At 40.9% G+C, this 72,089-nt stretch overlaps 1 protein-coding gene across 1 annotated transcript; it reads left to right on the top strand.

The window, feature by feature from the left end:
• Positions 1-55,426: 55,426 nt before the first annotated feature.
• On the top strand, positions 55,427-57,759 carry Gas1 (growth arrest specific 1). Its single transcript, XM_070033688.1, has one exon. The coding sequence runs from the start codon at positions 55,474-55,476 to the stop codon at positions 56,530-56,532; it is 1,059 nt and encodes a 352-aa protein (XP_069889789.1). The 5' UTR covers positions 55,427-55,473; the 3' UTR covers positions 56,533-57,759.
• Positions 57,760-72,089: the final 14,330 nt, after the last annotated feature.

Raw genomic sequence — 72,089 nt, 5'->3', positions numbered from 1 at the left:
TTCAACACTTGTAAACAATAGATTCTCAATAGTTACTATTCAAAGTGTATACATGCATACATTTACATAAATTTACTGTTTATGCATGCTTCATTGCATATTAAAATTCTGTATGTCTATATATTTTTAATTAATTATTTTTTTTTGCCAGTCCTGGGGCTTGAACTCAGGGCCTGGGCACTGTCCCTGAGTTTTTGCTCAAGGCTAGCACACTACTACTTGAGCCACAATGCCACTTCTACCTTTTTCTGTTTATGTGGTACTGAGGAATCGAATCTAGGGCTTCATGCATGCTAGGCAAGTTCTCTACCACTAAGCCACATTCCCAGCCCCATATTTTTTAAATCATCCAAGAGAACCAAGCCAAAGGCTACCATGTTGAATTCCTGGAGTTTCAGATGTGAATGATATCACTTCTGTAAAGTAGAGAAGATGGAAATCAACCCAATTATTGCCCACTGTCTGACCCTGAGTACACAGTTATAGCTGGTATTATCGTTATTATTAGTAGTAGTATATTTTCTAGACATCTTAGGTCTCAACATTTCATTCTCCCACTGCATTCTTTTGGCTCCACTTTGCTTTGCTTCACTCATACTGATTTGACTGTCTCCCTGTTCTTCTGTGGAAGGCTGGTAACCAGCATCTCTCACGTGGCATCTGAAACTAACCTACTTGGGTAAGTATATGGCTCTACCACATAGAATTGTGTCACCTTGAAAAAATTACTTAAATTCTGTCTGTTTCCTCATCTGTAAAAATAGGAACACTAATAATAGTGTTTAACTCCAGATTATAATGAGATTTATGTAAATTAATATATATTGTTTTAGAACCATCTAGTAACCTATATTAAATTTTAGGTATTGCTTTTATTACCAATAAACTCATTAAGTTTACCCTATTAATTCTCAAGATTCTGATATCCTTTTATCACTCTAGAAATATTCTCCCTTAGAATGGAAATCCTTAATGAGTTATTTCTAACCTATGGTGTAGCTAAGCAAAAAAATTCAAAAGTACAACCTAGAATAATTTATTTGAGTTTTATTCTCTTAAGTGTTCCTTCTCACCCTCCATCCCTTGCATTTATTTTTTTATTATTGTTCAGTGCAAGTATGATAAAAATTATCCACATCTGTTATTTATCTCTTTGTCCCAGGGCAAGACAAATGTGTATAGTTCCCCTCCAGATAACAGGAACCATATGGAGCCCAAGGAATTATGTGTATTATCAGTTTACAAATTTAAACTTTTCCAAAGACTGTCCACCAGCATCCCTGGGTTGTTGGGAACAAGAGTTGGAGCTGAGATGTTGACATTTAGCAAATACACTGGTGTCACACATGCTTGCAGCTGCCACGTCGTCAGTGAGGGGCTCAGCTGCAGTCGGAGAGGCTTCTCAAATTTAGCACAAGAACATTGGTTTGTGGGCTTTAAAAAGTCCCAGGGATCAGGCCACACCCCACAGCAATTAAATTAGAATCTGTTGAGGAGTATAAGTGACATCGAGTTAGACAGACAGACAGGTCTATAAAAGAAGGTTCTATTGTGTGGCTATGCTTGAAATCCACCATACGCTTGGAGACAGAGGGAGATTTAGTATCATTTGCCCATTGCAGGAGAAATGCATAGGACCAGCACACAACTTTATTTACAGCTATTTTTTTGCTATTCCAACTCGATGCTGAATATGTCTGGTAAAAATGTCATCTTAGCCAGGCACAGATGGCTCAGCCTATAATCCCAACTACTTAAGAAGCTGAGATGTGAATATTGTGGTTGGAAGTCAGCCTGGACAAGAAAGTCCATGAGACTCTGATCTCTAGTTACCTACCAAAAAGCCAGAAATAGAGTTATGGCTCAAATGGAGAAGGCCCAGGCCCTGAGTTCAAGCCCTCATACTGGCACAGTAAATGAATGAATGATTGAATTAATTAATTAAAAATTAAAAATTCATCTCAATTATCAACCATAAAACACTATTCCTCAAGGCTGTCTTTAGGAGCAACAAGCATTTACTGGTATGCTTAAGAAGACAGGACTTAATCTTGCTCTATCAGAGAATAAGAGAAAGGTAGAGTAAAAAGAGACAAAGAGAAAGAGAAAGATACTCACACAAGGGAGAGAGTGACAGAAAGAGACATATAGGAAGAACGAGAGAGAAAGAGAGACATAGAGACAGACACAAAGAAATTAAATCCACTCATCCAATTTTCAAGTCAATTACTATTCATTCAACAAGTTACATCCTGGCTTAACACAAGCTTTGAGTCTGTTACCCCTAATCACATGCAGTTGACCTTCAAACAGGGACCAGAAAGTGACCCAGAGGTATATTCCAGACCCCAGCTGGCTCTAATTCCACATCCTTGAAGGAGCTGTACCCAACAGTGGGTCATTTTTCAGAGGGTGACCTGTCAGACACCAAGCTGAAGACAATTTGCTTTGATGCTGTGCAGTCATCTTCACTTTCACAGAAACCTCTAAATCCTGGGGTTCCCTCAATGCCTCGATGTCTGTAAAATCCTTTCCTAAACTGATGCAGAAAGATAATGAAGCATTTGAATTGCTGTGCAGAATTGTATTGCCATCCAGGATTCACGTGGTCCGTCATTTGAATTTTTATCTAATTTTTTAAATTATCTTCAAGTAGTTGTTTGTTATCTTTAAGGATTTGCCTGCCAGTCAACAAAGCAGTTTATAAATACGGTATATCTTGATCAATGGCAGCCCCTTTCTCCTTCTCATCTTATCCCTCCCAGTCCATTCTTTCCTTCACTTTTCTTAGTTTTGTACATCAAATTCTTGACTACCCCTGCTTCTTCTGCCTTGAGTATTACACAAGTATACATAAATGTATTGATTTAAGCTTGGCCTATTTAGGGAGAACTCAAACAGTGTAATTCCTTAGAAAGGCAAAATCAAAGTTCAACAAGATAAACTGAGAAATGGGTCCTTGCATTTTTGATACAAATATTATTTCCTATAATAACTCCTTGTGGTGTGCCCAGTTGACTGACTGCATAGAATTTTCTCCTGGCTGCTTTGGATAAGAGATGTTGGGGATTGCAGATTATCTATACAATGAATATTATGCAGCAGTGTATTCTTTGGGACTTTGTCTAATTCTTAGGTCTAAGATCATCTGAATCTGATCATCAGGAGTGCACTTGTGGACTGGAGATAAAGTCACTGATGAGATTAAAGTACTAATTTGACTATCCAGTTGGGGCAAACTGCTTACTCTTTCTGGACTCAATTCTTGCACATCTAACAAGGAATTTAAAACTGTACTTGGTTCCTAGCCCTGATGGGCCAGATGGATGAATATACAGGTTCCAGAATCGCATTTTATGGCTCAAATCTCAGCACAGCCTTATTAAAAGGCAGAGAAATTTAACATTTAAAGAGTTAAAGAAATCAGAAACCATGTCCTCTCATGAAGCAGAATTATGATGTGAAGCAAGCCTGGAAATACACTTAACAAAGCCTGGAATTCATATTCTTATTTATTTTTGTGCTAGTACTGGGGCTTGAACTCAGGGCATGTCCCTTAGCATTTTCACTCAGGGCTGGTACTCTACCACTCAAGCCACAGCTCTATTTCTGGCTTTTTCCTGGTTAATTGCAGATAAAAGTCTCACATGCTTTCCTGTCCAGCTGGCTTCAAACCACAATCCTCAGATCTCAGCCTCCTAAGTAGCTAGGATTGCAGGTATAAACCACTGGTGCTAAGCTTTGGAATTCATGTGCATGATGGAATAAAGAAAGTATGAAGGGAAGAGCAGGCATGCAGAAGAGGGAAAAATAATACTGAGATAAGAAGACTCCTCAGACATAAAAGCAAACAAAAGCCTTGATTGTGTAATTTTAAGCCCCAATGGTTAAGATGATGAAAATGCTAACCATCTAATTTCATCATTATACTAACTACATTGGGATTAAAACTTCACGCTGCACCCTATAAATATAGTGTGTTGATAAAATACAGTGTGCTGATTAAAAATAAAATGTTTTAAAACCCAGTGATGGCAATAAGAAAATATCATAGCCTAAGTTTTACTTCCAGAAAAATTAAAACAACAAAAAATACCCCACATGTTCTGTTTGATTCTACTTGCAAAGCCCAAGAATTTTCTCCACCATATCCACAGTAGTATATGTTAACTGTGCTTCTTTGGTTTCTTTCTTCAGCACCAGTGATACTGTCTTGGGAAATACTGATGACTTTCTAAGATTGGTGTGTGTCGCAGGGCTTCCTATGCCTTTAATAGAGGCCCCAGAGTAATGCAATCAGATGGGAATCTGAGCATCTAACTCAAGCACTGAACTGGCATTCTCTGTCTTAATAGTCAATAATACTAATGACTGAACTTTATAACAACAAGAAACAACACAGCAGCTCTAAATACCAATCAAACATCTGAATCTCCTAGAAAGCTTTAAAAATTTAGTGTACAAAATATTGTGATGTACACTCTTAAAAATAAAAAATATATGCTGGAAAGTTTCACAATTCTCAACCTCAAAATTTACTACAGAGCTGTAATAACAAAAAGCTTCATACTAGTATAAAAACAGGCCTGAAGAAAAATGAAATAGATCAAAAGACCCAGAAACGAATCTATATACTTATGCTCATATGATAGTTGACAAAATATGCAGGAAAAAAAGACAACCTCTTCAACAAATGGTCTTGGGAAAACCAGCCATCCATATGTAGAAGACTAAAATTGGGTCCCTGTCTGTTACCTTGTATTAATATCAACTTAAAATGGATCAAAACCCTTGATTTCAGACCTGAAACTCTGAAACTACTACAAGAAGAAATATTGAAATATTAGACAAATAGGAACTTACTGACTAGAATTCCAAGGGTTCAGCAAATAGGAGAGAGACTTGACCAATGGGATAGCGTCAAACTAAAAAGTTTCCGCATAGTAAAGCACATATTTACTAAGCTAAAAAGAAACCCTACAGACTGGGAGATCATCTTTACCAGCTATCCATATGATTAAGGCCGAATATCCAGAATTAATACAGTTCAAGAAACTAACTTCTCCCCAAATTAATAACCCAATTAATGAAAAGGCAAAGAAGCTAAACATGGAATCCTCAGAAGAAGCAGGAAGAATGGCCAATAAACACATAAAGGAACACTTAACAACCCTGACCACAAAGGAAATGCAAATCAAAATCACATTGAGATTTCATCTCATACCTGATTAGCCAATATGGAAAATATAGCAATAATAAATGCAGACAAGGATGTGGGGGAAAAGGAGCCCCATTATACTATTGGTGGAAGTGTAAACTAGTACAACCCCTCTGGAAGGCATTTTGGAGATTCAAAAACAGCAACAACAACAACAAAAACATAGAACTATCCTATCATCCAGCCATACCACTCTAGGGCATCTATCTGGAATATTACAAGTTAAGATGCAGTAAAGCCACTTACACATCCATGTTCATTGCTGCACTATTCACATTAGCCATGTTAGGGAAACAGCCCAGATGCCCTACAACAAATGAGTTGATCAAGAAAATGTGGTACACATATAGAATGGAGTTTTACTCCTAAGAATAATATGTCATTTGCAGGGAAGTGGATGGACCTAGAAATGTTTATGTTAAGTGAAGAATATCAGGCTCAGAGAAGACAATTTGGACAGATTTTCTCCCAGATGTAGAAACTAAGTCTAAAATCCAAAAATGGAATGACATATACAGAGATCTATGCAAATACATGCAAAGTGATTAAAGAATGGAATACTGCAAGGAGGAGTCCAAAGATAAACTTTCTCTGAACAACTAATGTACCATTTATCAAATTGAATACCAGGAAACCAAAACATATTTTGGTGGCAGGCGGGGAATGACAGGGCACACAAATGGAAGGAAGAAGGATGACCAAAATGCAGTCATTATATACAACATACAGTAAGTAAAAATTGAACGATGTAACTAGAGGATAGGAATGAAATGTGAAATGATGGAAAACAAGGCCAGGGTGACATCGATCAAGGTACACTGTCCTCAAACAGACTTATGAAATTACAAACTCTTTGTACAACTACTGAATAATGAAATTTTAAAAAATAAAAACATATTATCATCCATGCTGTACAAAGAACTACCTTTTTACATTGAAGAAAGTCTACTATGACTCCTCGCACCCTAATCATGTCAGAGCCCATCTTTATTAAACATCTTTCCGTTTTTCCCATCATGGACTTTTGTGTTAATTTTGTAGACACTGCTTAATTTTCTTTCTACCATGTTGACTTATTTCAGCATGAATGATCACTTTCATATGTTAAATATATATGCCCAGATTTGGCCCCTTCTCTTTGAATAATATTTCCCTAATTTCTCTCAGTGTATGTGTGTGTGTGGGGGGTGTCCACATGCTGTTACTAGGGCTTGAACTCAGGGCCTTATGTAGTCACTTGGCTTTTTCACTCAAGGTTGGGTCTCTATCACTTGAGCCATACCTCCATTTCAGGCTTTTTGCTTATAATTGGAGATAAAAGTTCCACATATGTTGCTTCCCAGCCTGCCTTTAAACTGCAAACCTCAGATCTTAGCCTTTGAGTAGCTAGAATTACAGGCCACTGGTGCATGGCTTCATAGAAAACCTTCATGAGATGTCAAGAACTTTTGCAGAATAAACAGCTCTAATTTTCCCAGGTTCCTGAAGTCCCGGTCGCACTGGAACATGTAATGTTCCTGGGGTACTAGGCCAACTCACAAGTTATACTGCCTTTTTCTCCCACCCTATATAGTTCATGTGCCAGAGAATTGCATTCTGAACATTTTCTTCCCAGAAGTTCTCCATGAAGCTGGGCTTCCACTGGGGGTCATCTCCTGTGTGAAGGCTTTTTTACACCATCTCTGTCTTAGCAAAATGAACTGCCTCCTTTCAATTTCATTTAACCTGTTTGAGTCTAAAGTGGTCTAGTTGCTAGGACTGTAAGCTTTGTAGTTAGAAAGACATGTGTATGAGCTAGGCCTGGTGGTTCATGCCTATAGTCCTACTTACTCAGAAGGCTGAGACCTGAGGCTCATGGTTCAAAGCCATTGAAGACATAAAAGTAGAAAAATCTGTGAGACTCTTATCTCCAATTAACTAGCAAAAAACTGGAAATGGAGCCTGAATAAAAAAGCTAAAGTTCAGTGCATAGGCCCTGAATTCAAGCCCCAGTACTGGCACACAAGAAAAACAGACAGGAAGACAGACAGAAAGACAGAAAGACAGACAGACAGACAAGAAAGAAAGAAAGAAAGAAAGAAAGAAAGAAAGAAAGAAAGAAAGAAAGAAAGAAAGAAAGAAAGAAAGAAAGAAAGAAAGAAAGAAAGAAAGAAAGAAAGAGAAAGAAGAAAGAAAGTTTCTGGTGGCTCATGCCTATAATTCCAGCTACTCAAGAGGGATCGGAGGATCGCAGTTCAAAGCCAGCCTTGGCAGGAAAGTCGGTGAGACTCTTATGTCCAATAAACCACCAGAAAACCAGAAGTGACACTGTGGCTCAAGGCTCTTGCCTTGATCTGAAAAGCTGAGGGACAGCGCCCAGGCCCAGAGTTCAAGCCCCATGGGCGCACAAAAAAAAAAAAAGGAAGGAAAAAAGGGAAGAAGGGAAGAAGGGAGGAAGGGAGGAAGGAAGGAAGGAAGGAAGGAAAGAAGGAAGGAAAGAAGGAAGGAAGGGAGGAAGGAAGGAAGGAAGGAAGGAAGGAAGGAAGGAAGGAAGGAAGGAAGGAAGGAAGGAAGGAAAAGGAAAGACCTAGATGTGAATCTCAGCTCCTCCACTAACGTGGAAAATTTGGTGAGCTTAGCTCTGAAAACAACCACAACAGTAGGATTGACCATATAGAACTATTATAAAAATCCAAACAGCTAGATGCAGTGGCACACCTCTGATCTTCCAGCTCCAGGAGGAAGATCAATTGAGCCCAGGACTTCCAATCTAAACTTACAATGTAGCAAAACTCCACCTCAAAATCAGTCCGTTAATCAGTCAATTAATTAAACAAAAGAGAATAAGAATCAGTGTGTGAAAAGTTCCAAGGATAGGCCTGATAATGTGGGAAAACCATAGTACTGGTGATCCCAGCAGTGAACTGGTTGCATCGTTATTGCTTTACTACTATTTGGCAATTACAAAAGCTTCTGCACTTGCTTCACTTATCTTTCTCACTTGGCTGGGGTATTTCCACCCCATGGTTGGACCATGTTCCCCAGCACCTAGCATGGGCCCTGCAGTACTATTAGATTTATGAGTGGACTGCTTTCTCTAACTATTAGGACATTCAGTCTACTTTCTAAATAACTTACTAAGGATCATCTAGACTCAGTTTCAATCCTCCTTTCATTACCAATTATTTATATGAAGACTCAATAAAACTGATACCTAAAACTCAGTTCAGTCCCAAAAGATAAATCTATGGGCTTATACCTAAGAAGAGAGGAATAGCTTGGAAAAATCCTCAGATTATCTGATTCAGTGAATGAGAATCATCCATTTATTAATATTGTTTTTTAATACTTTCACATGTATATATTTATATTTTCAAATGAATTTATGCAGTATTGTTTCTATTGCTAAGATCTTGTAGCATCTCCATGAGAAGAAATAGAAAGGTCCAGAGTTTGGGTTTAAATTTCCTCCCTAACAACTTTAACAAATGTTAAAGGAAGTTTCTAATTGAGGAGAACCCAATTGAATCTTAGGGAGAACACAGACTAAGAACTACAATGTATGTTGAGCTCCCTAACTGGCAAGGTGTGTACTAAATGGCAAGTACTTGCTAGGTTCCTTACAGATGTGATTCCCAATTATATTTTTTTGCATGGCTGTGGAAATAGCACCATAGAATATACAGTAAGGGGGGCTGGGAAGGTGGCTCAGTGGTAGAGCACTTGCCTTGCATGCATGAGGCCCTGGGTTTGATTCCTCAGCACCACATACACAAAAAGAAAAAAGCCGGAAGTGGTGCTGTGGCTCAAGTGGTAGAGCGCGAACCTTGAGCTGAAGAGCTGAGGGACAGCACCCAGGCCCAGAGTTCAGGCTCCATGATCGGACCAAAAAAAAAAAAAAAGAATATAAAGTAATGTTTTGGGCTAAAGGTTTACTTCAGATTGCACATAAGCTTAACCATTCATACCTTACATAGGAAAAGAAATATGAAGGGCAGCCGAGGAAGAATCCTGCAATCCTAGCCATTCTTCCCAGCCATTCTTCTCATAACAGCACTTCCCGTTCCTGAGTTGTCACCTCCTGAATTTAAGATAGTTGCCAGTCCTCAAGGCATTACATCCACTATCCTTAACCCAAGTACAAAACAAGAAACAAGACCCTTTTTTTCTTGAGACTCTATCTGAGGAGTTTCATCTGCATTTCTGTGGTTATTATTTATGCTTATTCTAGGAGATTGTTTAATGAAGAAAAATAGGATTGTTGCTGTTATACTGGGCCTGGATCCCTTCACTGATATCAAGAGATCTCTGTCAGGTACATGGGACTGAAATCCAGATACTTTCTGCAGAGATGAGGCACTAAGTGTCTTCTTGATGAGGCATGACCTGCTTCCCAAATATCATCATGAATTGATGAGTAAGATATTAGAGACACTGAGAAAGGAAACACTGTTCCACTCACGTGTGCCAATGGGACACAAGATGTCATTTGAACACTATAACCAAATTGAGCAGTTTTTTTTTTAAGTAGTACCAGTACTGGGACTTGAATGGAGGGCCTGTTCCTTTAGCTTTTTATTTTGTTTTTGGTTGGTCATGAGGCTTGAACTCTGGGCTTGGGCACTATCCCTACACTCTTCAGCTCAAGGCAAGCACTCTACCGCTTGAGCCACAGCACCACTTCTGGTTTTCTGGTGGTTAATTGGAGATAAGAGTCTTATGGACTTTTCTGCCTGGGCTGGTTTTGAACCATGATCCTCACATCTCAGCCTCCTCAGTAGCTAGGATTACAGGTGTGAGCCACCAGCACCTAGCTCTTTTAGCTTTTTTATAGCTGAGGATGGCAAAAAAAAAAAAAGTGGGGGAAATCTCACGACCAGAGATTAGGGTTTTCTAAAAGAAGGAAATAAGAAGAAGAAAAGGGCAAAGAGAAAAAGGAAAGGACCATTTTTTTTAGACTCCTATCATGTAAATACCTGGTCCTATAGTATGTGCATTGTGTCAATGAAACAAAAATTGATTTTACAGAAAAGAGCTCAGAGAGGTTGATAAGTAGCCCAGTTTCAAATACAGTTTGTTAATGGTGTCTAATGCCTTGAAATCAGGTATTCGCATTCCTCAGTCCATTGCCCTTGCATATGATTACTCTGTCTTTTCTTGTAAACACATCACATGTGGAATCTGGAATCAAAACTCACACCATAAGCTGGAACGTCCAAAATAAAGTGAAGAGATTTCTGGGAGAAGAGACAAGAGTAGATGGTTGATCCTGAATCCCTCCATGTCTCAATTGCCTGCTGTGCATTTTTCCAATTGTCTTGACTATTTTGCAGCTCATTGAATGAGTCCCTCAGAAACAGCCCAGTCCCATAAACCTGTCACAACCCAAATTCCTACTTAAAATAAGAACAGTGAGGTGACTGAGTGATATGTGGGCTGGTCAAGTGACCGAAATTACTAAATTATATGGCACCTCTCATTAACATCCTGACAGTTTGCCGGTGGGAATTAATTTTGTGCTGAGGTGTATTAGTATTTATTTCTAGAAAGCTCTTATGGCCATATGCCATTCTCTGTGTGGAAATTTCCTGTGACTAGTGGTTAATAGGAGTGATAAGGAGTTCCTAACAGTGAACATCAAAGAATCTTTTGAGAACTTTCCATAGGAATTAAGAACCAGGTTTTGTGGATAAAGAGAGCTTCACAAACAGGAGACCTAGGTGTGGAATGTTAGCTTGTGTGTGTGTGTGTGTGTGTGTGTGTGTGTGTGTGTGTGTGTGTGTGTGTGTGTGTGTGTGTGTGTGTGTGTGTGTGTGTGTGTGTGTACTGAGACGACTCAGGGCATTTCAGGGCATTTCAGTCTCACTTGGCTTTTTTGCTCAAGGATGGAGCTACACTTCTACTTGTAGCTTTTTTTGCTTTCTTGGTGGTTAATTAGAGATAAGAATCTCATAGCTTTTTATGCCCAGGCTGGCTGAGATCTTCAGATCTCAATCTCCTGAGTAGCTAGGATTGCAGGCATGAGCCATCAGTGCCTAATTAGAATTCCAGTTTTGAACTTAATGGCTTAAGAGTCTGTTCCTATTTCATTTCTTTAATGTCCCCTCAGTTGAAGAAAAAAAACAAAAAAGAAAAGAAAGAAATGTCCCACTGAGTATTTGCGGGTACAGAGCAGAGTAAAACTCATAAGAGTGTTGACATAGCATAGACACAAGTTCCATTTTCCCCTTCCCTACACTCCCTTCTCCACTGACACATTTCCACCAGGACTGAGAACCTGAGCTTCTCCAAGGCCCAGCATCTGAGTTTAGCTTTCAAGCCCAGCTTAGCTCAGAAAACTGGGACACTTCCCTGACATTTGGTAGTCATCAACCACAAGGCCTTGATGTCATAGGTCAGACTATGCCATTGCCAGTAGGCTCTATGTGGAAAAACTGTTGGGACAACTTAAGCAAATGTGTAGATATTTCTAAAACTCTTTGAAGCCTGAACTGGAGAAAGGGGGAGGCAGAAATAGCGATGTGCATGTTATTAACACCTCAAATAAACCCCTATCTGATTAGAGCCTGTGCTCAGAGATGGGAAAAGACAAGGCAACACAAGAAACACAGAAAAATATTTTGCAAGATTATCCATTGCTGTTCACATACATACTCTTTCTTTTCTCTATCTTTCTTCTCACTCATTATTCTCAGTCTCTATAAAGGAAAGATTTGGAACTCCTTGGTTTTTTTCCCTCCCTAAATTTGGATCATGTCTCCTTTCTAATCCACAAAGCAGATGTTTCTGACTAAGCTTGGGAAACTAATGCCATTTTACTTATTGATTTATTTTGCACAGAAACGTTTGCACAATTGAAATAGGTAGATCTATCCAGTGAATATTTCTACACATTGCCTTCCATGTTTCTCTTTTCTTTCATTTTCTTTCTTTTCTTTCCTTTCTTCTTCTTTTTTTTTTTTTGTTTTTGCATAGATTTCCAACTTAATGAGGAACGGCTGGATACTGTAACATTTTGGCACAAAGAGCCAGAAAAGGGCGGGGGAGGAGGGAACAGGAAAAAAAAAAAAAGAAAGTTCTTTTCCAGGACCAAATTGTTTGCACTCTTTGTCTGGATGGAGCCACCTGACCCCCCTGGGAAGGATAGGGTTTCTCCACATCCATCACGCCTACAGAGAACTGTGTCAGCAGCCCCTGGGTCTCCCCCCTGCCCATCCCTGACTGATTATCCACTACACTGTGTTCTGAAGGCACACAGTCTGGGGTGCAAACACAGCCTGGGATGCAAACAGTCCATTCCCACCTAGTCAGTCAGGGCATGAGGCTTTGGTGCACAGACACCTCTGCTATTCCTGTGTCTTCTGTGGATTTAGAGAGTCATTCCAAGAGTGAGTTTCTAAGGCATCACTTTTCTGAAACTTTTAGACCACAGATGTGAGGAAAATGATCTTTGAGCTAGGTTTTCATAGCTCATGCCTGTAGTCCTAGCTACTCAGAAGGCTAAGATCTGAGGATGATGGGTTTTTAAAAAAAAAAATAAGTTTTTCATTGTGAAAACACTGTACAGAGGGGTTACAGTTACATGAGCAAGGTAATGAGTACATTTCTTATCCAGCATGTTGCCTCCTCCTTTGTTTTTCCCTTACCCATCTTGTCTCCCCCACCTCCTCAACTACACTCCCCTTCCCCCCCCCATCTCATTGTTGCAATGGGTCAATCTGTATCCCTATTTAACCATTTTGTTTTTTCCTTCCCCTCCCCAAATTATACCCTTTTATCTTCCTTGCTATTGTTTCTAACTTATTTATAAGGTACCATGTGATTTTTTTGTCATTTTTTTTGTCCCTCCCCCATGGTATAACCCGTTTTCACTGTATTTGATGTTGGTATAATTTAAGGAAATGAGCAAAAACAAAAACAAAAAAACAACTTAGGAACAAAACTTTGGATCTGATTTCCAGCTACAATGTATTGGCACAAAAATAAAAGACATTGAAATTAAGTAGATTGCCTGCAGTGCTTCAGAACTGTGTTTCTGTATCTGAGCTGTGTGCTAGGAATGGTAAACTCAGGTCCTAGCAGGCCTCACATTGGAGGATACGAGGAGGATGTTCAACAGTAGACTCATGGGAACAGTGACAATGGTGGGAACTAGCTCTGTCTGCAAGGACATTCACTATCCACACTCCTGGGAGAATTCTAAGTTGAGATCTCTAACTACTGGCCACTAATTCAATTAAAAGATTCTACACATGGAGCCTGGTGCCAGTGGCCTCACACCTGTAATCCTAGCTACTCAAGAGGCTGAGATCTGAGTATCGTAGTTCAAAGCCAGCCTGGGCAGGAAAGTCCTTGAGACTTTTTTTTTTTTTTTTTTTTGTCGGTTGTGGGGCTTGAACTCTGGGCCTGGGTGCTGTCCCTCAGCTCTTCAGCTCAAGGCGAGTGCTCTACCACTTAAGCTACAGCACCACTTCCTCCATGAGACTCTTATCTCTCCAATAAATCACCAGAAAACTGGAAGTGGCACTGTGGCTCAAGTGGTAGAGCATTAGCTTTGAGCTGAAAAGCTGAGGGACAACGCCCAGGTCTGAATTTCAAGCCTCAAGTCCAACAACAACAACAAAATTCTACACGTGGTATATGGTGCACACTCCTGTAATCCAGGCTTCACTTGTAGAGTTTAAGACTCAATGGGCTAACATTACAGGATGGAATAGGAGAAACCCTAGGTCTCCTTGGCTCAGGTCGAAATTTTCTGAATAGAGACCCGGAAGCACAACAAACCAAAGAAAGGTTGGACAAATGGGATTGCATAAGATTGCAGAGCTTCTGCAGGGCAAATGACATAGCTGGCAAGATCAATAGAAAGCCCACCGATTGGGAGAAGATCTTTACTAGCCATACAACGGACAAGGGTCTCATATCTAAAATATACTTGGAACTCAAAAAATTAAACCACCCAACAACAAATCCTCAAAGAATCAACTGCCCAATAAATAAGTGGGCGAAAGACTTAAAGAGAAGCTTCTCTGAAGAAGAAACAAGGATGGCCAATAGACACATGAAGAAATGTTCAACATCCCTAGCCATAAAAGAAATGCAAATCAAAACAACATTGAGATATCACCTCACTCCAGTTAGAACAGCAAAAATCAAGAACTCTAACAACAACAGATGCTGGAGGGGATGTGGACACAAAGGAACCTTACTTCATTGTTGGTGGGAATGTAAACTTGTTCAACCACTTTGGAAAGCAGTATGGAGGTTCCTCAGAAGACTTCACATAGATCTCCCCTATGATCCAGCAATCCCACTTTTGGGCATTTACCCAAATGTTTACAAACAAGACCACACTAAAGCTACCAGCACAACTATGTTTATTGCAGCATTATTTACCATAGCTAAGATATGGAACCAACCCAGATGCCCCTCAGTAGATGAATGGATCAAGAAAATGTGGTATATATACACAATGGAATTCTATGCCTCCATCAGAAAGAATGACATTTCCGCATTTGTTAGGAAATGGAAAGGTTTGGAAAAAATTATATTAAGTGAAGTAAGCCAGGCCCAAAGAAGCATAGGTCCCATGGTTTCCCTTATTTGCAATATCTAGTATAGGTATGAGTCAAGCGGAAAAGGTCAGATAATGTGATGTTAGGAAAATGAACCCTTAAATATGTATTTTAATGTTTTCGTTTCTTTCATGCATGTGTTTCTAACGCATTTATAAGATTATTTCTTTGTTGCTTTGTATGTCCCTCCCCCACAGTGTAACCCCCGCTTTCACTATATTTGATGTCAGTATAACATGTGGAGGAGATGGGGACAAACAAGCCGTTTAAGGATTCAGGTGGACCTGTTGCAACAATGAGAAGTACAAAATGTCATGTCAAAACCAGCTTTACAATGTCGGTGTGGGGGGGGGGGAGGGGGGTATAATTGGGTGGGGGGAGGGGGGTAAAATTGGGTGGGGGGAGGGGGGAGGCGGGGAAGGGAAGTGAAGGGTAAACAAAGGAGGAGGCTGCAATGCTTGGTAAGAAATGTATGCATTATCCTGCCCATGTAATTGTAGCCCCCCTGTACAGTATGTTCTCAAATAAAATAAAATACAATTATAAAAAAAAATAAATAAATTAATTAATTAATTAATTAAAAAAAAAAAAAAAAAAGACTCAATGGGCTGCCCTCAATCAAGAACAAAGAGAACACCAGAGATGACCAGAGACCCAGGTGTTCCTGACACTGGCTTCTTGCTTACCATTTCTGACATATCTAGACATTTCAGCCTAACCCTTGTCTGTTTTCATTGCATTTAAATCATGGGGACATATTTTTCAACCATGCTTTCCTTCCTAGGTCTTCTGAGGCCCCCATCCTCCCTTCACTTTGCCACTTGCTCAGCTCCTCTCATGAGAACCACAGAAATTCAGGAAGCAAATTTCATTTCCTGTCTGCCTGTTTAAAATGCCTGAAAACAGGGCTTAGTTTAGTTTTTTTTTTTCCGCAATGCCTTTTCTGAAATGTACTAAGCTTTATTGGAAGGCTTCACTGACTATAATACTGGGTCAAGGCTGGGATGAGGGCAGGAGCTAAAAGAAAATTCCAAAATGAATACATCATCCTCGGATCCTCAGGCCTTCACCAGATGCACCACAGAGCAGAGAAGGTAACAGAATAGTATCCATGGGTATGTGTTAGACAGCAAAAATTTTGTGTGGCAATTAAGAATGGAACCAATGAGCTTCCAGACACCAATGTGGAAAACTGCTGTCATGTCCATCCGGTCATTCCAGTGCCATGCCCTGCAGACAACACCACCCAGATTGAGTGCAAACATTGGGTATGCAAGGGAAGAGCTATGTTGTGGGTGAGGGGGATGGAAGGCTGCTCTCCTTTCTATTCCATCCCCACCCTTGAAACTTTGGGTCTTGGCCTTGTTCAAAATGCTTTTCTTAGAGTCATTAATATGAAACTAACTTATGAAAGTCAAGGGATAAGAAGGGTAGGAAAATATAGTCATAATATTCAACCTACATCTGTAAACATGGAACCAGGTGACTGAGTATGAGTGTGTAGGGGGGAGAGATGGGGAGAATGATGGAAGGGGGTGACATTGATCAAGACATGTGGTACTCATAAAGTAGTGTGTTGAATTGAAGCCCTTTTATACAATTAGTTAAAGATAACTAAAGAAAAACGAACATTGTATTGAAACAAAATCACAAACATTTGTGTATACTTATATAAATCAACTGCACAAATAATGGGTCATTTTTGTATGTTTTGGCATGTTGCCAGTCCTGAGACTTGAACTCAGGGCCTAGGCACTGTCCCTAAGCTTCTTTTGCTCAAGGTTAACACTCTACCACTTGAGCCACAGTGCCATTTCCCGGTCTTTCTGTATATGTGGTACTGAAGAATAGAACCCAGGACTTCATGTATGCTAGGCAAGCACTCTACCCCTAAGCCACATTCCCAGCCCAATAATGGATTTTATTATGCATTTTTCAGACATACATATAATATAAGCTCTGTGTGTGTGTGTGTGTGTGTGTGTGTGTGTGTGTGTGTGTGTGTGTGTGTGTGTTGGAACTAAGGCTTAAACTCAGGCCCTATATACTGTCTCTTAGCTTCTTTGTTCAAGATTGGTACTCTACCATTTGAGTCATAACTCCAGTTTTTGCTTTTTGGTGGTTAAATAAAGATAAGTCTCAAGGACTTTCCTGTTGTAGCTAGCTCTGAACCAAGATTTCAGCCTCCTAGTAGCTAGATTTACAGGCATGAACTACCCATGCCCATCTGTAACATACTCTTATCATAGCCAACTCCACTTAGCCCTGTCTTGGCAAGTCATAGGTAGTATCATCCAAGAAGAAAATGGAAACTCTTAAAGTGCTGTGTAGTTGAATTTTGCTAATGACACAAATGAACTTGGGGCAATTTGTTATATCAGCAATGATTAACTAGAACAAACAGCATTGGTAGATCCAAAAAATCTTTCTCCTAATACTACATATGTGGTCTCTCTAAAAAGTACTGCTGCATCCCTCCTCTTACTCACAGAGCACCACTTGTACTCATTGATGCGCATAAAAAAATTTCATAACAATGTAAGCTTTGTTTTCTTTCTCTTTGCTTCTTTCTTTATTTTTCTTCCTTCCTTCCTTCCTTCCTTCCTTCTTTCTTTCTTCTCTCACTCTTTTTCTTCTTCCTTCATTCTTTCCCTCCTTTTTTCCTTCCTTTCTGTGCTGGTAATAGGGTTTGAACTCAGGCCAGAGAGCTCTCTTAGCCTTTTCCTCAACATTGGTACTCTACCACTTGAGTCACACCTTCAGTTCTGGCTTTTTTTATGGTTAATTGAAGACAAGATTATAGGCATGCACCAATGGAATAGAATTGAAAACCCAGAAATGAACCTACAGACCTATAGCCATCTAATCTTCGATAAGGGAGCTAAAACAATAGAATGGAAGAAAGACAACCTCTTCAGTAAATGGTGCTGGCAAAATTGGTTAACTACATGTAGAAAACTTAAGCTAGATCCTTATATATCACCCTGCACCAGAATCAACTCCAAATGGATCAAAGACCTTGAACTCAAAGCAGACACTCTGAAAACATTACAGGATGGAATAGGAGAAACCCTAGGTCTCCTTGGCTCAGGCCAAAATTTTCTGAATAGAGACCCGGAAACACAACAAATCAAAGAAAGGTTGGACAAATGGGATTGCATAAAGTTGCAGAGCTTCTGCAGGGCAAATGACATAGCTAGCAAGATCAATAGAAAGCCCACGGATTGGGAGAAGATCTTTACTAGCCATACAACGGACAAGGGTCTCATATCTAGAATATACTTGGAACTCAAAAAATTAAACCCCCCAACAACAAATTCTCAAAGAAACAACTGCCCAATAAATAAATGGGCGAAAGACTTAAAGAGAAACTTCTCTGAAGAAGAAAGAAGGATGGCCAATAGACACATGAAGAAATGTTCAACATCCCTAGCCATAAAAGAAATGCAAATCAAAACAACATTGAGATATCACCTCACTCCAGTTAGAACGGCAAAAATCAAGAACTCTAACAACAACAGATGCTGGAGGGGATGTGGACAGAAAGGAACTTTACTTCATTATTGGTGGGAATATAAACTTGTTCAACCACTTTGGAAAGCAGTATGGAGGTTCCTCAAAAGACTTCATATAGAACTCCCCTATGACCCAGCAATCCCACTTTTGGGCATTTACCCAAATGTTTACAAACAAGACCACACTAAACCTACCAGCACAACTATGTTTATTGCAGCATTATTTACCATAGCTAAGATATGGAACCAACCCAGATGCCCCTCAATAGATGAATGGATCAAGAAAATGTGGTATATATACACAATGGAATTCTATGCCTCCATCAGAAAGAATGACATTTCCCCATTTGTTAGGGAATGGAAAAACTTGGAAAAAATTATATTAAGTGAAGTAAGCCAGGCCCAAAGAAACATAGGTCCCATGGTTTCCCTTCTTTGTAATATCTAGTATATGTATGAGTCAAGCGGAAAAGGTCAGATAATGTGATGTCAGGAAAATGAACCCTTAGATGTGTATTTTAATGTTTTTTTCTTTCATGCATGTGTTTCTAACGCATTTATAAGATTATCTCTTTGTTGCTTTGTATGTCCCTCCCCCACAGTATAACCCCTGCTTTCACTATATTTGATGTCAGTATAACTTGTGGAGGAGATGGGGAAAAACCAGTTGTTTAAGGACACAGGTGGACCTGTTGCAACAATGAGAAGTATAAGTTGTCATGTCCAAAACGAGCTTTACAAAGTCGGTGCGGGGGGGGGGGGGGGGGGAGAAGGAGAAGGATTGGGATGGGGGGAGGGGGGAGGTTGGGAAGGGATGTGAAGGGTAAACAAAGGAGGACGCTGCAATGCTTGGTAAGAAATGTACGCATTATCCTGCCCATGTAATTGTAACTCCTCTGTACAGTATGTTCACAAATAAAATTAAATTAAATTTAAACAAAAGATTATAGGCATGCGTCATCAGCACCCAGCATGAGTTCCATTTTCTAATGCAGTTGTCTGTAAGGTTTTTTCTGAAAGTAGGAACTATCTGTTAGGTCTCTTCATTGCTTTCTGAATTATCTTAAGAGGAGCCATTTGTGTCCATCAAGGAATTATCAAAAGCCTTGTTGGCAGAGGTGGGAATGAGATTAACATGAGGGGCTGTTGTCGGTTTATGGCTGACAATGGGAATCTGTGAATCAGGTGGGATGCTCACTTGCAGCCCACCGGGAGGAGGGCAATAGGAGACTTCAAGCAAAAGTAATGCCATAGAGTAGCTAGTGGAGGAACTCAGGTTCCTAAAGTAGGGAATAAAAGCAAGGGTCAGTGGTTTGGGAACAGTAGAAAGTAAGACCCAGAGAAATTATATAAAACATCTACCTGGAGGAAAAATTTGCCTTTAAACCCATTGGGATGTATTTTGACCTGACTTAACGAGTTTGGGGAGCATGACGTCCAGAGAAATGCATTTCACAAGCTGACAAGTTTTTTGTTTTGGTTTGGTTTTTGGATTTTTTTTGTTTGTTTGTTTGTTGGTCATGGGGCTTGAACTCTGGGTCTGGGTGCTGTCCCTCAGCTCTTCAGCTCAAGGCGAGCTCTCTATCACTTGAGCCACAGCGCCACTTCCAGGTTTTTGAGTGGTTTATTGGAGATAAGAGTCTTATGCCCTGGCTGTCTTTGAACCAAGAACCTCAGATCTCAGCCTCCTTAGTAGCTAGGATTACAGGTGAGAGCCACTGGCGCCTGGTGACAAGTTTTATCTATAGTCTGATCACAGGAATACCACTGAGGTGCTGCTTACAATCAATGCATTACTGCTAACATTCTAGGTATTATTTCTTCTTCCCTATAACTGAGTTGTGCTGAGTCTTGCACTACTTACTTTCTTTTATTATCCAGGTTTGAAGCACTGAAAACAAGATGTGTTCCCTGTCCACACACATACTCTTTGCTACACACACACACACACACACACACACACAAATCTGCCTTCAACCTGGATGGTTTGATTGTAGATCCCACCTCGTTTCACTCTCAGCCAATCCCAGGAGCCCCTTGTGGTTCTGTCTCAGAAATACAGATTGTCCTGAAACAAATGTGTCAGCTCACCAATTCCCAATGGTAGGGTCCCACCAAGTCACCCAGGGAAACCTATTTTAAACTCTTTTAGCAGAGAAAAATATTTGGATGTCTGCCTATTTTGCAAAGGCTTAGCATCAAATTACATGCTCTGAGCTTCTGTTTTTTTAATATTATGTGTCTGTGCTATTTAAACATCCACAGCCAGTAGTATTTTTTCCCTAACAAACTAAAGCTTGCTGGCGCCAGGATGGGATCGGTGGGGACTATGACTATGGCGAGCTGCAGGAGGATCGTGGAAGTCATCTGAATCCCCAGGACAGAGCCAGATTGGGACATGAAATGTGACCTCTGGAAACTGTGAGAATATCAGAACTTATGTAGACTTTCCATTAATTAATTTGATGTCATTTCCTGTATCTTGCAGTAACTATAGTAGGCCTTTGGATACTGGGAATATTATTTCCCTTATGTTTATGGAAACTTGCTTTTAATTAGAAGGTTTTTCCTTTCTGTCATCTTAAGGTTGAAAAACATTCTGAGCCCAAGTATCTGGGAACACACAATTTGTAATGCTCCATATTTCAAGAGTAAAAGAAAGACATCCTTTGAGCATAGCTTCCAAGACTCTCAACTGATCAGGAATCGACTTTATCTCAAATGACTGTGAATTGATTGACAATGATGTGACCTACAGCCACCCCCCCCTTAATACCGCCATGTGATGTCCTCTGTGTAGATATCACTTGGGTATAGCTGAGAATCCTCAGTCCGGGAAGGAAAGGGTTAGCAAAAACATAAATAAATAAATTAGCAATAGCTATAAAATTGCAGAGGCTTTAGAAAACCAGTTAAGACAACGAGCTATACTCAATCACTTCAGATGAATGAATATCTTAAAACTGAATCCTCAATTTGTTATCTTACTCTATCAAACCACTCATCTCAATTTATCTTGCTATAAAAGTCCTAATTAACATAAAGATATTATGTCTACCTAAAATAGGAAAGTTACAATATCTTAAATTAATTTTTAACTTTTTCTGCCATTTTTTCTCTCCACTGGGTGACATTTGGACTCTATCATTAATTGGCTTCTTGTCTGTTCCCTTCTTTTCTACTCAAAAAGCTTAATTTGACTTCATCAGCCTTCTTTCTGCTTTTCAAGAATCACAAAGTCCCAGTCTTTGTGTATTTCACCTGGCCCCTCAGTCCTAACTAGGAGCTGAGGCATGATTTCATAGAGGGTTGTTGCAAAAGTCCAAAGTACTTTGAATGAGCAGACTTTCCTGAGCCCTTATGCAGTGTAGCCTTGCCCTCTTCAAACCCACATCACAATCACTGCTTGCTAAGCCTGTCATGAATGGATCAGGACCTCCTGTGTGTGTGTGTGTGTGTGTGTGTGTGTGTGTGTGTGTGTGTGTGTGTGTATAGAGGTCTACTACTTGAGCCACAGTTCCACTTTTTTTTTTTAAACTGGTTAATTGGAGATAAGAGTTTCATGAAGGCTGGGAAGTTGGCTCAGTGGTAGAGCACTTGCCTTGCATGCCTGAGGCCCTGGGTTCGATTCCTCAGCACCACATAAGCAAAAAGAAAAAAACCAGAAGTGGCGCTGTGGCTCAAGTGGTAGAGCGCTAGCCTTGAGCTGAAGAGCTGAGGGATAGCGCCCATGCCCAGAGTTCAGGCCCCATGACTGGACCCAAAAAAAAAAAAAAAAAAGAGTCTCATGAACTTTTCTGCCTGGGCTGGCTTTGAACCACAATCCCCAGATCACAGCCTGCTGATTAGCTAGGATTAAAGGTGTGAGCCACTGGCATTAGGCTTGGATCTCACAATTTTGGTTCATACTCTATGGAACACTGCAGAAAGCACTGTTAAGTGTTTTCCTTTCAGATAATCTGCCACAGAAATACTACCATTCTGAAAATGTCCCCTTTTATTTAGAAGAGCAGGGATATAGGCTGTAAACTATCTCATCTCAAAGATGTCATGAAAGCGGTCATCCTCTGTATTCCCAGAGACTTCCTTTAGAACCTTCCCCAGGCTGCCAAGACCCATAAATACTTGATTCTCTTACAGTGTTTTGCATAGAAGCTATTCATATCCTCCCATGGACTTTAAATAATCTCTAGACTACTCACAATACCGAATACCAAATGTAAATAGCAGGAAATGGTATTGTTCAGGACTAATGATGAGAAGCAGACACTATTCTAAAAATACAATCTATAGATGGTTGAATCTGAAGATAAAGATGTGATAGATATGAAAGACCAAGAGATTGGTCCTGTAAATCCAACTAAAAATACAACATCTTTAAAATAAAAGCTGAAGCAGGCCAGCCACAGCGACTCATGCTTGTAATCCCAGCCACTCAAGAGGCTGAGAGTAGGAAAGCCAAGATTCGAGGCCAGCCCAGGCAAAAAGTTCACAAGACACTCATCTTAACAACCAAACTAGACAACATTGTTGTTCATACCTGTAGTCCCAGCTACACAGGAAGACTAGGAAGGAAGATCATAATCTGAGGACAGCCCCATGCAACATCATGAAACCGCAACTGAAAAATAACTAAAACAAACTAGGGTTAGTGGTAGAGCACCTACTTAGCAAGCATAAGGCCCTGAATTAAACCACAGCACCACCAAAAATAAAGGGGGAAGATGGAAGAAACAATTTCATAGGTCAACCACCTCAGTGGAACTCAGTGCTTGTTAATTTTAAGGAAAGAATTACCTTACCTGTAGTATTTTAACTTGTCATTGATGACTTCAAGTGAAATGGTGATGGAGATGAAATCCACATACGTAAAAACTGTGGAGATGGCAGGTGGAGACTGAGGGGAGTCTTTGCCTTATTCTCTCTTAATAAGAGCAGGAGTGTGATAGAAGAAAAACATGGCATTGCTGGAATCATCTTTAGATTCCCAAGGTCATCTTCCCCTGGTCTAAACACTCTTGCGACTCCATGACCTCTATGACAAACCAACCTCAGCTATATGCTTCCATACTACCTTGCTGTCCAGCCCCCTCCCATCATTTTCATCCTGAGTTGAGTTACAGAGGCACAGATACCACCCCACACACATCTGACATATCCCAGGTGCTGTTCTTTCAGTCATTTCAAGCACCATAAAGCACTGCCTCCTGGAGGCTCCCCATGTCTACACAAATCAGTACCTTGCCCCCCAGCTAACCCAATACTGGGATCCCTAGTGTGCAATTGCCGTCCTACCAGGTGGCAAACCTTCAAGGGATGGAGCTTTTCAGTTTGTCATCCCTACAGCCTTTGTAAGTCACTCCATATGTTTGTGGAATAAATGACTGTCATTTGGAGCCACTCAAAAGTCTATAAACCCTGCTTAAGCAATAGAAGTAAGGAATGAAATGACTTGATTTTTAATTGGACTGTGGAATTTATGAGTGCTAATGAAATTTTGTGTCTCTGGGCCTTCGAGTCAACTATAAAAGATGATAGTTGGAATGACTCTAAATCATGTCACCAACAACTCCAGCTTCCTTCATCCCTGGATTTTAGTCTAGTTTTCTTTACAACATAGAACCTACCGTTGAAGTTCTTCCTGCCCAAAATCTTAGCAATGGAAATTCCAGTAAAGCTTTGGGGCTCTAAGTTTCCATTTTCAATATTTTCTAATGAATCTGTTTGAAGGAAATGACCTCTAGAAACAAACTTACACACAAGCTACTGCCTGACAATGAAGACAAAGTAGTAAAAAATGCTGAGTTCAAAATGCAGAGGAAGGAAGGAAGGAAGGAAGGAAGGAAGGAAGGAAAGAAGGATGGAAGGAAGGAAGGAAGGAAGGAAGGAAGGAAGGAAGGAAGGAAGGAAGGAAGGAAGGAAGGGAGGAAGGAAGGAGAGAAGCAGGGAGCCGAGGGTGGGGGGGGAGGAAAGGAGGGGAAGGGGAAGGAAAGAAAGGTTTGTCTTGGCTTACAGGATTCAGTCCATTGCTTTTGAATCTATAAAAAGGAAATACATCATGGCAACTCATGGCAAAACTGCTCACCACATGTCTAGGATGTGAAGAGAGAGAGACAAAGAAGGGTTCTGGGTCCCAAAATCTCCTTCTAAAACATACCTCCAACAGACTTTTTATAGACCCCCACCTCTTCAAGGTTCCACATCTCCCAGTAAAAGCTGCAGATGAGGCCTTTAATCCAGGAGCCATTGGGAGACACGTGGCAAACCTTAGAAAATACAAAGGAAATATTTTCCTTTTCTTTATTTATAAAATATATACATTGTGGGTTGTCTTTCCAAATGCCTTGAGGTATAAAATGGCAATGGATAAATATATTTATAATATCAAGAAACAACTTTCAAAATGAAACAATGTAGAAATACGTGGATCTAAGATAATCAGTAATTACTCATTGTTGTACAATGGCTCTTCATGGCTGTAGGTCCCCTGACTACACATTCAACTAATCTCAGATCAAAAATATGTAGAAAGGCTAGGTGTCAGTAATTCTAGATACCCAGAAGGCTAAGATCTGAGGATCAGGGCTCAAAGCTAGCCCTGGAAGGAAAGTTTGTGAGGTTCTTATCTCTAATTAACCACCAAAAATTCAAAAGTAGAGTTGTGGCTCAATTGGTGGAATACTAGCCTTGAACAAAAAAGCATAAGAACAGCACCCAGACCCTGAGTTCAAGCCCCAAGATGAGCACCAAACAAAACAAAGTAAACAAAAAAATGCAAACCCTTGGAAAATAATTTTTAGTTGTACTGAAAATGTACAAACATTTTGTTATTATTCCCTATAAACAATACAAGATAGCAGCCATTATTATTATAAGGAGTCTGAAGATGATTTGGAGTACATGAGTGGTTTTACATAGTTATATACAAATACTACCCCACTTGACCTAAAGGACTGAAAGATTTTGTTACCCTGGGGGGATCCTAGACCCATTTCCTCTCAGATACAGAGAGATGAGTACCAATTGAACAGGATCATTTATAGGCTACATTAAGGACAAGATAGGTCATTTACCAGGTTAAAAAATGTATGGATTCTACTTATAAATTTAATCACAATGAACAATAAAATGCATTAAAAAGAAAAATCATTGGATGAAGATAAAATTTCTTTAGGCTCAATTTTTTTTATTGCAAATACCAGAAAGATTTTTTAAAAAGGAACTTCATAGCATAACTTAAAACACAACAACAAAAAAGACTTTCCTCAACATAAACTGAAAGCTGATTGAAAATGAGAAGATATTATAACTGTCTGAAATTCAGGCACATGGAGAGAATATACAGTAAGAGCAGCCTTAACATATTGTTTTACTATAAAGTAAAGTAAAAGAAACCAATCCCTGTGTCAAAAAGAATTTCTCATAGAACAGCTGCAAAAATACCTATAGTTGGGCATCTGGAATCTTTAAAAAGTGACGTGAGGATTTGTAGTTAATGAAACATTGTGAAAGAACACTTACCATGTTGTAAAAAATACCCTTCACCATTTACAGGTATTTAAGACAAAAATGAAAGCATATTAGCCTAGCTTAATTAGAAGAAAATGCTAAAGTGGCAAAGTGATCATGTGAAGCGGTGTCTTGACAGACATAGTTTTAGACACAAGACTGCACCTAAGCTCCTAAAGGTAAGCAAGAATGTTGGAGCAAATCTTAATGCAATGGCTACAGCTTTACTGTATGATCAGATGGTGATGCAGCATCAGTCAGGAATAACTTTCATATTCAAAAATGTGGTTTTCTACTGAGACCAATTAATCCATGGAAAAAGAGAGAGGGGCAAACAAAGAAGTAGAGAGAGAAAGACGAAAGAGAGAATCTGAGACTGAGACAGAGAGAGAGAGATACAGAAAGAGGCAGACAGAGAGAAATGGAGGGAGAGAGAGACCAAGGTGAAGAGACAGTAAAAGAGAGACAGAGAGAGACGGTAAGAAACAGAGATGGAGGGTGGAGGGGGGGGGTTCTCTTAAAGATGTTTCTCATTTTTACGTTTCACAAAACAGATCTATGAAAATGAAAGCAATGGCCTCTCCATGAGAACTTGGGTCAAATAAGCCATGTATTGTTCCATCTTAAAATGAAACATCTGGCCGATTTAAGAAGAAAATGAGCTTAATTATTCTTGAGTATCTAATGTGGAGGTTCACTTCAAAATCTATATGTCTTTCCAAGCTAAACATGCAGGCAGAAAAAAAAAAACTATGGAGTTATTTTTGACTCAGGAAAGTAGATCTGGAGGTAATTTAGTGAACACAAATTACCATTGACAAGGGAAGAAATAATTTATTCTCCTGGTGAGCCTCGTCAAATGAGTGGATAGTATGAAGCTGTCAGCAGTGAAAGGCATTTGGGTGGATTCAAAATAACTGAAATCCAGGCCCTGTAAGATAACTAGGGTATCGTTTGAAGTTGGCAGACTCCATGGGGAATTTTAATCTCTCAACTGAAGCATCAGGGATATAAACTCAAGGGAAGGTGAGCTTATAGCTCAGAAGTAAAGCAGTTCAGGGAGATAGATAACTCTGATGTGTTTCTAAACAAATTTTCCTTTCTTAGTTTTTTCTAGTGTATTTAACGAGTTGCCAATTTAAGTCTCGTCACTTAAGGATTTATGTTTAATTGGGTGTCCTGTCTCATCTGTGGGTGCTCCTTCCTTCTATGAGGACTTTGAGTCCCTTTACTGATGGTCACTATCCAGACACAATTGGCCTGGCAAGGGATTGTCCTGTCTCTGCTGAAGGCATGGAATGTGAGTGGTGGGAAGAGATTGTCATCTCGTAGCTGGCCAGCTTTCCTTCCTTCCTTCCTTCCTTCCTTCCTTCCTTCCTTCCTTCCTTTCTTCCTTCCTTCCTTCCTTCCTTCCTTCCTTCCTTCTTTCCTTCCTTCCTTCCTCCCCCTCCCTCCTCCCTCCCTCCCTCCCTTCCTCCCTTCCTTCCTTCCTTCTTTCCTTCCTCCCTCCTCCCTCCCTCCCTCCCTTACTCCCTTCCTTCCTTCCTTCCTTCCTTCCTTCCTTCCTTCCTTCCTTCCTTCCTTCCTTCTTTCCTTCTTTCCCTCCTATTTCCTGCTTGGTGGTACTTACACTTGCTAGACTGATGTTCTACCACTGGAGCCATCATTTCAGGTTAGATTTTTTTTCCCCCTGATTATTTGAATTTGGAATCTAACAGACTTTTTCTGCCCAGGCTGGCCTCAAACTTCAGTCCTCCTGATCTCGGCCTCTCAGTAGCTAAGATTACAGGTAGATGTAAGCCACTGGCTTCTACCTCCTGAAATGTTCTACTTACTTGAGGAAATGCCCCTAGTTAGAAAGAAAGGCAGTTTCATGAAAGGTTTCCACCAACCACACTCAAGTTAATAATCTTGACCACCTAACCTTGACCACTCTTCACTACTTCTCATCTCTATAGTATGAAGCTCAGGAAATCTGGGGAAAACATAACCCTCCTCATAGGCTCATCTAAGTCTTCTCTTCTCTTTCCAGCATTCTTATTTCCTGAAATTTAAAATATCTTCTGTCTGAGATAAAGGGGAAGCAGCAGGGAATGGTGACTGCATTTGAAATGTTGTAGAACAAACTGTTGATGCAACAGAACCAACACACATACCTACACAACTCAAAAGGGATACTTAAAAGTTCAGAGAGCCTCAGGTAAAGAGAGGGATAATTACCTTATAATTTCTAAAAACTGCATCTCTCAAAACAGAGTTGTACCTTGCTGCATTATATACAAACTATTCACATACCCTTTAATCTCCAATAGCATCCTCCCTCCCTCTCTCCCTAACATCAGTTAGGAATAGCCCTGTAACTTTGATCAAAACACTCTTAACTACACAGATTCAGACCCATTGAACTTACTAAAGAACTCAAATTTGTACCCAAAGGTCATTATAGTCAGTATCCTGGCAAAAAGAAGTTAGAGAACCATCTGAACTTACTTTGTCAATGAAAATTCCAGAGCTAACTATCAATCATGAAATCAAATATGAACAATTATATGGCTAATCTAAAGTATTCTATATTTCTTGGAAGCAAGATGCGTTAAATATTTGGAAATCTACTATAACTCAACAAGAACACTGAATCTCTAAAGACCAGATGAGCCAGAAGCAGTGGCACAAATCTCTAATTGTAACTACTTGTGAGGCAGAGATTACAACATTGAAGTTTGAAGCCAGGCTGGAAACAAAAGTTTGTAAGTCTCTATTTCAACCTGGTTATGGTTATTCCTGTGTCTGTTATGCCATTGATGGGGGAAAGCGCAATGCCTGGGTGCCAGCAACTTAGACAAGTACAAGGAGAAGGATCGAATCTCAGGGTAGTTTGAGCATAAAGTGAGATAATCACTGCAGGGGGAAAGGCCTGGAAAGATAGCTCAAATGGTAATAGAGTAACTAGCAAGTCTGAGGCTCTGTGTGTAACAACGATATTTCACGGGGTTGAAAGTGACCTTATCTCATCTTTCACAATGTTCCGAAACTCAGGCAAGTACTATCTTCAGCTTGTAAACTCTTTCTTAGTTGAGGTAGTTGTGTGTGTGCGTGTGTGTGTGTATGTGTGTGTGTGTGTGTGTGTGTGTGTACATACATGTGAGAGGACAAGACACACAGGAAGAACCATCAAGAACCTTCAAAGATGTCCCAGAAAGTCAAATTTTATGCCCATAGAAACTCTATTCATGTCCCATTTGTAGCAAAAAACGTTGTTTTGTTAGCTCTAACTGAAGTTACATTAGTATTCCCAAGGATTAAATTATACAGGGAGCCATCTGCTAGTCAAATCTCACAGCAGTAAAGAATCAGAAGGCCCATCTCTACCACATATACTTTATTTTACTGTAACTTCTTGGTCTCTGGTTTCTTACCAATTATAGTGGTATGGGAAAGGTAGGGAGAGACTTACAAAGCCAGAGGGTAGTGGGAAAAGGTGTTTGCTGGTAGAATATCAGCCCAGGTGGAGAAGAGAGGTGTACCCTGGAGACTGTCTGGGAAGCTTAAGGACTCCTTTTAATTTCCAAATGTAAGCCATGGACTGGGTAACTGAAAAGTTAGCCTAAATTGGTACGTGCATGTGTTTGTATGAGTGTGTGTGTGTTCATGTATGCATACATGCATGTGTTTAAAGTCCATATGAATGTATCATGTAAAATAAAACTGTCTTTACTTTAAAAAGGAATCACGAATAACTTCACCTATTACCATCAATCTTTGGTCATACGGTAAAAGAACTGGAAACAAACATGTTCAGATTTCATTCAAAAGCTATTAACTGAGAAGCTAAAAATGCTAAAATGACTGAAAATTGATGGAGGGATATTAATATTTTGTTGCTCCAAAATCTTAAAAATTGAGGTCTTTTGTAAAGGATAATAACAGCTAATTCTTAAGTTATGGTTTTGGATTTCTTAAAATAATTCTGTGAGCACTGCAAGAACTGTTTAGTAATTCTCTATTTTTAAAGTTTTCTGGGGGAAAAGAGAGGTGCTCATCAATCCGTGTTTGATCATTTGGGGGCTGAAATGGAAGCTTAGGTAGAGTTATGAAATCAAACGAAAGAATTTGATGTTGCAATTCACTTAATAAAACTAAATCCAGAATACACAAGCCTCTGTGTTGGGAGAGAATTTTCTGGAGGAGGAAGTTACAATTAAAATACGAGGACTTTTTCTGGACAAGATCTCAGAACCTTGGCTTGGAGGCATAAGCTTGTTTCCAGGGGAAGAAAAGAAGCCTTATGTGTTCTTTGAACCTATCTTTACTGCTTTATAAAGAGGACAAGAGAGAGAACAAAAGCCAGAAAAATGAAAGAATGGGAGGGTGAGAATGTTAAGGAAACTATGACGCACCAAGAATAAAAAGAAGAAACATCTGCAGAATAACTAGCAAATTCCTCCACACATAGAACGTTTATAGCTTTCAACTCTTCAGCACCAGCTAGACTGTACTGTTTTCAAAACTCTGTTTACTATTGTTTTCTATTCTAAGTTCAGTGGATTCTGAAACTTCTCAAAGAGGAGGAAAGTTGAGGAGGAAACAGGGAGAAAAAGCTGCCTTCTTTTCTAACTGCCATTTTAAATTTCAATCTGTCATCAAGGTTCGCTATTTTCTTTCTACAGAGAGAGGAAAATAGCTTGAAATACAGTTTCCATGCCTGTTATATATTCACTTTTGCGTATTCTTTGAAGAAAATCAATGTGATACCCAGAAGTATCATTTTTGGGGGAGACAGATAAATAGACTAGGTACTTTAACTCCATTGAATGTTAAGGAAAACAAAGGGATAAATTAGCCTACAAGACTACTAAGTTTCAAGGAGGAAAACACAGAGGCTAGAACTGTTTTTATACTTACATTTGAAAAAGAGAAGTATAAGCCTAAGACCAAAAGGATGATAGACAGGTGAAGGAAAGAAGCTTAGCTTCCTTCTAAGCAAAAGATGAAAACAAATTAAAACCCTACAAGCCTAATGTCAGGAGAAAATGATGCCTAGCGCTGAGGCAGGAAGTAGAGAGAAGCAGAAAGTATGGAGAAACAGAGTAGAGAGAAACAGGAATAACTTAGACACCAGCATCTGGAATGTCATGACCTTATCCATCATTTTTCTTTGACCTGAAGGATTATTAGGGAAGAGTAGTGAATCTTGCTTATTATTCCAAGATCTGACACTCACCTTTATGTGTCAGGAAGTGATTTTAGACAATGGAAATGCAAGTTCTTGGAATCCTTACCAAAGATTTGTGTACATGCACATTAGTAAATTAAAATATACATAATTCAGTCAGCACAATCTGTTGCCTTGATTATTCGAACCATGTAAAGGAAATCTCCCAGTTAGAGCATGAAATGCTGATCTTCTTCCATATCTTTCTCATCCTCCCTGGGGAATTTGATCTCATGGATCAATGACTGATGCTATATAAAAATTTCTTAATGGCTCAATTAGTGCTATATGGCCTAGTTAGTTTGGGGGTGGGAGGAAACACATGGACCACCCACCCTTCTGAATATGATTCTAGATTTTTCCAATTAAATCAATCCACTAAAATAATACTAATCATCATAAGTTACTTGAGAGGAACTCTCGGTAATCTCTGAGAAAAAGTGCCAGTAGGCAATCTGATAGCACCTCCCTATATCAAATCCTGATGTTAACATTGCTCAGGTAGAAACAGGAAGTGTTTCCATCTCCTTATTCATTTATTATGCAAAAGCAGTATGTTAATATCATCAACTATATCCCACTAATATAAAGACAACCATTTTTAAGGTCATCTCAGCTTTTTGAGGCCTTGGTTCTGTGACTTTGAATACATTTTTACCTGTACACTTCCTTGGTGTGTGTAGGTATCATTAAACATATTAAACATATGTTGAATCAAAAGAGAGACATCCAATCTAGATTGTACCATAATCTTCTCTAAAGGCACATGATAGAAATCTGAAATATTCCTTAGCACTGAGAAAGTAATTTTATTTTATTTTATTTTATTTTATTTGTGTCAGTGTTGGGGCATGAACTTGGGGTCTTGGTGCTGTCCCTGAGCTCTTTTTTGCTCAAGGCTTGGGCTCTACCACTTTGAGCCATAGCACAGTGGTTAATTGGAGATAAAAGTCTCAGAGCCTTTCCTGCCTGGGCTGGCTTTAACTGCAGTCCTCAAATCTCAGCCTCCTGAGTAGCTAGGGTTAACTGGTGCCCAGCTGTAATTGTATTTAATAGAATCTAACCAGGAGGAAAAATAACTCTTGGTACCTAAAACAGAGAGAATAAAATTCCCTACACAAATGATAGAAATGGAACTAGGTATGGTAGTATAATCCAGTTACTAGCAAGAGCCAGAAATACATAGAGGGGTGAGGGATAGAGGGAAAAGGCAGTTATCTGTGCCCAAATGTCTTGGTCACAAGAGGCAGTAGGAAACATGGCAGCTGAATAGGCATAGGAGGTAAGGTGGGATCACACTGCCCAACGCAGAGGTTAGGGAAAGTACCATGGTTTTTCCCAGTTTGGTTGCTGCTGTGTCTGTGTCTCCTGCCAATGGATCCCCTTAGCCAAACCCTGTTGAAAGGCAATTGATGGGGGAAGGTTGAGAAGCTGAAGCAACAGGAATGAACCTCCCCTTGTTATTCAACAGGCAGAGCAGGGAGCTAGGTGTGGGTTTGAGAGAAAGTGGCTCCGGTGTAGAAACTATTAATACTGAGGGCTAAATAAACTCAGAAAAGAGACAGATAATGTTGCTCTTGTTGTAAGTCTTGAATACACTCGTGTGTGTGTGTGTGTGTGTGTGTGTGTGTGTGTGTGTGTGTGTGTGTTTTGAGGTTTGAATTTATGACCTGGGCATTGCGCTTTAGCTCAACATATCTCTACTTCGGGCCTTCTGGGCCCGAAGAGTAAGAGTCTCACAGACTTTCCTGCCTACTCTGTTTCTGAACAATGGTACTCAGATCTCAACCTCCCCTGAGTAGCTAGGGTTATAAGTGTGAGCCACTAGCATCTGGCTTTCAATACATTTTTAAATGTCACACATATATTATTACATATAGAGATGACGAAGACATTACCAAAAAGTTTTTATGTCAGGTAAATTTAAAGTATCTCACTCCTCTTGCTTGAACAATCAAGAGGGATCACAACACATTCCACATCTGGAATATAGCTGGAATCATCACCCTGAATCCCAAGCAGCTCACTATGTAATCTTCCTTTTAAGAGCTTGGCAGGTCTGGAAACTGCATCCTATGGAATGCACACTTCATGCCTATCCATTCTGCCCAGCCTTTTTTTTTGTTTTTCTTCTGCCAGTTCTTACAGCCTATGATGTCTGGCTTGTGGTGAGACCACAATACCATGGCAATGGCAAGTGGAGCCGTGCCAGGCTGACTTCACCATGATGATATCAGAGCTAGGTTGGTTACCTGTCTCAGCATGCCAATGTCAAAACCAGCCCACTGCTCCAACCTGCTTGAACTGTTGGCTGAAATGGTTGGCCAACATTAAGTGAAGGATTAAAAACCAAAGAATTACTTTAGGCCCCAATAGGTTAGTTTTCCAGTACCAGTTGCTCCAAGTATGTACTTCTTAGCATGTGAAGTACAAGGGGGCAAGATTTGGGAGGCAGGGATCTACCTCCAAATCCCACTTCTTTGTTTACTAACTAAATAGTAACGGGAAGTTGAAGCCTTTCATTTATGAAAATAAAAAGAATTAGGTGAGGATTAAGGGAAGCATACCCACCTAAGCCTAACCCACTCCAGCACAAAGCATGAATTTAACGGCTCTTTCAAATGTAAATGCTGAGGAGTGAAAAAAATAACAAATAAAAGATGGATCACCCATGGAACATGGAACTAACTACTAAGCATAAATGGCAGGCCAGTTGTTGGTGGCTCACTCTAGTAACCTTAGCTACTCAGGAGGCTGAGATCTCTCAGCTGAGGCTGGAATGTCTGTGAGATTCTTATCTCCAACTAACTTGGGCTGGGAAGGTGGCTCAGTGGTAGAATGCTTGCCTTGCCTGCATAAGGCCCTGGGTTCGATTCCTCAGCACCACATAATCAGAAAAAGCCAGAAGTGGTGCTGTGGCTCAAGTGGTAGAGCACTAGCCTTGAGCTGAAGAGCTGAGGGACAGCATCTAGGCCCAGAGTTCAGGTCCATGACTGACAAAAAAAAAAAAAAAAAAAGGAAACTAACCAGCAAAAAGCTGGAAGTGGAGGTATGGCTCAAGTAATAGTGTGCCAAGTGCCAGCCTTGAGTAAAAAGGCTAAGGGGAGTGCCTCGGCCCTGATTCAGGCCTTTGGATCAGCACAAAATAAAAGATGATGGATAGATAGATAGATAGATAGATAGATAGATAGATAGATGAAATCAAACTAAAAATTGAAATAAAATGAAATGGTAATGTACGTAACAAAATCACTTGATGTATACATTTCACAAATGTTTGCCTTTCTTTACTTGACACAGAAACTGACACTGGGAATCCTGATCCTAAGGTGAACAGATGATCGAAGGAATTTAATCAGTATCAGCAAACATATGACCAACACTGATTTCATTAACCTTGAGAATATGTTTTCCCAGTTTAAACATATAAAGCATGCTTTGTTTCCTGTAAATAACTGTGGAGCATTGATGAAAACTCTGAGTTTCAAGTGAGGTTCATATGAACTAATGTCGCACTTCCTAGTTCTTTAATAACTACATATTTTCCCAGGCTTTCCTTTAGCATCTGTCTCTTCCATTGCTTCTTTCTCCCATTTCCTACATTGTGCACATGGTGACTCCCCATGAAACTAGGAAAATGTAACAATTTGTAACAAAGCATCTAACTGGTCATCTAAAAATTATTTAATACAGATCTAAGCAATTATCTGAAGGATTTTGTTATTTCAAATTTTCAAAAATCTGCACAAGAAGAATTCAAAAATCTGCACAAGAAGAATCCAAAAATGAAGCAACTGGCAACTGCTTTTCTTTCAGAGAATATGTTGACATATTCACCAAATATTTTCCAAAACATGATGGGATGTTAGAAGTTGTTTTTCTATCTAGACAATGTGTGTGGCTCAAAAATCACATTCATTCAGTACGTTTTCTTAGATTGGCTTGCCAGGTAAGAAATAAAAAGCAGGTCTTAAAAATTACCTCTTCCAAGGCCCATCTCCCCCAATCAAGGGGCTCTGGTACATTCCAACTACAATTTTTTTTCTTGTACGCCTTGTGTGGCCTTGCTCAGTTTAGATTTGAACCCAGTTCAAAAAAGCACAAGTCCAGGAAAGGATTGTGCAAGAGTTCCATGTTTACACTTCGCTGTACATTCTTAACAATACTAACCCTATTATCCATAAACATTCATCTAAATTTTATGAGATTACCAATCAACTTTTCAGCAAACATTACAAATTTCGAGACAAAAATGGAGAAAATACTAAATAAAGTAGTATTTTCCAAAAAAAGAAGTTTATAGAAGACAATGAACAAAAGAACATTTATCAAATCAGTAAGGCAAACATTTGTGGAGTACCTACTTTGGACTTTACCCTGTTAAAATGTTCTGGAAGGACCTGTTCTCAGCTCTCCAGGAGAAAAAGTAGTAGTACTGTCATGCTTTGGTAAAGCATCTTGATCTGCCGAGGATTTGTTGTATCTGATTTCAAAGAAATAATGGTGTAGTTTCTACCCAAGCAAGTAAAGAAATCAAATATACAACCTATGAACTAATTGGTTCAGTCTCAAACTATTACATATCCAGGATGGATAAGAGAAGAAGAACATGTTCATTAAATGATTCTTCCAATTTCCCTCACTAGTTTTGCTTTTATCAGAGCAATAATAGCAGCTGGACTATTTTTAAGCTCTGTGTGTGTGTGTGTGTCTTTCTGTGTGTGTGTGTGTGTGTGTGTGTGTGTGTGTGTGTGTCTATGAACTTCTCCTAGGACATGAACTCAAGGCTTTTGCTCATCTTATGCTTGATTTTCTACTAGTGGAGCCCACCTCCAGTTCTGCTTTGGGCTGGTTATTTTGGAGATGGATTGTCATTGACTTTTCTGCCTGGACTGGTTTAAATGATGATCACCTAGGTCTTAGACTCCTGAGTATCTAAGATTATAGGTCTGAGCCACCAGCATCCACCACAACAAAAACTTCTTTAATACTCAGACCTCTCCCTGAGATAAAGTTCAAGTTTAGATACATAACTTACTTTTTTAAATCTAGAGGCACCAAAGTGAAGTCATTTTTATTCTGTTTACAGACAACCTGCATCAGGAAGCTAGACATGACACAGGGAATATGGAAATGAATTGATTCTACTCCACAATACCTAAGGCCTTATCTGGGAAAAACTGGGAGCTATAGAAATCATCTGACTTACCATCACCTTGATATTTCTTTGCACTTGGCTGATTTCAGGGCTAGACTCAGCAGGAACTGCAGATTTGAGCAACTACATGTTGCTTCTTCATGTAGCTTAAGACCACACTCACACCACAGGGTAGCTTCAAAATAAGTGGACTTCTTATCATGGCAGAACTGAACTCAAAAACAAGTGTTCTCTCACCAGCAGAAACTAGATCACCTTGCCTACCTAACACAGAAACACTGGCTTCCATTGTATTCTATTGGCCAAAACAGAGAGAATGAATGAAGGACACAGACCTTATTCTCTGTGTAAGGAATGTCAGAAAAAAGCTAGCCATGCATTGGAGGTAACTAAAAATGGAAAGTCCAGCCATCAGTTTTAAAAATTTTTATGCTGGTCCTGAGGCTTGAACTTGGGGCCTTAGAACTGATCCTTACCTTTTTGGCTCAAGGCTAGCACTCTATAACTAGAACCACGGTGGTTAATAGATAACAGTCTAACAGGCTTTCCAGCCTGGGCTGGTTTCAAGTTGTAATTCCTTAGATCTCAGCTTCCTGAGTAGCTAGGTTTACTGGTGTGACCCACAGGTGCCTAGGCCAATAACCAGTTTTGAAAGGAAAACTAAAAGCTGTCCTTATGCAACTGGGACAAAATTAGGAAGTTGGAGCTGCTTTAGAGGCTTGTCCTGAGAAACCAAGTATGGAATTGTCACTTGCTGAGATGGGAAATATGGAAAAAGATTGGAAACTGGGCTCATGTTTGGTGTACCACATCGACAATGGCTATTGAAGTTCTCAGCACAGTGCCTTCCTTCCTTATTTGACCTGTTAGAGCATTGGACGTAACTAAACACTTCTCTTTACAAAGTGCTTTTTGAGCAGGCACTGGTGGCTCATATATGTACTCAGGAGGCTGAGATGTTTGGATAAAGTTTGAAATCAGTCCCAGCAGAGCTGTGGCTCAAGTGGTAAAGTGGTAGAGGGCCAGCAATAAGCAAAAAGCTAAGAAACAATGCCCAGGCCTTGTGTTCAAGTCCTATTACTGGTCCATACAAAAAATAAGGGCTTTTTGGTATTTTCAGTCTCAGTCATTCTCCATTTCTGTGTATTTACTTGATTATTTAAAGAACATCCTCCACTTAATCTGCCCCAATAAGACTCCTAAAACCTGAACCGATTTTTATTTAATTTTATGTATTTATTTATGTATTTATTTATGTATTTATTTATGTATTTATTTATTTTGCCATCATGGGGCCTGAACTCTAGTCCTGGGTGCTGTCCCTCAGCTCTTCAGCTCAAGGCTAGCACTCTACCACTTAAGCCACAGTGCCACTTCCTCCTTTTTCTGCTTATGTGGGGCTGAGGAATGGAACCCAGGGCCTCATGCATGCAAGGCAAGTACTCTACCACTGAGCCACCTTGTCAGCCCCTGATCATATTTTAATTGGAGAAGTTAGAATATGACACTGATGCTCTTAAGACAATAGGTGAGGGAAGAAGTGTGGGTTCTCTCACATGATGCTTTGCCAGTGTTGGGGTGAGACCTGGGCTGGTTTTACATACATGGTACTGTGACACTTGGATGTAACTCATTTCAAGAAGTTTCTAGTTCTCATCAAGCTTGTTACATTCTATCCAAGAGACTGCTTTATTCATAGTGTGAGAGGGATGTTACATTCAGAATAATCTTTTTTAAGTTGAGCCCATGTTCAGAGAAAAGATAGGCATCGAAAAGAGAGGGATAAAAAAAAATGAAAGCAGCTAACTAACCCTAGAGGCTGAACTTGTGCTTTATCCACTGACAAGGCAGATTAAGATGACCATACAGAACAAATCTCATGGTTTGAACAACTGAAACAGAGACTGGCCCAGTAGGATATGTAACTAAACCCCAAACAGGAAAATACACAGTTACCAGAGTTTTGCTTAGGCCTGTAGGCCCAAGGGTCTCTTCAGCTGTGTCCTGCGGCCGAACTCACCCTGCTGACACATGACTCACCTCACTAACCAGTCCTCAATCTATGTCTTCTGTCAGTCCATTCTTCATTTGGCTTAGGTTAGATACAAAAGAGGGAGAATAGATTGGTTAGCCTTGAAGGAGATGCCATACCTGTGGCTAGTAAAAGTGGGGCTGTGTTTTCACACCTGAATGTCTGGCAAACAAGACAACCTAGGTCTTACTCAATGAAAAGGATTTCCTTACAATACACACCAACCTATTGTGGATTCTGTCATTACAAATAGCAAGGAATGATGCTCCTGAAAATAAATCTTACCTATAACAATCAGTACAAATAACAGAAGTAGAAATCAAATGCACTGGGGGAAAAAATGCCCTGAGGTGAAAATAGAAAAAGGATCAAAAAGCCAAAAACAAAACAAAATAGAATTTTCTTAGTGCCAGTGGTGGTTCATTCCTGTAGTGCTGGCTACTCAAGGAACTGAGATCTAAGGATTGCAGCTCAAAGCCAGCCCAGGTAGAGTTTTATCTCCGTGAGAGTTTTATCTCCAATTAACCAACAAAAAGTCATAAGTAGAACTGTGTGGGAAAAAAAAGCTCAGAGACAACATCCAGGCCATGAGTTCAAGCACCAGTACAGGGACGTGCGCACGCATACACACATACACACACACACACACACACACACACACACACACACACACACACACACACTCACAATTTGTTAAATAAAATATTGGAGTAAACCAAAATGGAGGAATAATGAATCTGTTTTTAGAGAAGCAAAAATGCAAAAGAAAAGAAAATATTGGTTGGATTTGGGCCAGTTTTTGAACTCCAGACACCTGGAGCTGAGGCAAGGAAAGGTAAGGCTCTGTCTCAGGCTGCGGATCTGGGGGTGGGGGAGACGTTATGGGGATATTTACATTAAATTAGTGTGGCCAGCTGCGGCTATGTTCAGCACTTGGATTCGTGGTTAAATAATCAGTGTGGTTTGACTGCTGGTTTCTTTACTGTGGTTAAATAATTGGTGTTGTCTTGCTGGCTGGCTACTTTAAAAATGTATACGTACACTTGTTTCTTTCTCCTTCTCATTTTTTTTTCTTTCACTTAAGCAATTTTGACAAGCCTTTAACAAAAAAGTGGGAAGCCAGCTTCTTTTTTTTTTTTTTTTTGAGGGGATGCTAGCTAGAGTTTGTCTGCACTCAGGGCTCAAGTTTGCTAGGCAATATCTCTGAGCCACACCTCCAGCCCCACTTTGCACTAATTATTTTCAGGATAGTCTCAACTTATTGCTGGCTGCTAGCCTGAGCAGTGATCTGCTTACTTGGCACTTCCTAGAGCTGTAGTGATGACAGGCATGCTGGTACTGGGACTTGAACTCAGGGCCTTGAGCTCTTGCTTGGCTATTTTACTCATGGCTCTTTATCACTTGAGCTATACCTCCAGTTACAGCATGGATTTTTTTTTGCTTTTTTGGGTTTTTTTTCTGGCTAATTGGAGTTAAGAGTCTTGAAGATTTGTATGCTCTGGCTGTGTTTGAACTGCAATCACTTCACCTCCGCCTCCTGATTAGTTAGCTAGGTTTGTAACTGTGAGTCATTGACACCTGGCCCAACTCTTCTGTGTCATGTATACTTCAAAGATTTGAGAATGTTAGAGATTCATTTCCAACTGATATAGTAGGCCTTAGGAGGAAATTCAGTTCACTTCTTTTACCTATAGAATAGAGATCAGGCTGTGTGCATCTGTTTTCTGGAAATTGGTTCTACTTTTTTTTTTTTTGTCCGTCATGGGCCTTGAACTCTGGGCTTGGGTACTGTTCCTGAGCTCTTCAGCTCAAGGCAAGTACTCTACCACTTAAGGCACAGTGCCACTTCCAGTTTTCTGGTGGTTAATCAGAGATAAGAGTCTCAAGGACTTTCATGTCCAGGCTGGCTTTAAACCACAATCCTCAGATCTCAGCCTCCTGAGCCACTGGAGTCCAACGGGATGAGTTCTACTTTTGAGATAATGACTTATAAGGTTCTTAAGTTCACTGTGAGAGAGGTAAGAGAAAATTGTGCTGACCATTGCATAAATGGAACCTGTGTGCAGGTTTTCCTTCTCCTGCAGACTCATTGCTATACCTGTAGAATCAAACCCTTCCCTGACACAATTTGATGCTCTAAGTTTTCTGAATGAAGGTTAATAATGGTGAACATTTACAATGCAGGATTGATGGAGCTCCTCATCTAGAAAGGAGTTTTTTCTCACCACTTTTTGATTTAGTAGTCATCAGTCTTCCACAGCAGCTCTGCCATGGAGCCATACAAAACCCTCTCCTCTCCAGGTAGCTGAGTCTCTTTTACATGTTCCCCAATCCATCCTTATTTCCCAATAATTGCCTAAGTTTTCCAAAATTAATTGGTTTTATTTTTTTCCTAAGAAGTACTGGATTATGCTAGTCCATGAAACTCTTATTTCCAATTAACCAGCTGAAAACCAGAAGCAGAGCTGTGGCTCAAGTGGCAGAGCACTAGCCTTGAGCAAAAAAACTAAAGGACAAAGTTCATGCTGAGTTCTAAAACAGTGTATTGGCACCAAAAAAGAAAAAAGAAAGTAAAGGAAAGGAAAAATAAAGCAAAAGAAAAATGTTATAGAATTCTTTCTACTGGGTTGGGTACATGACTGATATGTCTTAGATATATGTCTGAGCCACAGAATGATTGTACCAACATAAATGATTAATCATCTGGGGGGGTAATAACATATTTTAGACTCAAATGGCACCTCTGGATATACTTTGGTCTTTAATGTGCAAAAAAGTTTCTACAAGTAGAACCTTTAAGTGATAAAAGATGTAAATTAAAAGACTGGAAAGTTCAAAGACCTTCCACATAACTCCATCCTTGCCTATCCAGTGTTTGTATCTTTCTTACAGTTGAGAAACCACTATTTATATATTACAGTCATGTGAAGTTAACACTGTGTTGTATGCTCATTCACAAAAGCATCATGTCGGGGCTGGGAAGGTGGCTCAGTGGTAGAGCGCTTGCCTTGCATGCAAGAGGTCCTGGGTTCGATTCCTCAGCACCACATAAGCAAAAAGAAAAAAGCAGTGGTGCTGTGGCTCAAGTGGTAGAGCACTAGCCTTGAGCTGAAGAGCTGAGGGACAGTGCCCAGGCCCAGAGTTCAGGCCCCACAACCGGACCCCCCCCAAAACAAAAACAAAAACAAAACAAAAGCATCATGTCCTACATTTCCCATATTGAGTATCATTGGGAATAGTTTTACTGAACAAAGACCCTGGAAGCCTTCTGGGGTTTTTTGTTTTGTTTTGTTTTGGTCCATAGGGCACTGTCACTCAGCTCTTCAGCTCAAGGCTAGCGCTCTACCACTTGAGCCACAGTGCCATGTCCAGTTTTCTGGTGGTTTATGGGACACAAGAGTTTCACGCTTTTCTTGCCCGGGCTGGCTTTGAACCATGATCCTCAGATCTCAGCCTCCTAAGTAGGGAGGATTACAGGGGGGAGCCACCAGCGCCCAGCTCTGAACCTTCTGTTTTAACCTGAAGAATCTTCATCTTCCAGGAACATATAGTAGGTACACAATAAAAAAAAATTATTGGATTCAATTGAATCAGATTCAGTGACAAATGAGTAACTAACTACAAACACAGATTTAACTTGGGAGGAGACTGAACTCTAGTTCTGTGTTTGATAAAATCCTGGGATAAACAGTTCATTCTAAATAATTAGATCAATGACAGAAGACATGCTAAGCATTAGCATGCTAAAGCCTTATTTATGCCCAACATCAAGGAAAGAAAAAAAAGGAAAAAAAATGCTGGGAGCAGGTGGCTCAAGCCTGTAATCCTAGCTACTCAGAAGGCTGAGATCTGAGAATCCTGGTTCAAACCCAGCCCAGGCAGGAAAGTCAATGAGACTCTTATCTCCAATAAACCACTCAGAAAACTGGAAGTGGCACTGTGGCTCAAGTGGTAGAGCATTAACCTTGAGCTGAAGAGCTGAGGGACAGCACCCAGGCCCAGAGGTCAGGCCCTATGACTGGAAAAAAAAAAAAAGAAAGGAAAAATAATTAAAGGAAGAGAGAGGAAGGAGGGAAGGAGGGAAGGAAGGAAGAAAGGAAGGAAGGAAGGAAGGAAGGAAGGAAGGAAGGAAGGAAGGAAGGAAGGAAGGAGGGAAGGAAGGAAGAAAGGAAGGAAGGAGAGAGAGAAATAATTTGTAAAATGATTTGCAATCTTTGTTAATAAGATTATAGTTTTCTTAAGACATTTTATGACAATTGTAAATTTTTCAGCAATAAAGGCATAAGTAATTCTGATGTGTTTCTCCTATATTGTTTGAGAGCATTAACCAGATTGCACTAGATTATTAGCAGAACCTTCTGCTAATATTAGTACTTTTGCTTTTACCTTTTACTGGTATCTAGGCTTGAACTCAAGACTTTGTGCTTGTTCAGCTGACATTTAACCACTTGAACCTATTCTTTTCTGGTTAATTGGAAATGGAGTCTCATGGACTTTTCTTCTTCCAGCTGGCTTCAAACAGCAATCCTCCATGTCTCAGCCTCCTGAGCAGCAAACATTACAGGCATGAGCCCCTGGTATCTGGTGTTAATAGTTGTTTTTTAAAGTCTGTTATATAGGTTTTTGCAACAGAAAAACCATACTTTAAGGCAATTGATAAATTTTCTTCCAAATAATATTACTTTCATTTAGAAAATGATCAGATTTCTGAAATAGTTATAAAGAGGTTAAATTTTCAGTAATGAAAATCTAGACTTAGAAGCAAGATCTAAAATGCTTTGGAACTTTCTACAATAGTGAGTTGGCCCCAGTTATGACAGAATGTGGTATAATGTCCACACCATGCTCTCTTAGAAAACTAGACTGCTAACTAATCACCCTGGGTGGAAGCACATAGTCCTGCCCATGTTCTACAGTGAGCTGGTGAACTTAAATCTTCATTTCATTAATATCTCATTTTCAGAAAGTATAAAAGCTGAGTTTCCCTAGACTCACAGCTCCTACAGATTTCTATGGGGATTTTCTTGTGTGATATGTTGAGAGTCTGCTAGGATCAGGATCTCTCAAAATAATGGTGGGGGCTTGAGGACAGTGGAATAGCAGCCTATGGAAAACTTCCAAAGTTGTCTTTGGTGAAAGCCATTTTTCTATTACAGATCCATTTGTAAAATAAAATTAAAGGAATTACTATAAAACAATGAAAAAGGCAGCAATACCTTTCGGCAGAAGCCCCTGTTTTATTATTAGAATCTAAGTGCCGTAAAGATATTCAAATATATTCTTGTGTTCCTTCTTCATGTGATCATTGAAAACTAAACCCTGACACCTGTGTGGAGTCCAGTGTAATGACTGTGTGTTCTCTTGATGACAACTTTGGTTGCCCTTTCCAGAGCATTCCCCCTTTCTCCTACGGAGGATTGAACTCAGGGCCTTACATTCTCAGTTGGCTTTTTGCTCAAGGCTGGCACTCTACCAGTTGGGCCACAGCTCCAGTTCTGGATTTTTGGCTGTTAATTGGAGATAAGAGTCTCATAGATTTTTCTGCTTGGGCTGGCTGATTTTGAACTACAATCCTCAGATCTCAGCTTCTTGAGTAACTAGGATTAGGCATGATGTTGCATTTTTCCTCTTGCTAAGGCACATTGGGTATACCTCCCAGACCAACTAAAGTCCCAGAGCTTTTCCTAGGACTTTTGGGGAGCGAGGAAAGGAGTAGCTCATTCTATTGGAACTGGCGCATTGTATCCTCATTGATATTTATGTTGCTGTGGGAAATACTCTCAGGTGTGAGCTGAGCCAAATGCCATAATGTATTCTGCATTTCAAAGGCATTATTAGTGAACTATCTCCACAAAATGATTTACCACATGACATGTGCACCCATAATGTTCAAGAGTATGTTATCAGGAGCTAGGTGTTATAAAGCTTTCCCCATTTAGACTCCTTGGGAGTGATAGAGTGAGAGCTTGTTCTTTCCTAGGTTCTACTGATCATACTATAATTTATAAATTACTACAATTCAAAGAGCTTTTTACTTGTTTGTTGGCAATTTGGATTTGTGCTCTGAGAATTGTCTGTTTGTATCTCTTGTTCATCTTCTCTTCGTCTGTCATCTTCCTATAGCTTTATAGGCCCTCCTGCTTAATAGAAGGATTACTGCTTGTCATCAGTTGTCTTAGTTAATGGCTGCTGTAACAGAATACCTTAGACTCTGTGTCTTCACCAAAAATGTGTATTTTGTACAGTTCTGGAGGCTGGAGGTCAGAGATTAAAGAACTAGTACAAAAGGTTCTGGTGAGGGCTCCCTTCCTGATTCTCTGATGGCTGTCTTCTGGCTGTGTCCTTACATGGTAGAGATCCTTCTGGTTTCTTCGTCTAAGAGCACTGATTCAATCAAAGGGCCTAGCTACAGTTTGGATCTATAATGTTCCCTAAAATCCATGTGTCCTCATGTGATGCAATTGGAGGGTGGTGGAAACCTTCAGAGGTTGGGATCCATAGGAAGTCATCTGGTCACTCTAGGCATGCCCTCCAAGAGGGCAGTGGGAACTCAGCCCCTTCTTTTCCTCTCTCACTTTTCCTCCCCGCCATGTAGTGCATGGCTTTGCTCTGCCACACTCTCCCCCCTCTTTTCCCCTTATGACCACACGGCCATCATCTGCAGCCTCTAAAAATCTGAGCCAAAAATAAAGCTCTTCTCTTAATAAGTGGATTCTCTCAGCTATTTGTTATAGTGATCAAAAGCTAAATTTGGTGCCTGGTGGCTCATGCCTGTAATCCTAGCTATTCAGGAGGTTGAGATCTGAGGATGGATGTTCCAAACTAGCCCAGAAAGGAAATTCTATGCGACTCTTAATTCCAATTAACTACCAAAAAAGCAGAAGTGGAATTGTGGATCAAGTGCCAGCCTGGAAGGACAAAAAAATCAAGGGAGAGTGTGAGACCCTGAGTTCAAACCAGAATATCAACAAGGTTTTTCCCCAAAGGTCCCATCTGTAAGTGCTATCATATTGAGAATCAGGAATCCAATGTAAGAATTCTGAGACAATAATTCAGTCTTAGAATCTATTTAGAATTCTTTCCAACTCTATGTATCCTTTCTATTGCTTTCCTGGTATTGATTCTATATGAAATTTCTTATTATTTTGTTTCATCAATCATGCATATTTTCCCCATATCATCTGTTGTTTCAATACTGAGTATAAGATTTTTATAAATTCTAGGTTATATACACTATAGCCAAGATTGCTTCATTTGATTCTTATTATTTTGTGATGATCAATTTCTCATCTGGGACATTATTTTTTTACATTTTCTTAAAAGTGCATCGCTCCTCTTTCAGTATCATTTACTGAAGAGATCATACCTAAATTAGTATCACTAATTAAAGCAGTCCCCATTATAAACTTAATATAAAACCAAGTTTATAGCATAATCAGTACTGTATTAATGTCATTAATAATAATAATAATGTCATTAGTAGTGCTTCACTGTATATCAGATACTTCATATTTCACATTGGTAGTGATTTTAGGCATATTAAGAATAATTTTTCCAAATTAATTTTAATATATTTTTATCCAATTCCAAGAAAAACCTTGTTGGGATTTTAGTTTACATTCCATTTATAAGATATTTTGGAAAACTAATGTTTCATTTTATTTATCACTTTCTATGTCTCTTTTTTCTTTGTAACTTTATACATAAGTCCAAATTCTTACTTGTGAAATATATTTCTAAATATTTTGTATCTTTCATCAAATTATATATGAAGTGCTTTTACAAATTTTCTTTCTACATGTTTATGTCTACAGCACAGAAAAGTTATTTTTATATTTATCTAGTATGTATGTGCTTTACCAAAATCTTCATATAAGACCTAATAATTCTTTATTAAGTACTATTTGGATTTTCTGAGCCTGCAATCATAACACTAGCATTTTCAGTTAAGAAGAAGCAAGTTTACTTGTAGATTTATAGGCATATTCTAGTGACCACAAATGAAGGAAACCATGAAACCTATGTTTCTTTGGGTTTGGCTTACTTCACTTAGTAAAACTTTTTTTTTCCAAGTCTTTCCATTTCCTTATGAATGGTACAATATCATTCCTTCTGATAGGTGAGTAGAATTCCATTGCATATATATGCCACATTTTCTTGATCCTTTCATCCACTAAGGGTCATCTGAGTTAATTCCATATCTTGGCTATGGTAAACTATGCTGCAGTGAACATGGCTGTGCTGGTAGCTTTAGTGTGGCCTTCACATTGAATAGATAAAAATATATATACGCTGGAACATGCTAAATTATTCAGGTCTCAGGGGATTCACACAGAGACAGACCAAAAGAGGATATTATTAGGAGAGGATCACAAAGGCCCAATAGCTATGTGCATACAAAATAATATTTGTCTAAATGAACTCCAGGAAATGGAAATAAGAGGTTTTTCCCTTTTGTTGATGTTTTTGTATTCTTTTCATTTTGTCTTTTTTGTTCCTTTGTCTGTTTGGGGGAGGGTAAAGAGGGCACATATATGGTGCCCATGAAACCTATGTTTCTTTGGGTTTGGCTTACTTCACTTAATATAACTTTTTTCCAAGTCTTTCCATTTCCTTGTGAATGGTACAATATCATTCCTTCTGATAGATGAGTAGAATTCCATTGTGGTAGTGAACAAATGCAGCAGTGGTACTCACTAGACACTATGCTGCACATGAACTATACAACTTGTAGGTAGGGACAGGAGGGAAAGGGGTGGCATTGTTCAAAAAGAAACATGCTCTTCATCTGATTTATATAACTGTAACCCCTCTGTACATCATCTTTACAATAACAATAAATATTTTTTAAAATAAGCAAGTTATGTTATCCTAACAAAATCATGAAAAGCTCAAGGATTATCACAGTAGAAATCTATCTTTTATTCATGAAAAAGGGCAGTGGTAGGCCCAGTGTTCTCTGGGTACTGAACTTGCACTTAATTTAGTCTGCTTTAAAAAAAATTATTATTATATTTAAGTATTTGTAAAAGGGAGTTGCCATTTAACAAAGCAGTTTATGAGTATAGTACATCTTGATCAATGTTTTTTTTTTTCCTATTTCTTCCCCTTTTAAAAATGTTTCATTTTTGGGGGGGGGGGTGGTCCAGTCATGGGGCCTGAACTCTGGGCTTGGGCATTATCCCTCAGCTCTTCAGCTCAACACTAGTGCTCTACCACTTGAGCCACAGCACCACTTTTGGCTTTTTTTCTTTTTGCTTATGTGGTGCTGAGGAATCGAACCCAGGGCCTCATGCATGCAAAGCAAGCGCTCTACCACTGAGCCACCTTCCCAGCCCCTTTTAAATGTTTCTTAAGTAGTTGTACAAGAGGGTTTCAATTTAACGTGTCAGTTTGTGAGTAAAATGCCTTTTGATCTTTTTTTTTAGAAAAAAAAACATTGTTATCATTTTCATTTATTCTTTTTACTTCTTAATTTATCATTTATAGTTTTTCCTGCATTCCCCACCCTTTCTCTATGCTCCTCCCTCTCTCTAGTCTGCTTTCCTGACTACCACAAATAAGTGAGACAGTCAACTTACAAAACTTACAAAGAGAGGAGGTTTGTTTTGGCACATTATTTCAGAGGTTTTGTTCCATGATTGATTTTCTCTATTGCTTTGGGCCTGTGGAGAGGCGGCATATAATGGCAGAAGCTCATAGCAGAGCAAAGGTTCTCAGCTCTTGGCTAGAAAGAAAAACAGGAAGAAGGATCCCACAACTTGTTCAAGAACATTATTCTAATGATCTGTGACTTCCCACTGCATGTATACATGCATGTACGCATGCATATACATGAATGAAAATGGGCAGGTATGTGTACATATATATATATATATTTATATATATATATATATGCACAATACCTGGCATGCATGCAGGTGAATGTGCACCTTGTGTTAAGTGTGTGTGTATGTTTGGTTTTGGGAGCATGGGAAAGAATGGATGAAGTTTAGAATTTGAAATTGGCCAGGCACTGATGTCTTATGCCTGTAATCCTCAGAAGACTGAGGTCTGAGGGTCTTGGCTGGAAGCCAGACCAGGCAGGAAAGTCCTTGAGACTTTTACTTCCAATTAAGTGAAGGTTTGGCTCAAGTGGTAAAATATCAGCCTCGAGAGAACTCAGAGGACTCAGGGTCTGAATTCAAACCCCAGTACAAGCACAAAAATGAAAGAAATAGTTTTAAAATTGGTTTTCCAAACTACTGCATCTTGTGACAACAGTAATGATCTCAGGCATCTTCCTGAAGAGTCACAGTAAGTTTTTAAGTGGAGCAATCATTTGGGCAGACTTAGTTAAGAGCAGCATGATTTGGTGGATCACTTCACTGTAGTAATTCCAAAATGCTTTCTGAAGAAAGCATTGTTGCTAGCACTCTACCACTTGAGCCACAGCTCCACTTCCGGCTTTTTTTCTTTTTGCTTATGTGGTGCTGAGGAATCGAACCCAGGGCCTCATGCATGCAAGGCAAGCGCTCTACCACTGAGCCACCTACCCAGCCCATCTTTAAACATATAAATATATTCATTTCAAGGCCTTAATTCTCGGTTATTGGTACTCACATTAGGGATTTTACATTTTCATTTAAAAGAACACTGGACTTACCAGATGCTAAGTATGAGGTTATTTCATTGTTGAAATAGTTTTCTTCTTGGTTAATGCTTGATAAAATTAAAAGTTGGCATCTTTTTTCCAAAGATATTTCCATTTTTTAGAAAATTGACTGAGCTATAAAATTTAAAAGTTTGGTAACCACTGGTAGGAAATATACTTTTACATATTTTTCTCCCAAATAATCATTTCCTGGTCCCTGGGGAAGGATTTAGATGACATTGATTTGGTATCTTGATACTGGTACTTGGTACTTTTTATTCTTTGAATAAAGTGCTGCTAAGATGCTTCCCTGCTTGGGAATCTCTGGTTGGAAGAAAGAGTTAGCAAACACCTAGGGCTGGGAAGTTCCGAAAATGTCAAAAACAATCATAGCAGTAAGGAGACAGAATTCTTTTAAGAAAAGAGAGGAAACAAAGATTGAGGAAGAATGAGATAGGCATTTGGGATAAAAAAAAAAAAAAAGATACTTAGAATTCTAAAGTAGACATTATTTGAACTGCATTGAGTCCAACACCTGAAGTATTAATATTTTCTAGACATAGACTAAAAGTTTACCAGTTCTGATGAGCAATGAGAGTCCTTAGCATCCCAAATGACCATGTGACAAAATATTCAGCTCTGTAGAGTGAGGTGACTATTATCTTGTACTTCCTGTCTGCCACAGTGCTAAATGCCACTAAGTAATTGGTCTATAACAACTGAACCTTTCATTCTTTCTCTGAACCACTTAATCCTTTTGTAAATATCATTTCATACAATGACATTACAAGTACTCTAGGTTCTTCTAGGTTTTTCTAAAGATAAAGTCCTTTTCTAGAGTACACATGATTTGGACCAGAAGAAACAAGTTTGATGTTTCAACTCTCACTACTTTATTTTCTGCCTGCATTACTTGGAGGTTATATATGAAAAATAAGAACCTACCCAGCTAGATACAATAGCATTTTTAATCCATGCAATTGGAAGGATGGATAATGCATATAATCGGTCATTTCAAAACTGAAGCTGGGACTTAAGCTGGGCACCAGTGGCTCACGCTTCTAATCCTACTTAGGAAACTGAGACCAAGAAGATCATGGTTTGAAGCTAGCTCTCTTAAATAATAAGCAAGAAGTCAGACTGTAGGAATAGCTCATATGGTAGATCACCATCTCAGAACTTGAGGCTTAGAGTTCATGCCTCAGTGCCAGACATACACCAGTAACTACAACAAATAAAAGTAACAAAAATAATCATTAATTAATTAAAACAACATTCTTTGGTTAACTAGATTAAGCTCTTCTGTTCTAACTTGAGCAGAGGTCAGAACTAAGGAGGGATAGGGAAGTATCTAGAATACAAACTTTAAGAAGGCACTCACTTTTGAGGTCTTTACAGCACTAATGTGAGAGCCAATGGCTCCTTAAATGTTGTACCTAGGTGGCTCTCTTGTCTAGCCCTAGTGCTAATCCAGGCTTAGAGTTTTCTGGCATGAGCTTTCTCATGGACTTTCCTGCTTGGGCTGGCTTTGCACTGTGATCTTCAGATCTCACCTTCCTGCCCAGGCCTTCCAGAAGACTTTTATCTCCAATTAACCAGCAAAGTCAAAAGTGAAGGTGCAGCTGAAGTGGTGGAGTATCAGCCTTAAGAGAAAAAGCCAAGTGAGAGTGCAAGACCCTCAATTCAAGCCCCAGAACCAGCTTTAAAAAAAAAAAAAGAGGGAACCCACAAAATGATAAAGACCAATTTCGGAGACTCCTGCAGAAAGATAGTGAACACACAGTATTTGGACGTGGAAATTAGGTTAAATTTAAGATGTTCCTTAAACCACTACATGAGTACATACAAATGGAAGCTAGCAAATGACTGAGATTGACTGAGGTTTTAAATGTTAAATTGTGCACTGAAACCAAGTCACTGTAATAGGTCACCTAAGGAAAAATTTAGAATTCCCTGGAGCAAAATGGGCACATAGAGAAGGATGAGTCCCAAACTGATGATAGAGAAAAAGAACTGTTGAAGAGGGTAATTGTGACAATTAAGTTCAACTCTACCAAAAAAAAAAAAAAAAAGTCAATAAAATAATTACTGAAAAAGTGACCTTAGGAAAAGCAAGATTTTGCTCTTTGGTGCCCTTGGGTAGTAAACTGGCAGAAGGAACTCAAAATAGAGAATTGAGAGAACAGAAGAGTAAGGGAAAGTGAGCCTGTTTGTGGGAGAAAATGTATCCTACTGTGAGCAGGTGGAAGTTATTCAATAGGAATGGAACTGATAGCACTAGGAACATAAAATGTCTTGTCCTGACCCTACTGCTCAGGAGTCCCCAGAGGATGCAAAGTGTTTAAATCTTCCTTAAATCTCACCTTCACCATGTCAGGCTAAGGCAGAGAAAGTTTATAAAATTAACTAAATAAAAGCCATCTTCTAGAGTAGACATCTTTAAGCTGCTTTAGCACTTTTTTAGAACTTATTAAGAAGTTTGATTTCCAGGGTCCTAATCCCCCAATTTTATCTATTCAGAAACTCCAGAACCAAAACTTGGACTTTATTTAACAAGGCCTCTATAGGAATCTCCTGCTAACTTTCTAACCCTCTAATGTGAAGAAACTCAAGATCAAGGTGCTGGTGGTTCATGATTGTAATCCTAGCTACTCAGGAGATGAGGGTTTCAGTTCAAAGCCAGGCAGACAAATCTGAGAGATTGTAATTCACCAGTCAAAAGCCTAAAGTAGAAGTGTAGCTCAAGTTGTAGAGTGACAGCCTTAAGCAACAAAGCTAAAGGACATCACCCAGGCAATGAGTTCAAGTTCTAGTACTGAAAAAACAAAACAAAACAAAAAAAGAGGCTGAAATCTGAGGATTGAGGTTTGAGGAGAACCCGGAAGGACAACTCTGATACTAGCTCCAATTAAGTAGCAAAAAGGCATAAGTGGAGATGTAGCTCAAGTGGTAGAACATCAGCCAAGCAAGAGCACAAGGCCCTGAGTTAAAGCCCCAATATTAGCATTAAAAATATAAAGATAATAGCTAGGCATCACTAGCTCATGCTTATAATCCTAGCTACTCAGAAGACTGAGATCTGAGGATTGCAATTTGAAACTAGCTCAGGCGGGAAAGTCCCTGAGTCTAGCATCTCCAATAAACCAACAAAAGACCAGTAGTGGAGCTGTGGCTCCAGTGGTAGAGCACTAGCATTCAGCAAAAAAAAGCTCAGGAACAGTGCCCACTCCCTGAATTCAAGCCCCAAGACTGGCACAAATAAATAAATAAATACACAAATATACATATATACATAAATGAGTTTATCAAGAGTCTCATTTGACCAAGTCATAGAGGTGAGTTGCTCTAGCCCTTCAAATAGGGCTGAGATGACAACTCCAAAGACCACCCTAAAAACAGCCAGAGGCAAGCTGTCTAGGTGTAGCATGAAGTCACAGCCTATGTGTGTGTGTGTGTGTGTGTGTGTGTGTGTGTGTGCTGTGTGTGCTGTGTGCTGTGTGTGCTGGTACTGGGGCTTGAACTCAGGGCCTGGGCACTGTCCCTTAGTTTTTGTTTTGTTTTTGCCAAAGGCTAGCTCTCTACCACTTCTAGCCTTTATGTGTGTGTGTGTGTGTGTGTGTGTGTGTGTGTGTGTGGTTAATTGGAGATAAGAGTCTAATTGGAGATAAAAGTCTCATTGTGTGTGTGTGTGTGTGTGTGTGTGTGTGTGTGGTTAATTGGAGATAAGAGTCTAATTGGAGATAAAAGTCTCATTGACTTTCCTGCCCAAACTAGCTTTGAACAGTGATCTTCAACAAGCGTCTCTCAATGTGGGGCTTGAACTCAGGGCCAGGGTGCTGTGTCTCTGAGCTCTTTAGCCCAAGGCTAGTGTTCTACCACTTGAACCACAGCGCCACTTCCCATTCTTGAGTGGTTAATTGGAGTTGAGACTCTCACTGGGACTTTTCTTCCTGAGCTGGCTTCAAACCGTGATCCTCAGATCTCAACCTCCCGGAAATAACTAGGATTTACAGGCAGGCGCCACCAGTGCTAGGCTTCCAATCAGTTTTAAAAATATAGATTAGGAGTGTTTTCTTCTACTCAGACGACCATGGGTTTAGGGTTTAGTTTTGTTTGGGGATGGCAGAGATCCACTTCCAAAGGTAGAACCAGCCATCCCCGAGGGTCCCCAGTGCTGAGCTCCCCTCTGACTTTTACCATGTGGAATTCGCTCTGCCTGGGGGAGAAGCGCACAGCCCGACTCAGTACGCCCAGGTCGGTACGCTGGAGCCCCGACTGGCTCTCCGTTTCTGGAGAGGAGATTTAGCCTTAAATTCGGTGACAGATGGAGTTGATAGTCTCTCCACGGAAAGGAAAGGGGGAAGAGCGCCAGTTTTTGACAGGCCCAAGACGCCCGCAGCCTCTGGTGGCTGAAGGCTGAGTTGCGCCCCATTTAAGGTAGCTCGCCAGCCCCGCGCTGCTTGAAGAGTTGAAAGGTACACTTGAAACCTCGCTGTGTGTCCATTTATACCCGTCTACAGTGCAATGACTGCGGCCAGGTGGTAATGTTTAACATTCCTTACATTTTTAATTCTGTTCTTTTTCATGATCGTACCTGTTATGAACTTTTATTACCAAGAAACTGACGAGATGTTTTTGGATTTCAGTCTCTTGCAATTTGAAACCTATGCTTGGCTCAAGGGCTCTAAGCTGTCAAGTCCCTTAGCTAGGGCTGGCAAGTGAGGGGTTAACTACATCTCATCAACATCTCCCCAGTTTTAAAAAGTGTGCGTTTTTTAAGCCCTTTGTCAAAAAGAAGGGTAACTTTTTTGTATGAGGTGTGTGTGTGTGTGTGTGTGTGAATTGTCAAAAGTCCCACTTTAAACTTTCTGGACTTTCCCTTTCGCCCCTCCAAGATCATACTTTAAAAGACTGGAAATCGGAAGTGGCGCTGTAGCTCAAGTGGTAGAGCGCTCGCCTTGAGCTGAAGAGCTGAGGGACAGCGCCCAGGCCCAGAGTTCAAGCCCCACGACCGACAAAAAAAAAAAAAAAAAAAAAAAAAAAGAGGGCTGGGAAGGTGGCTCAGTGGTTAAAGCGCTTGCCTTGCATGCCTGAGGCCCTGGGTTCGATTCCTCAGCACCACATAAGCAAAAAGAAAAAAGCCGGAAGTGGCGCTGTGGCTCAAGTGGTAGAGCGCTAGCTTTGAGCTGAAGAGCTGAGGCCCAGGCCCAGAGTTCAGGCCCCACGACCGGACCCAAAAAAAAAAAAAGACTGGAAATCTAAAAAATAAACAAAAACAAAACTGACTTCTGAACCTACTAGAAGTCACAGATGGCTAGGGGTGGGGAGAGGTCCATGAGAATTAATATTTTAAAAAAGCCCCTTCCTCAAAAAAGGGGGGAGGGGGAGGTAAAAGAACCAAACAAAAAGGCCCATGGCTGAGCCGGATGCAAACAGCTGCCCCCTAAGCCCTGCCCGCTGGTTCTTTGCGTGAGCTGGGTAAGCGTCGCCGAGCCTCCTTAAGAGTAGGAGGAGCTCCGGGGCTCTGTCAGGCTCCCTAAGCCGCTCCTTTCAAGCCCTGAATGCCTGAATGTGAGCTGCCCACCACTCTCCCCGCCCTCCCCCACCCTGCAACCCCACTCCAGCGGCTCGTAAAAAAAAAAAAAAGTTTCAACAACAACAGGCAGAACCAATAGCATCTCGAAAAGCCAGGAAAGGGGGCTGAGCAAAGAGCGAAAAAGAGAGTGGAGAAAGGAGAAAGCGGGCCGGCTCGGAGCGCGCGGGGCCGGGGCCCGGCGAGAGCCGCAGGAGCGTTGCTAATGTTTTTGTTTGTTTGCTTTTCCATGCATGCATAATGAGGGGGCACCGCAGCACCACGCGGGGGCTCCCGGCCCACTTTTGTATTTAAAGCCTCGCGGAGAGCCAGTCCGCCGCCGCCGGGCTCAGCGGATCAGCTCCCCGGGCTCCTGGTCACCCGAGAAAGCCGCCTCCAAGGGAAGCCTGGGAGCCGCTCCACGGCCGCGCGGAGTTTCTTCTTCTCCCCGCGCCTCTCGGAAAGAGCTCCCCGGCGCTCTGCCCAGGCCGGGGTCGCCGCGGGCGGAGGGGGAGGGGACGCGGGGCGGCCGGATCGCTGGAAAGCGGGCGGCGCTCGGACTCCGAGCCAGGAAGCGGCGCGAGGCGGAGGAAAAAAAAAAAAAAAAGCAGCCGGCAGTTAGCGCGGTGTGGAGCCGGGGAGGAGGAAAGAGCAGCCACGGCCGCCCAGCGAACAGCGAGCTTGGACGCCGCCGGCCGCACCACGGAGCAGCCACCGCGGCGCAAAATGCACCCGCGGCGTCTCGCGGTCCTGCAGCCCAGCCGCGGCCCCGCGGCCCGCGGCCCCCCGGGGCGGCAGTGAGCGCGTCCCGCCACTGCCCAGAGCCGAGCGGAGAGGGCTCAACGGGGCCTGGGATCTGGACAGAAATCACGGCGGCTGTGCGTTTCCAGGAGCGAGAGCCCGCCGTCGGCCGCCCGTGGGGCATCAGCTAGCGGCGCGCATGGATTTATGAAGACACTCATGCAAGAAGTGGGCAGGACTTGGGCAAACTTTTCCACCGGCTCCGCGTCGGCAGCTCCCCGAATCTCCTCTCCTCTCCTCTCCTCGCCCGGCGGCCGCCGCTGCCCGAGATGGTGGCCGTGCTGCTGGCCGGCGGCAGCGGGGCCCGCGTGGGGACCGTGCCGGGCGCCTGGCTGTGCCTGATGGCGCTGCTGCAGCTGCTGGGATCGGCGCCGCGGGGCTCCGGGCTGGCGCACGGCCGCCGCCTCATCTGCTGGCAGGCGCTGCTGCAGTGCCAGGGGGAGCCGGAGTGCAGCTACGCCTACAACCAGTACGCCGAGGCGTGCGCGCCGGTGCTGGCGCAGCGCGGCGGGGGCGACACGCCGGGGGCTGTGGCCGCCGCCGCCTTCCCGGCCCCGGGAGCCTCCTTCTCGTCCCGCTGGCGCTGTCCGAGCCACTGCATCTCGGCGCTCATTCAGCTCAACCACACGCGCCGCGGGCCCGCGCTGGAAGACTGTGATTGCGCGCAGGACGAGAACTGCAAGTCCACCAAGCGCGCCATTGAGCCGTGCCTGCCGCGGACGAGCAGCGGCGGCGGCGGCGGCGCGGGCGGCGCGGGCGCGGGCGGGGTCATGGGCTGCGTGGAGGCCCGGCGACGCTGCGAGCGCGACAGCCGCTGCAACCTGGCGCTCAACCGCTACCTGACCTACTGCGGCAAGCTCTTCAACGGGCTGCGCTGCACGGACGAGTGCCGCACGGTCATCGAGGACATGCTGGCCGTGCCCAAGGCGGCGCTGCTCAACGACTGCGTGTGCGACGGCCTGGAGCGGCCCATCTGTGAGTCGGTCAAGGAGAACATGGCCCGCTTGTGCTTCGGCGCCGATCTGGGCAACGGCCCCGGCAGCAGCGGCTCGGACGGGGGCTTGGACGACTACTACGACGAAGAGTACGACGAGGAGCCTCGCCTCGGCGGGGCGGGCAGCGAACAGCCGCTGGACGACGACGACGGAGTCCCGCACGCCCCGCGCCCGGGCGGCGGCGCTGCTGCGGCGGCGGCGGGTGGCCGCGGGGAGCCGCCCTACGGGCCCGGGCGCAGAAGCGTCAGCGGAGGCGGCGGCCGCGCGGTGTCCCGAGGCGCCGGGACCCCGCTCGCCTCCATCTTGCTGCTGTTGCTCGGGCGGCTGGTTTAGACTTGGGCGCCCCACCGTTAGCTGCGGGAGAGCCCCCGCGTCCCGCTTCCCCGCTCGCGCTCTCCAGCTGCGGGACGGAGTGGGATGGTGGGGCCACTGTTACCCCCCACCCGGTCTTTTTCCAGGTCGACTCGGCCTAGCCGGTCGACCGGCCAGGACGCTAGGCACTTAGGCGTCTGCTCTCTCCAAGCATGATTTCTTGGACCTCGCCCCTCGCATTTTTACCAAGTGGCCCGTTCTGCCGAAGCCAGCACACGAGGAAACACGCTTAGGACACAACCGGTGTGTCCGGGACTTGGGACGGACCCCATAGGGTCTTAACAGTTCCAAGGAACTGGGTTTGAAACCGGGAAGGTGGGGCTAGGGTGAAGAAGGAATGGTCCTGGGCAAAGGGGTCTGACCATTTGTTAGCATTTTTCCCCCTTGAAATAGTGGGGGGAAATAGTGACGGTATCGACTTTTATTGCTTGTGGCCATTGAGGACAAAACAATCGTAAGTAAATAGAAAAGTCCCACGTTCGTTGCTACCACTCTGAGTTTTTTTTTTTTTAAAGCATGTTTCTTGGGATTAAGGGCCCAAGAATGGTTGGTCTAAAGAGTTACTATGATGTTGAACAATGCAATTTTTTTTAATTTTAAAAAGCTCTGTACTGCCATCTATGAAAGCCTCTTTAAGGTGTTTATTTTGTTGCCATTTTCATTGTTTGCATCAAGAAATTACACGTTCAAGTATGCAGAGCTTGTATATTGCCTCTGCTCCTATCAGGGTGTTAAACCCTGGTATATCCTATATAAAGTGTGTTAAAACTGGGGTTTGTTACCAGTTGCTATATTTTGTATATAGAATTTTTATAAATTGTATGCTTCAGAAAATAATTTATTTTTAAAAGAAATTAAAAGTTTTAAAACTGTATGTTACACCCTCACTCCCCGCCCCTCAATTTTCACCAAGGATCCAAACCCACAGTCCATTTTGAAGTATGCTCCATTTAGAACCATCCTAAAATGTACAGTGTATTTTATAGATTTGAGGTAACATCCTTATTTTCCAGAGAATTTATGGACATTGTAGAAATGTATAAACACATTTCCAAACTGCCTTAAACCTTGTATTTTTATAGACATCATTTTTTTAAAGTCCTGTGTTTTAAATAACTATGGCTTTGCGTATTTTTTGTTACTTGTTTTATTAAAAATGTGTACATCAGTAAAGAGTTTAAACAGTGAGTATGGTGTGGTCGCTTTCCAGAATTACACTGTGGTTAACCCCATAATGGGTGAGGAGGGGTGTAGAAAGGACACTGGGAATTCATCAACCACCAGTTGAAATTAAAATGCAGTGTAAGACAAGAAATGTGGGCTATTTCTGCCTTTAATTTAATGAACAATTAGACATCTGCAAATGAGCCAGCTAAAAAGATAAGTGGCCAATGTCTTTGAGTTTCTGCATTTGTGGAGAGAATTCACAAAACTCTTCTGGCATAATTTGGGGATAACCCAGGCATTACATACTCCCCTCCCCTTTTTCCACAGGGGTCACACCCTACCCAGTGGGTCCCCCTCCCCTTTTGTCCCTGACCCCCAGGAGTGTTCTTTCTGACTACTGGACATTCTCATACAATCAAACATACCAATAACATCTGTTACCAATAGGTCCTAGGAAACATACTAGGCTCAATACTTCAAAGTCATTTTCACACTTTGGGTGAAAAAAAAAAGGTACAAAATTTTGTTACAAAACATTTCAGGCTGGCAAAAGAAAACACTAGGGAGAGGAATAATTAGCAGAACTTGGAATATTGTTGGGAGGAGTTGTTTAGTAGCGGGCTGAAGGCTGGGTTTCAGCCAGAGCTACTGATCTACACTCAAACGCCCTTAGATAAATAATTACACTCTTAAGCTGTGTCGAGTGCTGATACACTTGACCTTGTAAATAGAAATGTTTGCAGTAGGAATAAACTCCGGCATTGGAAAATCTTTTAAACATTAACACAAAAGAGAGCGCTCTGTCCTCTGGGGATTTGAGCCTGAACCTTGCCAAGCTAGGCACTTGCAAGGGGGAAAAAAAGTTTATTTATCTTCTATTCCTGGTGTTTATTTAAAGCTTTTCATTTTAAACGCAGTGATTGGAAGGCAAGTCAGGAGTTTAAAAGTCACCACAAATAAACTTTGTCTAAGGGGTCGACAGATTAGCAAGATCTGGTGTCTCTTTATTTGATATTAACATGTGCTGAGAAAACATAACCACATTTCTCTGCTGCCTAAAGTAATTAAAGCTATGCCCCTTCCAACTTCCTCTCACCCACACCCACCCCCTACTTTCAGGTCTCTTCTGCTTCTTACCCTTTCCCCAGCTTTTATGGAGGGATCTCCTGATGCCATAAAACCAAGATTTCTCTATGCATAGTATTAGAAAGTCTAAGATAGCCACAGTTTCAGACTCAAGCCTAAGAGAGTGGTGTATGTTTGGAATCTCCAGTCACCTGAATGGTTGAGTAAACATATTGTTAAAACAAAGCTGCCAGCATTGTTTCTTTGGGAATTGAACAAAAGGTACTCCAAGAGACTTGTAAATGAAATCAGCTTTCTTTACAAAATGACCAGGAGTCATTTTGTAAAGAAATTGTTCCGCATTTGTCCTTAAATATATTTAAATCATCTCCATCTCATGTTATTTTAACACGTTCTTGACGAAAAGTTAAGTCTTTGTCCCAGTAAAAGGCCCAGTTTTCTCCAGTAAGAAGTAAAAGGCATTAGCACTAGAAAAGGCTCGATAATTAACTGCTACAATAAACTCACGACTTGATTTTACAGGGTCCTGTCAAAAGCATCTGCCTGGAATAAATCAACACAACTCTTGGGGAAGAGAGGACAGGCTTTATGCTTTCTTCTGCGGAGAAAGTGAACATTGATCGGTGGTCTATTTTAATTTAGACAATTATACACTGGAGCCCAAGGTCTCCTAGTCTCCCTACACATTTAGGGACTCCAGAACAGGCTGTTGAGAAGTTAGGGCCCTTGGACCATTGGCTCTGGGTTTTTATGTTGCCATCTGCTTCTAGACAGAAAGGATTGTTACAGATGTTGACATCTGTAATATGTTACACTCTCCAGGGAACTCTTTGGAATTTTGGACATTTGGCTATCTCAAATGTCTAGCAGAGACTGCCTGGAAGTATCATTATGAAAGGAAAGGTATTTCTGGTTTTCTTGTGAATTCTGTCCCTACCCAACTTCCCACAGAAGCCTTCCAAGGCAAGAGAAGAGCCCCTTTGGATTTCATGTAAAATCATGTGTCCTCGTGGCCTTTCCCGTTTCCCCAGTTAGCAGGTTTGAATTCTCAGTGACAGTTTATTTGTCTTTGGAGGCACTTCAGTGACAAATGTTTAAGGGAGTGTGGGACAATGGTGGAGAACAAGGGGGCAGTTCATTGAACTGACAGTGACCATACAGTAAATAGAAGGAGGTCCAGACTTCACTGCTCACCAGAGCACACAGCCATGCTTTTGTATATAACCACAATGGATAGAGCATAAGGTCTGTGTTTATTTTTGAACATTATACAGCAATGCACTTGAGCAATACACATGTGTAAAGCAGAAAATGGCTGTGGGGAAGTGAATTCTTCTAAGTAGCAGGGCATCTCTGCACCCTTCATAGGTCTTTGAGAATAGAAGCAGCATCCAGCTTCAATTGCCACAAATTTAAAGGACCACTGGCCCTAATGTATCTGGAGAGTATCACAGTTCTGCAGTAGTGTCCATGTGAACATAGAAAATGACATATTCACTTTGCAATGTAGGATAAAGATCTAGAACAAGAAAACCATCCAGTGGGATTCCTTCCTCCCTTTTCTCTTGTTCATACTTTGACCCCATCCCAGCAACATGGTATAATCCTATACCAGAAGAACCCCCAAAATTCCATGTGAAATTTGAGGCATCAAAAACCACATTGAAATTCTACTTCCACACTGTTTTGGCTTTGCATTGGGAGTTTCTTTTCTTCCCCCTCCACCTCAATCCCCAGGGATTGGACTCAAGACTTGGACTTTGTCCCTTAGCTTTTCACTCTAAGCTGGTCCTCTACCACTTTAGCCACAGCTCCATTTTTGGCTTTTTTGGTGGTAAATTGGAGATAAGAGCCCCATGGACATTCCTGAGGAGGCTGGCTTTGAATCACAATCCTCAGATCTGAGGCTCTGGAGTAGCTGGAATAACGTTAGGCCATGAGCCACCCACTCCTGGCTACATTATGAGTTTCTTAAGTTCACTACGGAATACAACCTCATGTACCTCTTTTCAAAGCTGGAAAAAGGAATGCATTATTTGTTTTTTGACCTCTTACACAAAGGAACATGGGAAATGTTGTCAATTGACCCAGTTTCAGCTACTCAAAGCAGATTGCTGGACAGCATCAAGTTACAGACACCATGTGGTCAGGGTTACTTAGTCAAGGCTTGAGTTTCCAATAGGTCTCACTGCCACAGTGACTGAAGCTGGACATTACTGTATCCTAGTTGAGAGAGTGGCACTGGAAGACAGTTGAAAAGGTTCACCCTTGACTATGCCAGTGACGTAGGTAATGTGTCATTAGCATAAATACCTTCTAAGACATGCATTTAATCAATTTCTAAAATACCAGAATGATCTACTACAAAATAGTGGACTGTATACACTATATTTTGGCACAAAGATGCTCATTCTCCCACTAGTAACCAGGGGCTCTAAATAAATGATTTCAACAATGTTTTATTAAAGGACGACAAGAGCCCTCGAGCTGCATTAATCGGGGAGAAGTCGAGTGGCACTTTTGTTATGGAAATGTTAAGCACATAATAGCAAGGCCAAACAATGTGCAGCCACTTCATTCTTTCAGCCATGCTGACACCTCTTAAAGAGGAGCTGCAGGGAAGGATGTGGGAAAGATCTGCTTGCCCAGGAAGCTTTCAGCTCATATTTTGGAGAGCTACCTCCAAACCCTGCTGAATACATGCCTCCCAAGCCAGGAGGGCCAACAAGATGGACACAATGCTTTCTACCCTTTGTGTAGGAGTTCAGGTTCCCTAACAAAACTCCAATGTCCACATATTTTTTTGACATGGTATTTACCAAAAATAATATTTTGCTGATTTTGTAGTCATGGGGATTGATTTGATCAAGTCGATCAAAGGCTCTGTGACTGTCCAAGGTGTTGATCTATGCCACAGGGAGCTGGGACTTGTTCTCCTTCAAAAAGCACAGGCAGTTGAAAGTTGCAAACAGGAACTTCATGTCATCAAGGACATCTCCAATCTGCAACCAAAACTATTGCAAACCTTGTAGTCTCTGGCAACTGGTATGTATCCATACAAGTAGTTAATAAATGAAATAGGAGTTTTGAAAGTTCTTGAAACTTAAATAAACAAACATCTCACAAGTAAATATTACTGTATATTTTATCCATAATCGAGTATTTTTCAAGTACCAAAAAATTTTTTTCAGTGAGATGTGAACCTGCTTCATAGATAATTCTTTTCTTCTATCCTTTCCTCCCTTCTTCCCTCTCTCCCTCCCTCCTTTTCTTCCTTCTTTTACTTTCCATTCCTCTCCTCCTTCATTCCTCTCTTCAGTCCCTACCTTTTCTCTATCCTTTCACTTTCTTTCCTTTTCCACCCCTTCTTTCCTCCTTCCTTCCTTACTCCCTCACTTCTTCCCTCCTCCCCTTTCTCCTTCCCTCCCTCCTCCTTTCCATCTTCAATCTTTCTTTCTTTCTTTCTTCCTTTCTTTCCTTCCTTCCTTCCTTCCTTCCTTCCTTCCTTCCTTCCTTCCTTCCTTCCTTCCTTCCTTCCTTCCTCCCTTCTTTCCTCTCAACCTCTCTTGCTCCCTCCCCTCTCTGCCTATCTCCCAACCTTTCTCCCTTCCTCCATCCTCTACATCCTCTTTTCTTCTTCCCCATTTCACCCTCCCTCCTTTCCTTCCTTCTTCCTTCCTTCTTCCTTCCTTCCTTCCTTCCTTCCTTCCTTCCTTCCTTCCTTCCTTCCTTCCTTCCTTCCTTCCTTCTGCATTTCATTGTTGTTTTGATATATGGTCTCACTAGCTAACCCAGGCTTACGTCAAATTCAAAATCTGCCTGTCTCTGCCTCCTAAGTGGAATGCTGGGATTATCAGATTGTGCCACCATACTCAATTAGATAATTCTTTTCTGACAATGTTGTTCTTCTACCTTTAGTTTTAACTTACTTCTTACTGATCAGATAGTTTCACCCATTTGGAACATTTTTTCTGCACCATGCTGAAGTTAGTTTTTCTGATGATTAAAATTTGTGTCTTTAATAAACAGGTGGTAACAGCCATAAAGAACTTTTTTGGGCCTTACTGAGAGCCAACACACATAATGGTACCCTGAGGGTTAGACATGTGTTTTTTCTCAACAAAATGATGTCAGGATGGGGATGCTGACAAACAGAGATGCTTTTAAGCCACACAGAAAGCACAGAAGAGGATGGTTTAGCCCAATACTGATTTCTTGGGGAAGGTAACACTGAAGCTAAGTCCAAAGGCAAAAATAGGAGTTAAGCTGGCAGAAAAATGTAAAAGGTATTTCCATCCATGGAAACAGCAGGCCCAAAGGCAGGGAAGGCTAGAACAGCTAGTGTGGCATGTATGTGTGACCACCTATTGCCAAAGTATAATGTAGGAAGTAGCAGGGTTGGAGTTTGAAAGGAGCTGTCACTAGTACTGGACAGTGTAAAAGAAGGCAACCTCTGAAACCTCTAGATGTTCAGCTTTTTTTTTTAAATCAAAGTCCATTAATGTTCTAAAAGATGAAGACCAGAGGTAGGAGGACCATTAGGAGGCTGCCACAGGCTCCAGTGACCAAACCTACAGACTAGGTACTTAGGGGGAGAAGACAGATTCAAGACATGGCCGTTGGTCAAATGAGTGTAGGCAGAGAAGAGAGGTCAATAATATGACAGTTGCTGGGCTTCAGGCTCAGATGACTGCATGATGTCTTCTTTGGTTCCAGGAAAACAAAGGTAGAAGACAATAATGTTTGAGGTTTGGGGTATCCATTTGTTGGTATACAGCAGGAAACCAACCACAGGTTTGAATTTGGGGACAGTAGTCAGACTTAAATTGTGGTCACAGGTAACTCTTGCCCACAGAAAGAAAGAAAAAGACATGTAGAAAGAAGACCAGACAAGTCTGAGGAAAGGAATAGTAAGCTTCTTGACACAGATAGCTAAATATAAAAATGCTCAAGAGACTATTATCATGAACAAATCTTAACAGCAAGATAAATCCACTGATTTCCCAAGAAAACATAAGTGAATATGTAACAAATATAGCAATATTAATCATGATTAATCAATCACAACTAAGTACAAGAAATAAAAATTACCAGGGCTACCTCACTATGTTAAAAGTCATAGTAATCAATGCTAATCAACATTGTGAAGTGAGCATTATAAACCAAGTGCAGTGCTAAGTACCTGATGTGATATGCATCTGATTTTGTAGGAATCACTTTAACTTCACAAGTCATAATTGTTATTATTATTATTAACCAAGGAACTCTTGGTTAAAAAGTTTACCATTGCGCTGTGGCTCAAGTGGTAGAGTACTAGCCTTGAGTACAGAGAGGCTCAGAACAGTGTCCAGGCTTCAGCTGAGTTCAAGCTCCATGACTGGTCAAAAAAAAAAAAAAAAAGAAAGAAAAGAAAAGAAAGAAAAAAAAGAAAAAAGAAAAAGAAAAGAAAAAAAAAAACTTGAGTAGAGCCGGGAACTGGTGTCTCATGCTTATAATCCTAGCTACTCAGGAGGCTGAGATCTGAGGATCGCAGTTCAAAGCTATCCCAGGCAAGGAAAGTCTTTGAGACTCTTATCTCCAAATAACTACCAGAAAACCGGAAGTGGTGCTATGGCTCAATTGGTAGAGCACTTGCCTTGAGCTGAAGAGCTGAGGGACTGTGCCCAGGTCCAGAGTTCAAGCCCCATGACTGACAAAAAAAAAAAGTTGAGCATTGCCAGTTAATGAATATGTTGACAAATAAACAGTATAGGTCTGTTTGCATCAACAGACTGGAATCTATTTATTTATTCTCCAATTATAAGAAAGTACAAAGAATCTATGAATCTTTGAAATGTTGGGACAAATTCAAATGAGTTTCCATCACCATCTGCAGACATGCAATGATTAACTAAGGGCATGAATTCTTAGCATTGTGTCCTTCATAAGTTTTCCTTATATGAGCACCATAGAGTAACTTTATGCAAATTATGATGGCTGCAATAAGCTACACAGGAGGCTGAGATCTGAGGATTGAGGACCAAAGCCAGCTCAGGCAGGAAAGTCTGTGAGGCTTTATTAACCACCAAAAAGCTGGGAGTGGAGCTGTGGAACAGTAGCCTTGAGCAAAAAAGGTCAGGGACAGCTCCTAGGCCCTGAGTTCAAGCTCCAGGACTGGCACAAACTCACACACACACACACACACACACACACACACACACACACACACACACACACACACATACACACACACACACACACACACACACAAAAACAAAATCAAAACCAAAACATAAAAACTCAAGAAGATGGCTACAATGTCACCAAATGGCTCTATACGTGGCCTGTTGTTGAATAATGTCATTATGTGATACATCATAGAATTATGAGACATGCTTTAATATTAGCAGTTAATGTAATCAAGGACTGTTATTCTCTTTCCTATCATAAATATTTTCCAAATATCCTATTTTCTTTTTTTTTTCTTTTTATTTGGTCATGGGGCTTGAACTCTGGGCTTGGGCACTGTCCTTGCACTCTTCAGCTCAAGGCGAGCACTCTACCGCTTGAGCCACAGTGCCACTTCTGGTTTTCTAGTGGTTTATTGGAGATAAGAGTCTCACAAACTTTCCTTCCCAGGCTGGCTTTGAACCACGATCCTCAGATCTTAGCCTCCTGAGTAGCTAGGATTACAGGCGTGAGCCACTGGCGCCCGGCTCCAAATATCCTATTTTCATAATTAAAATGGCTCCTTTTTGTTGTTAGTTTTGGCATTTGAACTCAGGGCTTAGTACTCGCTAGGAAAGCATTTCTATTTCTTGAGCTATTCTTTTTTGCTTTAGTTATTTTTGAGACAAGGTCTTATTTGATGCCCTGGTCATCCTGGACTATCATCCTCCTTTTTTATGCTACCCTTATATAGCTGGGATGACAGGTGCACTTTGCCATTCCATTTTTTTCTGTTGAGATGGAGTCTGGTCTGAAATCATAATGCTCTCAATCTCATCCTCCCTTGCAGCTGGGCTGATAAGCTTAAGCCACCAGCATCCAGCTGTAAATGTTTTTACATAATAAGGTTTAGTAACATTAAGAAGAAATAAATTGTAGAGCTAGTACCTGTGGTTGCTATCCCTTGTTACCTGTTTCTCAGAGGAGTGAGTCCTACTTGTTATTTGTTCCATGGGCCTCAATTCTCTTGATTAAACAGTATTTTAATTTAAATTGTAAAAATTATCTTGAAGTAGCTGTACAAAGGAGTTCCAATTCAACATGCTGTTTTATGAGTACAATATATCTTGATCAATATCACCCTTTCCATTATTCTCCCCATCTTTCTCTCTCTCTTTTGTTTTGTCAGTCATGGGTCCTGAACTCTGGGCCTGGGCACTGTCCCTCAGCTCTTCAGCTCAAGGCTAGTGCCCTACCACTTGAGCCACAGCGCCACTTCCGGCTTTTTTCTTTTTTGCTTATGTGGTGCTGAGGAATCGAACCCAGGGCCTCATGCATGCAAGGCAAGTACTCTACCACTGAGCCACCTTCCCATCTCTCTTAAACCTACTTCTTCCTTAATTTACCTGGTTCCATTTTCATGTATGTACACTTGAATATTATGACTGTATTTGCCTACCCTTTCTCTCTCTAGTCAGCTGCCATACCTGACCTCTCCTCTTCTCACCAAACCTTTCAGCTTCCTTCTATTCATTTTGTTAAACTGTAAGTGAGCCTTGAGTCATACCTTCAGGACTGAGCTTTTGTTGGTAAACTAGAAATAAGAGTTTCTCCAATTTGTCTGTCTGGGCTGCCTTAGAACCACAGACCTCAGATCTCAGCATCCTGAGTAGCTAGGATTACCATACCAGTGCCTGGTGCTTTTCCTTTTGACACAGGTAGCCCAGGCTGGCTTGGAACTTGCAGTCTTCCTGCCTCCGTCTCTGGACTTTCTAAACTTAATTGTGATAAAAATGTACAACAATGTTGTTGTGTAAGTTGTTTCCTCATGCTAACACACTCTTCAATACTATTTAAAGAGTATATAGCTTTTAATGGCTTCCTTTTCTCTCTTATCTTATAAATAGCACATAGTTGGTTAGGCTGAGTTTTGCTTGGTCATTTGATCTTTAGTACAATGGGGCATTATCATTTCATAGCAATTTATATCTGTCTTCATTTACTGGTTCCTGATTTGTCCTAATTTATGACCATTGTACTTTGTAAGTCAAATTTATGGTGTTTTCTTGTGAGTTTGAAACCCACCCACTATGAATTCATGAATTTGTTGGGTGGATCAGGTTTTCTTGAGTTTAAAAAAATGTATTTGCACCTTCCCCTTCTTCTTATTGTTTAAAGTTATAAATTGCCTATTTTCCTAAATTATACCTTAAAACTTAGCCTATATATTTAACTCTTGTTTCCTATTAATGTTTAAAGTTAAATCTGTTTCTTTACATCCTCCCTAAAGAGAAGAGTATCTTAAGCTTCCCTTTTTCTATTATCCCTATCACATTCACATTGTATCATACAGATTGTTCAAGTAATTTCTAGTAATGGTGCTTGAATTGTGCACCTCTCCATACTTATATTTCAGTCTTAACTCTCGCTACCAGAGAATAGGAACTTAGTTGAAAAATAAGACCATCCCAGGTAGAATTAGTTAAGTTTAAACAAGTCCTACTGGAGTGGACCAAAATCGCCTATGTCCTTACTTTGGAAAAGGGAAGCTTGCACATAGACTCACAAACACACAGAGAAAATATGGGAAGGGAAAGTAGAGAATGAGGTGATGCTTCCACAAGGCAAGATGTGTTGAAGATGACCAGAATTCTCCAGAAGGAGGGAAGAAGCATGGAGCAGATACTACCTTGAAGCAAGCCTTCAGAAAGAGCCACCTGCTAATACTTCCATCTTGTTCTTCTAGACTCAAGTTACAAGATAATTCCTGTTGGCTAAGCTGCTAAATTTGTGGTACTTTGTCTCAGGGGATCCAGTAAACCAACGCAATAAATTTGAAAAGAAATTATATTTAGTGGTGTAGTAGGGTTGGACTTAAATATTCTTTCTAGTTTTTTTTTTTAGGCTTCACTTTAAAGAAAGTGTATTTCCCTTAAATATATCATCACATAATTATATGGCATCAACTTATTCAAAGACACATTTATATTATCAGTGGTTGTATCTTTAATGTTGCTCGTGTGTGTATGTGTGTCTGTCTGTCCATACTGGGACTTGAACTCAGAGCCTAAGTGCTATCCCTTAGCTTTTCCATGCAAGGCTAGCCCTCTGCTTCTTGTACCACTGCTCTACTTCTAGATTTTCCTTTTTTTTTTTTTTTTAGCATGGTTAAATGAAGATGGGAATCTCACAGAGCTGGCTTTGAACCGTGATCCTCAAGTCTAAGCTTCCTGAGTAGCTAGGAAGACAGATGTGAGTCACAGGTGCCTGGCTAATATTTCTTATGTAGTATTATATATTAAAAGTTATCCGGGGAGCTTGTCCTAAATGTAAATTCCTGGGTTCTGCTCCTATACCTACTGACTCAGAATCTCTTTGGGCCAAGGCATCATGAATGAACATCTTTGTCTCTATCAGGAGTCCTAGGAGATGCTCCTGTTTCTTACACTGAGGCACACTGACATAAGCCAAAGGATTCATGAACTGTTATGCCACGTATGTTTGGTGATTTCTTAGTCTATTTTGTGCTGCTGTAACAAAAATCAGATAGAGTAACAGATTAAAACACACACGCGCGCGCGCACACACACACACACACACACACACGCACGCACATTTCATACAGCTCTAAGGAGCCTCATTTGATGAACATCTTTGAGTTGCATACTTGTCATGGAAGGAGGGAGGTCAAGAAATAGCTCATAAGAGCAAGAGAGAAAGGAAGGGAACAAACTCATTCTTATATCAGTAAGCCATCCCTAGGATAACTAACTCATTCCTGAGATAACAGAATCAATGGACAAAGCTCTCAAGACCTAATTGCTTTTTTTTTTTTTTTTTTGCTGGTTGTGGGGCCTGGGCGCCACCCTAGAGCTCTTCAGCTCAAGGCTAGCACTCTACCACTTGAGCCAATTTTCTGCTTATGTGGTGCACTCTACCACTGAGCCACCTTCCCAGCCCCGCCTAACTGCTCTTAAATCACTTTTTGACACTGATATATTGAGGATCTAGTTGCCCACACAAATGTTTTGAAAAATGTATCAAAGCTCTAAAGAGAATCCTAAAATCCCACTACAAAAATAGCACACCTTCTAGTTAACATATTTAGGGATAGCCCTTAAATACATACCATGTACTTTAAGCTAAAATGATCTTATTAAAGAACTCCACAAAAATCATACCATTATAGTTGAATGAAGGAGAAAATTATCTCTGAGTTTCTTGTGTGTAGGGGGTGATGAGGAGGTACGCACATACAAGGGCTTGAAGTCAGAGCCTGAGTGCTTGCTGTTCCTGAGGTCTTTCTGCTCAAGGCTGGTACTCTACCACTTTAACCATAGCTCCACTTCTGGCTTTTTTTTCAGTCAGTCTTGGGGCCAGGGCATTTTCCCTCAGCTCTTCAGCTCAAGGCAAGCGCTCTACCACTTGAGCCACAGTGCCACTTCGGGCTTTTTCTGCTTATGTGGTGCTGAGGAATTGAATCATGCAGGCAAGGCAAGAACTCCACCACAGAGTCACCTTTGCAGGCACTTCTGACTTTTTTGTGTGGTTAATTGGAGTCTCATGGACTTTCCTGCACCAGCTGGTTTGAACCACAGTCCTCAGATTTCAGCCTCATGAGTTGCTAGGATTACAAGCATGACCCACAGGTACCTGGTCTCCAATTGGATTTCTATTTCCAGATAAAGCAAGAATCAAGAAGAGCTAGCAAACTCATTCATTTATTCAACTCACAATCTAGAAGGGAAAGTTGAGGAAAGATGGGAATTCTCAGGACTAACTTTTCATTCACTGCCTTGGGTCTCAGTCTTCCTAGAAAATAGATGTGTAATGATTTTTTAAATGCATCTGTAATTTACATATATCCTTATAAAAATCCAAGTATTTTTGGAGAACAAAAAGAGCTACACTAATTGAGTGACTTAAATATCAGATTAGAGATGTAAAAGTATACGCTTTCTGCTTTGTGTGTCTGAGCCATTCTTTCATGCATATCCTATTTGTAAATCTTTGCAAGGAAGAGAGAGTTGAAGATTGCATGGTGCTAATTCACACTGTTAGAAGGCCACATCCAAGATGGAGATAAGTTTCTGACATGCAAAGTGATCCTGTCCCTTCTGTAAGAGCTTTAGGAAGATTGAATTTCAGGCGAAGGTTTGATCACAGATTTCCAAACACAATGGGAAGGTGCTAATAACAGAATTAAAATTCCACACCACTTTGAAAAAATCAAGGCAATAGAATTATAGTTCCTTCTCAGAACAACTACTGAATAGTTTGCTTTGTTCTTCAGTAAAATTTTGGAGACAATCATATTGCATAATACATTCTTTTTTTATACTAGAGGGTGACTTAATTTTGATAGATAATACCAAGATAGCTACTTCAGTTGGCTCTATATTAAAACCTAATATGATCATAATGGTGTGAATTGTTTTTGTCAGGATTTTTACAGTTTCTTTTAATATCCATAAGTGAGAATTGATCAAAACCTAGTCTAAATTTGAAAATAGAACTTTAGGGGGGAAAGTAGCAATCATCTACTAGACTGTGTCCACTGCAAACAGGAAGAGACAAACTGTATAATTTAGCAGCAAATGCTTGTTTTTCTTCTAAGTTCCCAGTCTCATATTTCAGGGTTTTGTGTGGAGTTTCTAGAAAGAAAGACGGAGACACGGTTCCTACACCTTTGGCCACTTTAAGAGGATACAACATGCCTATTAATAATTGTGTTACTCCTCTATTATTGCTAAGAATAATGATGGGCTAGAAGCATTGGCGCCCAAGCTGAATTTATCCTGAGATGTTTTCAATTAACTCTTGGCACTGGTGGGAAGGCATCAAACCTTTCCCAGGCTGAAATATGGAAAATCTGCAGGGAACATCTCGGCAGGAGAGGAATTTCATTAAGACAAGCATGTCATAATCTCAAGACTTCTGCTCTCTCTTTGAGCCTCCCTATTGATAAGGAATCCCAGGCGATTTTTATGGATTTATAGAGAGAAATTATTTCATAAGATCTTTACTGAGAGGTTGTTTTTGGCCAGGGATTTTGACTGATTATCTGCTTGCTGATAGAAAAAAAAAAGCAGACATTTGGTTTTAAGTGTGACTGCTGGACATAGAATAGGGGATGAAGCAGCTGCATCCTGTGACATCTGCTTTTTGCAGGAGCCTCTGTGGGACACCCAGATCATTTCCCTAGGTCTCTAAAGTGACCCACTGTTACAATCTGTGTTCTCAATGACCTGCTTGGGAGGTGAGAAGCAGCTTTTTAAAGAATATGGTCAACAAGCAATCTACCAACTTTTCCATAGATGAGGGACGTAGTGGGGATGATCTGAAGATGTGGGAGCTACAGAGATTTCCCTATGCATTTGTAAAATACACATTTCTGCCCCCCCCCACCTCCTACCTCAATCCAATTTCTAATTCTATTGTCAAATATGTCCTAGGAAATACAGAAACTGGTTTTTTTTTGCCTGTGAAATTACAACAATAGGAGTAATATGGAGTCAGAAAGAACTGGGGATGACAAAAGGGACATGTGTGAAATGCCAGGAATTAATCGTTGTTAAAACATGCTAATAACATGGTTTTCTTGTCATATTCACAAGCAAATTATCAGAGCAGCCTCTAGCTATGCATGCCTGCAATACTACTACTTAGCTAACACAAGAGGATCTTAAGTTTGAGGTCAGCCTGGACTACATAAAGGCCAGGTCTAAAGAAAGAAGCAAAAACATCAACACACTTGGCCAGTACTTTTCCAAAGCAAGGCAAGTTACTCTCAGAGTAAAGATGAGCCTAAAGAGACATGATCATGAATTTGCCATATCCTGGCTGGAATACTGAAACACACAAGAATATACTAAGTAAAACTCCAAAAATATGAATAAATTATAGACTTCAGTTACTAACAACATGCCCATATTGGTTCACTGGTAGTTACAATTGAAAGACAATTATACAGGCTGAAACTGGATGAGGAATATGTAAAATTCTTATCTTTTTTTGGTGTAAATCTGATTTTTTTAAAAAGGCCCATTGAAAATAAGCAAGCTGGGCACAGGTGGCTTATGTTTGTAATCTTAGTTACTCGGAAGATGGAAATTGAG

Source organism: Dipodomys merriami, unplaced genomic scaffold, assembly GCF_024711535.1.
Source record: "Dipodomys merriami isolate MVZ:Mamm:240054 unplaced genomic scaffold, mDipMer1.0.p SCAF_22, whole genome shotgun sequence".
Classification (NCBI taxonomy): domain Eukaryota; kingdom Metazoa; phylum Chordata; class Mammalia; order Rodentia; family Heteromyidae; genus Dipodomys; species Dipodomys merriami.
Note: the sequence above shows the minus strand (reverse complement) of the source record. Positions and strands in the feature narration are given on the sequence as shown.

What these genes read in the sequence shown, in the direction of transcription:
- Gas1 (XM_070033688.1), top strand. Translation starts at nt 55,474, where the DNA reads ATGGTGGCCGTGCTGCTGGCCGGCGGCAGCGGGGCCCGCGTGGGGACC.